The following is a 72,089-nucleotide window of genomic DNA, read 5'->3' as shown; positions in this document are numbered from 1 at the left end:
TTCTCTAATTTCATACTTTCAACTTAATCTCCATACAAAAAGTGGTAAGTGTTTGTGTTTTACTTTTACGAATTTAAAATTTTTGTTTTGTTATTTAAATGTATATGTTCTAATATTTGTTGTTTACCATTTTTAATAGCAAGTCTTATTCTCGTGAGGAGCGGAGTTCGTGGGCTAGGTGCGCGCCAAGTAAGAATCTACTCGGCACCCAAGTAAGTAACGTAATTTTAATTTATATAGTGATAGTTTTTTTTTACCGTATACTTAGTAATAGTTATTAATTAATACTTTGTAATTTGTTACTAATATTTTCTTATCACTATGTATAAAAGTTATTTTTTTTGTAAAAAAAATTAAAAAAATATATTTAATTTTGTTTATTTCGAAAACAGAATTATTTTTTTTAAATAAGTATTTTTTTTTTCAAAAAAACAGTATATTTATATTCTTTTTTTAAAAAACGAAATTTTTAAAAAAAAAATTTAAAAAAGAAATTTTTTAACAGTTTGTGTATTTTTAAAAAAGTAATGTAATTTTCATATCTCCATCTAAAAAGTGGTAAGTGTTTGTGTTTTACTTTTAAAGTTAAAATTTTTATTTTGTTATTTAAATGTATATGTTCTAATATTTTGTTGTTTACAATTTTTATTAGCAAATTCTCGTGGTCATCGGAGGTCGTGGGTTAGGAGCGGAGTTTGTGGTTAGGAGCGCGCACCAAGTAAGACTCTACCCGGCACCCAAGTAAGTAATATATGTAATTTTAATTTATAATATTTAGTGATAGTTTTATTTTTACCGTACACTTAGAAATAGTTACTAGCATTTTATTATTACTATGTATTTAAAAAAAGAAAAACAATTATATTTTAAAAAATTATAATATATATGTTAAAAAGTCGGTAGTTTTGTCAACTAAAAAACTTAGTATTTTTTAGATTTAATAAACCATAAACTTTAAAAATAAAATGTTAAAAGTTTATATGTTATTGTTGAGTAGACATATATATATGTCCAAAATACTTTTGAAAAATAAAGTAATAAATTTAATACATATATTGATCTAATTATATATTAATTAAACTACGCAGATATGGATTTTACCAATCGTAATTGGATGTACGATAGACATAATCCTGGAAAGAGGGGCCGGGTTAAAGAGGAATTTAAAATAGGGGTCGAAATGTTTATCAATACAGTAAAATATAATGACATTGTGATACGTGAAGGGGGAATTAGATGTCCGTGTGTACTTTGTCGATGTACAAGAATACGGAGCGAAGATGAAATTAGGTCTCATTTATATAAAAAGGGATTCCAACCTAATTATTGGGTTTGGTCAAGTCATGGCGAGGGATGTTCCACGACTGTTCCCGTGAATCAAAATCGTGCTTCAAGCAGTGTTTTTCAGCCCGTTGTTGTTCCCGAATATTATCATCAGCATTATGATCCGTTTAATGAGATGGACAATATGATAACTAATGCCCTTGGGTTTAATACGCCGATTTATGTGTCAAATGATGTCGACGACCCTGCTGATGATGAATATGACGCTGATGTTAACGTCGAGAGACCAAATGAGGAAGCCCAGCGATTTTTTGATCTTTTGAAAGAGACAAATACACCGTTGTGTGAAGGCTCTCGAGACTCAAAGTTAACGGTGTGTATTAGACTTTTGGGTATCAAGTCTGAATGTCTTGTTTCAGAATACACCATGGACTTGATAACGAAACTGATGTTGGATATAACAATAGACCGTCCTCTTGATTTGCCAAAAAATTATTACGAAGCAAGACAATTGGTTGCAAAGTTAGGACTCGGAGCGAAGAGAATTGACTGTTGTGTTAACGGGTGTATGTTGTACTATAGCAACGAATTTGTCATATATTTTTTTATTATAGATGAATCCAGATGAAGAAAATTTCGATGATGACAATGTCGATGATGACATTGATGATGTTCCACCACCACCGGGTGTCGGACGCGGAGGACGCGGACGCGGTGGACGTAGACGTAGATTACCCCGCCGCGTTGTTCGGAATCGATGGTTGGAGGGTATGCCCAAGTCTCGAACCGTAGATGGTGTCGAAGAGGAGTACGGCTCCTACGACGACGATGATGACCACGAGGACGAGGAAATTGCCGATATTGCACTTCTAGCTCCTCAAAATGAATTGTTGGTTGACCGGTATGGTAGACCCATCATCATGCCATATACCGCCACAGAGTAAGTTAATTATTATTAAGAATTTGTGTTTAATAAATTAATTGGATATATATGATTATTATTCTTAACTAATATATATATATATATATATATTGTGCAGTTTGCAACCCCAAAATCCGGCGAATAAGGCAATCAATAATGCATTGAAATCCAAATTCCAGGCTCCATATCTCAACTGGACGGAGGTCAGGGCAGATGAGCGTGGATATCAACAATTTTGGAATGGCTTCAGGGTACGTTTTTATTTATAATTAATTTTTTATCCAATCAATTTTGTTACTAAACATATATTTACTAATTTATTAACAATTTTTCTTTATTTTTCGTAGTCGCAAGTAACTTGGCTAAATCACCACACAGCGGCTATTGAGGCTATATTCAACAGAAAAGCCACCAAGCGTCTGTCAACCTTACTTTTTGAAGCGCGGAAAAAGATTAAAAAGGATCCTTCAAAGCCACCACTTTGGCTCGCTGGTAACTCATACCCTATGTTGTGCCTCAGATGGGAAGAGGAAGAGTATAAGGCAAAGTGTATAAAGAACAAAGCCAACAGAAATACCGATGAAGCCAATCGTGCGTGCGTACACTCTGGAGGGTCGAAATCTGCCGGAACGCTTCGTCTTGAGTTCATTCAACAATTTGGTCGTCCACCCACCTTTATGGAAATGAATGACATGATGCACAAGTATGCAGATTCCGGTGAATGGACGGGGGCAAGGGCGCAAGAAGTTTCGGTAAGTATTTATATATATTATTTATTATTTATTTCTTATAACATTATTTTTTAAACATTATAATTATTTTTAATATTATAATTAATTAATTATAATTATTTTTTAATTTATTGTAGAGGTTGACGCAAATTTGGGCTGAAGAATATAATGCAAGCCAACTACGACTACCACCTCATAGGCGAGATAATGAGGAGGTTCGTCGAAACAAGCTGTCATTGGCTTTTGTTAAGAATGCTGGTGGTGCGACTCGAGGTCGCAAATTCGCTGCTGGGTGTACATCTTCTTTATATGCAAGTGACCCAACTGGTTTGAGAGATGTCACTTACACATCTTCATCTTCATCTAGTACAGGACGCTCTCGTCCAGCTCAAAGAGAGGAAACCGATGATGAGTATGAAGCGCGAATGAGGGCCACGTATCGGGAAGAATTCCGCGAAGAGTACGAAGCAACATTTAATGAGCGGGTGGACCAACGGGTCCAACATGTATTGCAGGAATTCTTTGCGCAGCAGAGGGCGCCGGCGCCGGCGGGGGTTGGATCATCATCTCAGGGATCGGCACGACAAAATCAAAATGCCGGTGAACAAGAATATCGACCGGATTTGAATAGCATGGTCAATTTGAATCAGCTGCCGGAGTACCGAGAGGGTGATCCAGTACTGAGTATGAGCATAGAGGATATGAGTCAAATGCTTAATGAACCAATTCATTTACAATTTTTTGATCCTGTTGGGCAAACAAGTGGAAGCAGTAGTGGCGGAAGCGGTAGAAATAATCAACAAACTGCTTTCACCGAATACCATCGACAGAGATCATCAAATCCATATCAACAATACTTCATAATCCCACATGACAACCCCAATCAACCCCAAGACAACTTCTTCCCAAATCAAGCCAGCTTTGATCCCAATCAAGCCCCAATTAACTTCGTTCATAGGCCTGTGGCACGACCTCCGCGAACGTCACTCCCCGGAGTCGTAATAAATGAGGGAGGTAGAGGCCGAGGCCGAGGAAGGTCGCGTCAGCCAACATACAGTGGCAAGGGGAAGCGACCACTATATCAGCCGCCTGACCAACCTTGATGTGTAATTTTAATAATCTGTTGTTGATTTAATTATTTGTATAACATAACGACAATTTATATTATGTTTAATTGTTTTCTTTTTGTAATGACAATATTATCATTATGTTTAATTATGCTTATGTTAAGTATTTTTATTATGCTTTTTATTAAATTTTAATATTTTTTTGTAAAAATAAAATTATATTTAATATTTTTTAATTATTTATTATGCAGTATATTTTTTAAAAAAAACTAAATTATTAAAACTAGAATTTTTTTTAAAAAAATTAATAATTTAATTATTTAAAAATCAATATTAATATTGATTTTTAAATAATTAAATTATTAATTTTTCTTTTAATACGTTAACATTACTGACGGCTGCAGGCCGTCACAAATGTAAAAGCAATACTGATGGCTGCAGGCCGTCACAAATGAGTAAGTCTTTTGATTGTGACCGTTGGGCATTATTGACGGCTCCAGGCCGTCAGTAACGTTATTGACGGTCCTGGGCCGTCAGTAAACATTACTGGCGAGCTAATTGCAGAGGGCCCAAGGCCGTCAGTAATGCATGCATTTTAGACGAAATTTGTGCATTACTGAGGGCTTTTGGCCGCCAGTAAATGCATGTTTTCTTGTAGTGCCTCCTCCCACACAAAGAGATTGCGCCTCCACCTTACCTCCCACTCCCAACACCCCGAGACCCACCTACCAACCTCCAACACACTACTCTCTTTATGGACCGAAATTAGAAAGAAGCGTGGAAAAACCTCCTTCAATGGTTGAGGTCCCAACCAAGAATCATGCCAAAAACTAGTAGTACCTCCATTACCAATTTTTTTGAAAAACATTCCATGGATGTGATCCACCCCGACAACCATCCCAAAACTCATAAGATCATTCCACCATGGTGAAACTTTGGCCGACGGCAATGTCCTAGACATCCAAACCGTTCCAACCTCTCCACTCCCATACTTGTCCCGGAGAACATTCTTCCAAATTGATTCATCCTCCGAAAGTAGTCTCCATTTCCATTTGGCTAAAAGGGAAATATTCATTATGCGCAAATCTTTCACCCCAAGACCGCCCTCCTTTTTTGATCTACATACATCAAGCCAATTAACCCATGAAATTTTTGATGCACCAGCCGCCCCTCCCCAAAGAAACCTCCTTTGCAAGTGGATAATCTTCTTCCACACCCCCACCGGCATTTTAAATAAAGAGAGATAGAAAATAGGAATTTCCGCCAAAACCAAATTTAGTAACACAACTCGACCCCAGAGACTTACATATTTATTTTTCCACGAAGCAAGTCTTTTTTGGAGCACTTCAATTACCGGATTCCATGTAGACACGCGCCTAGGATTTGCCCCCACCGGGAGCCCAAGATAAATAAACGGCAAACTTCCAATCTTGTATTTAAGGAAAGCCGTCGCCGAATTAATAAAGCCATCTCCCACATTAATTCCAAAGAGCTTACTCTTAAAAAAATTGACTTTAAGTCTGGAGATAAGTTCAAACCACCTCAAAATTGCCTTAATAGTCCAAAGATTCTCAACACATTCACATTCCTCCCCAACAAAGAGCGTATCATCGGCATATTGTAGGTGAGACATAATTACACCCGAATTACTAATTTGAATACCTTTAAAATATCCAAGATTAACCGTATTCTTCATAAGGGCTCTAAGAACTTCCGCCACTAGGTTAAACAAGAATGGTGCAAGAGGGTCCCCTTGCTTAAGCCCCTTAGAAATGTCAACTTGTTCCGTTGGACTTCCATTAACCAACACTGATAGACTTCCCGCAAACACACATGCTCTAATCCAACTCCTCCATTTTTCACCAAAACCAAACCCCCGTAACATGTAGTCCAAGAAGCTCCAACTAACCGAGTCATAAGCCTTCTCAAAGTCCACTTTGAATATTAAACACTCTTTCTTTCTCTTTTTTTTCTTTTCACCCAATCAACTACTTCATTAATTGCAAGAACCACCTACCACCCGTGATAGTAGCCCACCCCGCCACCACCACTTCACTGAACCCCTTAGACTTTAGCCAATGATTATTGAAACGGAAAGGTTTTGGACCCCAATCAAAGTTAGAATACCTAAGTATAATTGGACCATGATCCGAGACATCCCTTGCAAGAGCTCATAGTGTCACATCACCCCACTCCATCAACCAATTCAACGACACATGAATCCGATCTAATCTACTCATACACGCCCCATTCGGTTGTACCCAAGTAAATTGTCTACCAAGAAGTGGAAGATCACATAAACCTAGCCTTTGGATGAATAGGTTAAACCAATTAGAGTCCTCAATACTCACCGAACTTGGTTGCAACGAGCCACTCCTTTTTCTTTCCTCCGGAGCCCTCACCGAATTGAACTCCCCACCACACACCATAATTCGGCCTCCTCCTCATACTTTGCCACAAGAATATCCACCCAAAGTCTTTTCTTATCCAACAAGTCACAAGGAGCGTACACATTCAAAATAATGCACCTCTATGAACCCCCCCACTCCAAGCACACACCTAAGAAGCCCCGGCCATGGAAAGATTTTACGAACGTTCCCTTAGCCGAGTTGTAACACCCAAATTTTTAGAATTAGTTGATTAATATTTTTTTTTATTATTAGAAGTTGCTTGTGTTGATTGATGTGTGGTTATTTAATTATTTTGATGTGTTAAATAATTAATCATTGGGAAAATAAATGAGTAGAATGATGTTGGTGAACTAAAATAAAATTAAAAGAATGAGTAGAATGATGTTGGTGAACTAAAATAAAATTAAAAGAAAAGAAGTAGAAAATAAAATAAAGAGGTGTTGGGAGCATAGAGGGGGTGTAGATAGGAAAATGGTAGAGAAAGGAATAAAGAAGAAGAAACACAATTTTAATTCACATTAAATCATTTTAATATTAATAATAATAATAATAATAATAATGTTATTGTCCCTTGAAATTAAATGGTTTAAAGGGTGGTGAAGTTAGAAAGAGTTAGCATACTGATACAAACAAAAGAAAACAAAACACAAAAAAATAGTGCTAGGGGGTGAGAGAAAAGAGAAAGAGCTCATGGGAGAGTGAAGAGAAGCAGAGGAAGGAAAAACTTAACCTTAATTTAGGGAGTTCACTGCAATCCAAGTAAGGGAGCTTTATACTCTTGAAACTCTGAATATAGGCATACATGCTCTATTTATTACTATGTGTGTGCTTTAAGTTGTTATTCTTATGCTTCATTTTTCTCGGTCATGTGATGTTGCCATTGCCGTGTTGTTGTTGTTGTCGTCGTGTGATGTTTTGAATCCTTTTCTTGTTCATGAGGTTGTGATGTATGAATTTGGTGTACATGATGCGGTGTTTTGATTCTATAGTTGCACCTTGAATTCATGTCTGAAAAATGTGTAGAATATCCTTTGATTTTGTTTCGAAATTCTGAGTTGAAGGGTTGTGTTGGTCATGAGTGACTTTTTAAAAATAAAGTTCCAAAAACTTTGATTATTTTCGGACTGAATGATTTGGATTTTTTTTAAAAAAAAAACGTTTTTGAAATATTCTAAATTGCCATAAACGATTCTGCAAGATGTTTAAACCTCTGAGAATTTATTTTGGGTCGTCCAGCTACGAATTTGAAAGAGCCAGAACGGGTATGCTTCAAAGTGTGCGTATGAACTTTTATTTCTAAACATGTTATTTAATCGTCGATTTTACAAACTAATACCGGGAACCTTCCTAAAATTGAACGATGATTAAAACGGTATAAGTTTCGTCGTCTATCATTTAGAAATGAGAGAGAACGAATCGGGTCGAAAATCGGGTCGAACGACCCATGTTGCAGGAAAACGGGTGAAGGAGATGAACAGTAGCGAGGTGGCTTCGCCCACTCGCGCGTCAGGCGCGTGAGAGCTCATGGAGGATCCATTTTTAAAAATAGTAAATAATTTTCTTGAAATTTTGGTACCTCTTTAGGAATTTTTGGACACTCGTAGCTATTTTTAATTAATTATTTGGAGTAAAAAGATGATTAAAAATATTACAATTTCGTGAAAATTTCTCAAAATTTTATGCACAGTATTTTGAATATTTTAGAACCCTCTAGTGTATCTCACTCTACCTTGTTTTATATAATCTTAAGGATTTGAATTTATTTCACAATTGTTATTAATTAAATTGATTTAAAATTCATATGTTTCGTTGATAAACTAAACCGAGTTAAATTGGGTTAATGGTTATGTTAAAGACGAGTAATAAGTTGTTGTCCTGAGAAGGGTGAAAGACTAATTGGGTTATTAAATTTTAGTTGGCGTTGTAATCGAAGTTGCTAATAATTGTTGTATATCGACGTTGTTTTAAGTCGTTGCTCATTGATAGTAATTGTGTTGTTTGAATTGTTGTTTTGTTGAATAACGATGTTGAGCTACGTGGTTATAACGATGATGAATTATCTATTTTAATGATGTTGGAGTTGTGCCGAAATTATGATGTTGTAATTGTTGTTGTTGTAGTTGCTTATGGACGTTGTTTATTGATGTTGTTATAATGATGATGAAGTTGTCTATCGAAGTTGTTAAATTATGTTTTCTATTGACGTTGCTTATTATAACATGACATGCATTCATTCATGTGTCCAATGACGTTTCTTATTGAAGTTGTATAAATGATGTTGAAAATGATGTTACCTAATGAAGTTGAAAATGACGTTGTTTATAATGATGTTGATCCTCCATGATGTAAAACTTGAAATGAGGTTGTTATTGGTACCACATGCATGTAGCGAGTCTAGGCGCATTGCATGCATTTTAATTATATTTGTTCATTTAAATGTTGTTATTGATTTCTCTTTATTTAATTGTTGATTGATGATTGTGGTTGACTAATGAATGTGCGTCGCCATCCGCTTAGGTGGTCTTGTTGTGCTTTATGATGTTGCTAATTATTACGTTATTTTAATTCAGTTACTTTCTTGATGTATTGTCGCTCACCTTTACATCCTCCTTCTGGCTTGGCCCTACGGTGTGCAACCATAGATTTTCATGTATGAGATGAATCATATCTGATGTGTTCGGATAGTTGTTGCTTTACTATTTATTTGAGTCGCTCTGTTAGGATGTTTTTGGGGAGAAACTTATTTAATTATGCTGCTAAATTTTTATAACAATTGGGTTATGTCAATTGATTCAGTATTTTCAATTCGGACTTTGAAACTTATATTATTTTGGTTTAATTTTTATTCTCCGCTACATAATTTCTAATCATTTGAGGACATAATTACGTTGAGTAAGTGTGACATCCTTATTAAATAAATGAAATTAACTTTTTCGAAAAATAAAATAAAGGGGTAAATTAAGGGTGTTACACGAGTCTCATATCGTAAGTAAGCCACCACTCCTCCTCGTTGAAGGGATATAACCCACATCATCACCCCTCATTAGTGAGGAACATAAACGCCTATTAATATCATCCAACTTTGTTTCTTGGACAGCAAGAACATCCACCTTTTGTGATTTTACAAGCTCTCTAATTTTTCTCCTCTTCAACCTCTCCCCCAGCCCCCTAACATTCATACTACATACTATCATTGATCAACCATCACATCCCCTTCAACATGAGTAGGCCGATCCTCCCCTTCTTTTAGATCAATTAATTTCTCAATCACCATAATATGCTCCTCGTTACTAGAAACTCCAAGATTGGTTCCTATATTAAATAACCTTTTCGCTTCTTTCCGAACATTTATTGAGTTTTAATTCTAGTCACACACCAAATCACCATCAACGAGACTGTTATTACCTTCCCCATCGCCTTGGACCGTTGGATCGGACGACTCTTGGATTGGGTCCGAAGTTTTTGGAGCAATATTTGTAACCAACTCCACCCTATCACCATTTCTCGTCGTGCTTCTTCGTGAATTTTGAACAGCAGCCGCAAAACGTACACACCTTGGAGCCCCCCCTGCTTGATGGAGTTCGTAAGTAAGTTTTTTTTGTTTTGCTTTTTGGACCCTTTTGTTTTACTACTAGCACCACCACCTGGGCCCAAGGAATCCGGCCCACACAAGAGAGACAAGGCCTTTTTTTGTTTTTCGAATCTTTCCAAACTTACCACTTCAATGTCACAAGCCCTCCTCACATTTTCCTCTTCCTGCTGCATAACAAGGTTTAGAGGCCCGAATTTATTTGTTGACTGAGCCCAGAGAGAACAACTCCCTTTAATTAATTTATCCACCCTACCTCCTGGCCCCACACCCCTTATTGGTTTGAGATTTAATACACCATCCAACCCAACTTTATTAAGGCCCACTCTATCTTTCATCCTTCCTCTACAAAAATCGGTCCCACCCATACTACTCACTTCAACTCCAAACCCTAACAGCTGATGACTTTTTTCACCTTCTCTGCTCCCTACAACATCAGCCGCCCCTACCGTTTTCGCAGACCCACCAGGCCCCACCTGAAGAAGATCAAAAGCGTTGTCAGGCAAGACAACCATTGCCTTTTCCATCACAATTGTTGGACCATCCTTCACTAAAGGTGCCTTGTTTTGCTGCACAACAATCTCTTCACCCTCCCTCAAACTGACACCGACAATGACTAGGGTTGGTGTGTCAGGAAAAAGTTGTTTTGCCCCATTACCCAGCAGTCCAACCGTATCAACATTTGAAACTCCCTGAATCGGTCTCTCCGGCGAGGAGCAATGAGACCGAACTTCATGGAGATCGTCATCCGCCGCTTCCCACCGCCCAACCGATGACCCAATCGAGGCGTCACTCTCCTCACAGTTCTTTGAAAATCCATCTCGTTCCCCCACCTGTTCACCCGTCCACCGTTCTTCAATCAGCTTCAAGACAAACAAATCTTGACCAACTATAATATCCAGCACTTTATCAATAGTATCCCAACAGTTGATGGCTACTTGTGCTCTCGCATACTCTAAGCATTCCAAGCTCTTTGTTGGTTCATCGAGTTTTATCAGTTTCCCAAATCCACACACCACCTTGCCAAAGCAATCCTCTCCCCACACATGTAATGGTGCGCCAAAGATACGAATCCACACCCTTCTTCCTCGAGGCCAAACCACTAGAGTCCACAAGATGATTTCGATAAAACATCGACTCCACCAATCCTTATTTGACGTCACCGCATTCTTCACACCATCTTCTTCCACACTAGAGAGAAGAACCATATCCAAGCCCAGGTAAACTACTGAGATCATTTGGAACCCTTCCATCCAGATTTTGAATTGGATACTGTCAACATCGTTCTGGTCCCATAGTTTCCCCACCCAACACTTTTCAAATTTTTTCATATTCTCCTCCACCACCGCCACATCCATCGTACTTTCACGTATTTGGGTCGCCGTCAATTCTCGTCTTGAGCCGAGTTGCTTGAATCCACCCCTCCAGTTATCAGCAATGATTGTTGGTGGATCCACCTTCGCCAAGCTTTGTTTGTATGACACGCCCTGCCTAACATCACCTCTAAAGCCTTTCCCAGGTGCCATATTTGTTATTTGTTGTTTACCCTTATCTGGGGGTTTCGAATCTCTTTGATGCAAAGCCAGATTGGCCCTGATTTTGTAAGTTTCAAACCATGTATCCTCAAGCTTCCTCAACACCCCTTCCACGTTTTGAACTTCCCAGAACCTCACAAAGCTAAATCTCTTTCCCCTCCGATCCAGCTTATGCGGTATGTAAACTTCACCCACCCTCCAAATGCAAGCAAACTTATCCCACAGATCTTGTACCGTTAGGTGATCGGGGAAATTAGTGAAGTAAAATGTTGTTACTTCACCACCTTGGATACGGTTGCCTTGTTTTGAATGATTTCTACCATTGGGAAATACTTTTCCCCCTTCCTGAGTCGCCACCCCACTCCCTCTCTAGGTTTCTCTCTCATACTTTTTAAAAAAAATTCTCTTTTTTTCAACATGCTTTCATTTTCCTTTTACAAAGAGAGTGATTTGATCTAAGCTAGCTTTTACAAAACTCAAACAACGTTGAGAAGCTTTTACAAAAAGAAACTCTCAGTTCAGTCAAGAGATATATTGATCCTAGTATGAAATGTTACAAAGCTTTAATGAGGAAGATTAAAGAAGAGCTTTTGATATCTTGTATCACAAAGACAAGTATGAAGATTGTTGTTGCTTAAACTCTTGCTCTTCAAAGGCAACCAATGTCTTCTATTTATAGCTGAGGCTTGTGTCTTCAGTTCCTTGGCCATGAAGCATTTCCAAACGGCTAGTTTTTTTAAATGAAGATAGCTCATTATTTTTAAAGACAAGTATATCATTCTCAGAACGTTCTCTAGGAAGTTCTTCAACTTCTTTGTCAAAGGAGTGTGTTTGATCAGCTTGTAGTGAGCTGTAGATGGCTCTTCCTTGCTTGTTCACCAAAGAAACAGTTGTATTGTCCTTCTTTGAATTGTTCATGATGTACTTTCCGAGTACAACCTTCTTGAACAAAACAAAAAAAAAACATGGGAGAATGTTCATTTAATATTCTTTTGAAAGTACATGACAACTAAGAGTTTAAGTCATGTTGTTCCATTCTCATTGGTCCATGAAATATTTTGTCTAAGCATATTTGAGGCAGCTTATGTGATCTTGCCTTTAATACTTCTCCTTGTGCACATGCTTGACAGTGGCGGCTTGCACACATGTGCAAGATGTGCGACCGCATCGGGCCTCAAAATTTTGAGGGTCTCAACTCGATCAAAATTTTGAGGTCCTATAATATTAATTATGTATTATTTATACCAATAAAATATCAGATGTATATTAATAGATTAATTTTTAGGCCCTGAAATAATAGTTATATATTGTCAATGTTCATAAAATATCATATGAGTATCAATAGATTAGTTATTTATACTCGTAAATATAGTTCTAGTCCATTTTAATCTCTGCATAAAATTTAACTTTACATTAGGAGGTCCTTTTTGACGTTATATACAAAGATAATTATTTTGTATTTGTTGTCCCATTTGATTTAATTCAATTGGTTTAATATTGATAATTTATATGTTTACAAGAATAAGAATGATTTTTTTTATATATATATTATATGCAATTTAAATTGAAAATTCTTTTAAAAAAATTATATTTTTTTATTAAGGGGCCACTTTTATATTTTGTACAGAGTCTCATAAAACTCGGAGACGCCCCTTATGCTTGATCCTTAAACCTTAACCAATGGGGAAAGTCTTCTTTCCACACAAATATTCCTTGCCTTAAATGATTTTAATACAGTTGGGATTCTGTGAGTTAAAATCAAGGAGAAAGTGCTTATTTGTCTTGTACATGATTGACTTAATGAAATAAATATCTTTGCTTTGAGATATGTTCTTGAGGAGAATGTTGCGTGAACTGGAGAACATTCTCACAATAACCCTGAACTTTTTTCTTAGCCAATAATAAGATGAATAATATTGATAAAATAATCAATCGCTCGTGGGTAATTAAAACACTTAAGAGCACTTGTTAAATAACAAATTAATGAGAAATACATTTAAAATTTAAAATATAATTAAGATGTTTGTTATTTTTAAACGCAAAATTATACTACAAGTCCTTTATCTTATTTTTTTTGTAACATTTTGGTCCTTTATCTTTTTTTTGTAACATTTTGGTCATTTATCTTTTATTTGTAACACTTTAGTCCTTTATTTTTTTTATTTGTAACACCTTAGTCCCTTTTTTTGTAACAATTTGGTCCTTTATCTTTTTTATTTGTAACACTTTGATCCTTTATTTTTTATAAATAAATAAGATAAGGACCAAAGTGTTACAAAAAAAAAGATAAAGAACCAAATTGTTACAAAAAAAAGATTAAGGACCAAAATGTTACAAAAAAAATAAGATAAAGGACTTATAGTGTAATTTTGCCATTTTTAAAACATCCAATTGAGATTTTGCCTCAACATAGGTGTGAGTAGTTCCCTTCCTTCTTAGGGTTATGGAGAGTCGTCCATAACAAGCTCTCTTAATCCTTTCTCTTTTCACTTTTGTCGATTAGGATTACTAATATGTTTCTTTCATAGTATTGGTGTTTTAATAGAAGATGAAGTACCGAACACACAAATTGATGTATGTCCAGAGCCTACAAGCTATGGAAGAGCATAATATGAGTACTGTGTGTTTGAGGTATGCGAAGTTTTCTATCATGTTTATGCAGAGAGTTCCATTAATTGCCACGAAAGGGGATTATTGGCCATGTAGTTTACTCCATTATCATTTAACTTGTTTTAAAAAAATGTTTTCTCATGACAAGAGAAATTAGATTGGGTGATTCTAGGGTGATTTGTGTGTTTGTGACTAATTGCATGATCCTAGGGTGATTCTCCATAGAAATATATACCATTAGTTTTATTTTGCTTGCAGCTAATCTCTCAAAATCCAAAACATATCCAAATATCCTCTTTTATTTTTACTACTTTTCTTTCTAATCTCTATATATTTTGATTTTTACTTTATTTCTTCTTAGTCTCTGTGGATCGATACTCTTTTTATTACGACACTGTGAGGCTATCAAAGATACCTATATAAATTTGTCACCCTTGCATTTATTTAAGATCGGGATGAGCATGCACCTCCATTGCCACACCTTAACCACCGATTCAGTTCATGCCCGCGATTCTAACAACCAATGCCACGACACTGTAGATTAGTTGTTGAAAGATGGTTTTTAGTTGTTGTATTTTTTGTTGTATGTTTTGCTAAGCTCACCATGAGCTAAAACTCTTGTCGTTGGAATTATGCTAAAATGACTTATTCCTTGTAATAGAAGAAGTATAAAAATTGGGAGTTGTTATTGTGAAAACAGAGTTTGTTCTTGAGAAAATTCTTGACGTCAATTTCTTGTAATACATTTATATCTCTAGTAAAGACTCATTGATAATAGATGAAAGAGCTGCTCTCTCTTCCAGACACGTAATTTTTTAGGCTGAACTTATTCTATTGACAATAAAAAAGTACAAGATTATAAAAGACCAATATTATTATTACTCTTTACTCTTAATGTTAAAAACAAAACAAAAGCTGCTATATACTACATGCTAAATAGTAAACAAAATATACAAAAAGAATAAAACAATTATTTAAGATATATATGTCATTCACCATTACTCTTCCACACTTCTCTCAAAAGCTCATATCTAACAACCTTACCACCTCCCTTTACTGCTGCATTCTTTTTCTTAGTATTATTATCCATGCCAAGAGCAGAAAGTGGTGTATCTAATTCATCAAGTTCATCATCACTTGTATATAACTTTTTAAGCACAAATGAACCACTTCTTAGTAAAGGGGTTCCAACTTCTTTTAGCATGCTTACAACTGAAGAAGCTGGAGGAGGTGCATAGAATGTTGAACCAGCAGTGCATGGAAAGCTTGTGATGGATGCTTCATCATCCTCAATATCCTAAAATCAATAAAAGTATAACCAATCGTTAGTTGGTCTAGTGGTGATTGGCGTTGGACTTGGTAGGGAGGACCACGGTTCGATCCCCCACAACTGCGATCGGGAAGGGGCTGAAACCACTTAATGCCAGAACTGATCCCTAAACCAAATTAGGCGGTCCGGTGGGCTGGATACTGGTGGTGAAAAAAAAAAAAAAGAAACAAAAATCATGCAACAAATTAACCAACCTCATTGTCCAAGGCCTCGAAAACAGCATTTGGGACAGGTCCAGGGGAGAACTCATCGGGTACAAAATTGTTGACGACCTGTTTTATTATCAATATGCCAAATCTAGGACATACCTATAGAATTTTTTGCATAAAGAAAATCAAAAAAAAATTCACAAAAAAATAAAAATGAAAAACACGAGTCGAAAAATCAAAAGTAACTAAACCTCTTTTCTCATAGAGTTGTCTGCAAGCATATCGAAAGGAAGCATCATTAGATCACTCAACGCGTTCAGGAGAGGGAAAGGTTTGAAGGGTGATTCATATTTCAAATCTTCATTTTCATTTTCATCTTCATGAGAGTCAGAATCATCAATGCCAAACAAATCTGAAAGCCATCTTGACCAGTCACCAATCTGAGTAAAGACAGAGTGAAGTTAGCAAGAGTACATACAATGCAAATCCTTTGTGCAACTACAACAAAACTTATCTAAATAAGTAGGATTGACTATAAGGATCAAATAAAGTAAGCAAGTTTTGATTGAAGCCACATTTTGAATGTTGTTAATGAATTAAAAAATCATATTCTCAAAACACCAAATTTGTAAGTGCTTTTAAACTTTCTTAAAGCCATTCCTAATGCATAGAAAGAAGATGCAGAACTACAAGTTTAGACACTCACAGAATTCTTTAGTTGTGCACCAGCCCTAAAGCCTGATTTTCCAGATGGTATAGGAAGAACCTTAGAATCACTAATAGGGTCAGATACAGGATCCGTAGGCATCTCATCGGCTGATTCGCGAAGAATAGCATTGAACATCGCCACATCAAGTCTATTAACCAATTGCTCCATCACCTACCATCACAAATAGCCCATAAAGATAGATGTTTTGTCATATTATTTATATATACATGTAAAAAAATAAGAATATAAGAATGAATCCAGCATTGAAACATATTGCATCAAGAATACAAATGTTAAACTATACCATTCTAGATATCACAGGCAAGCAGCCACATTCGAGCCCTCCAGCTCGAAGAGGACAAAGCCTTTCACATGAATCCTTGAAAGCTCTTTTCCATAAATCCACAGAAAAGTTTCCTTGATCTTGATCACCGATAACATGTCTCTTCCCATTGGTTTTCCTAGAGTTAGAGCTCTTAGCCGCTGCAGACTGCATGTATGGAGTCAAAGTCTGGAGACATCAAACAACAACAAAAATCAGTGAAAAGTACAATGGCAATCAGTTCCAAATCAAATCTCTTGAGAGATGAAAGAGAAGAAGAACATTGAGGAGAAACGGGAGGAAAAAATGAAGGTTTGTGATTCAACCTGCCACCACACTGACTCAACGATTCGAGAGAATATCCAAGCTTCTACCTTTTCCAATGCAACTATAAATGTCTCCGAATTTTCTTTTTCTTGTTCCTGAAGCGCAGGACCATTTACATAACATTCACTGTTGATGCATGGACCATCGCCAAGATCTTCATTTTCAACTCCTTTGCTCACAATTGCTCTCAGCAATATTAGATTTGAGAACCAGAATGTCAACCTATTCATGGTTACAAAACAGTAAACTAAGAACTGGTATAAAATGCATGCATATGATGAAAACTATGTTGCGAATTTTTTGAAAATGATAATATATAAAAAACCTTCAATAGACACAAGATTATCAGTTGTATGCTCCTAAACTATTATATCAATTCGGCATGGTTAAGAAAGTTATCAAATCAACTTTTATATACCTTGGAACATCGTTTCCACATGCTTTAGAAACCAAAACAAATCCTGAGATAACGCTTTGGGCTGCACGAGCTATTTTAGCAGGTGAGCCAGCTCTACAAGCATGGAAATAGAATCTAGACAAGCGCCGAGCAGGTGCATGAACCTTGTTTGTTGAGCCGTGTTCAGCAATAACTGAGTACATTGAAGCTTCGAGAGCGGCAGCTTCCCTCAGCTCTTCACGAAGCCTTTCAACTTCGGCCTTCAATTCAGTATTATCATTAAGAAAGTTGCCATTCACATTAATGTCATTATGACAAGCAGCATCGACATGAACACCATTTGAAGTATTAATTTTCTCTTTCTGATCTTTTGAAGTATTAATTTTCTCTTTCTGATCTAGGTGTTGACTTCTGATGAACTTCCCATTGCTCTGAGTAGTTTGTATAGGAAACTTTTCATTTCTCACATCTTTTGATTTATCATTTGTCGAAATAATTGTTGGATGTTCATGTGATTTTTTACGTAGTCGAAGAGTATCACTTCTTATTTTCCATGTCCTTGTTGACTCATCATCTGAAAAATCATCATCTGAAATTTCATTACTTATAGTAAACTGTTCTCGTCCTTTTATTCTCTCGACCAATTTCTCATTGGCTTCCATCACAACATTGTTAGAAACACTACTAACTTTTTCAGGAGAATCTTTATATCTCCAGTTTCCTGTGCTATCTTCTTGACTTATATCCTCTGGAATCACTTGAGATTGGGAAGATATTTCTAAGTGTGGTTTCATACTTAATGAAGTCTTTGAAGATGGAGATATGGCTTTGAACCTATCACTACTGATATCTTTCCAACGGGATTGTTGAATGCTTTCTTGAATTTTGGAACTTGCATCAGCAACCTTGACACTTCCCTCAGAAATTTTAGGTACAGGAGGCCTGCCATTCTCAGCATTTCCCGTACCCGAGCGTAGAACCAAAGGTGAAGAGGGAGATTTAATGCTATTGACCTGTGTGGACGCTTCCGCCTTTGTGTCCTTTGTGTTTGATGAAGTGTATGAAGATGGAGATATGTCTTCGAACCTATCACTGGTGATATCTTTCCAACGGGATTGTTGAACGCTTTCTTGAATTTTGGAACTTGCATCAGCAACCTTGACACTTCCCTCAGAAACTTTAGGTAAAGAAGGCCTGCCATTCTCAGCATTTCCCGTACCCGAGCGTAGAACCAAAGGTGAAGAAGAGGGAGATTTAATGTCATTGACCTGTGTGGACGCTTCAGCCTTTGTGTTTGATGAAGTGTTTGAAGATGGAGATATGGCTTTGAACCTATCACTAGTGATATCTTTCCAACGGGATTGTTGAACGTTTTCTTGAATTTTAGAACTTGCATCAGCAACCTTAACACTTCCCACAGGAATTTTAGGTAAAGAAGGCCTGCCATTCTCAGCATTTCCCGAACCCGAACGTAGAACCAAAGACGAAGAGGGAGATTTGATGCCATTGACCTGTGCGGATGCTTCAGCCTTTGTGTCCTTTGTGTTCACATATGAACTAGAAGTAGTACTTTCTGAGGGTAGAATAAATTCTCCATTAGATCCCTTTGTTCCTCCTTCGCTGATTTTGATACCGTCTGAAATCAAATGGCAACAGGCTATTAAAAATAACAAACTAGACAATTGCATTTCTGTGTAGATGAGTACGATTCAAAAAGAACCTGTCAACACATTTAGAGTTCAAATATTTGATCATTCTATGTGTAGCTAAAAATGACAATTAGAAACTGATAGAACAACTATGAGTAACGGGAGAATAAAGAAACGCAATCGAAAACAATAATGCACAATCGCTTGTTCAGGCAGTCTGGAAAAATGTGCCTACGTCCGTTACTACAGAGCAACTTTAGTTCCGTATTAATTAGGGTTTTCAGTTTTACAAGCCATATATATAATACTACGGTCCATATTACAAGAATACCTCAAACCATACCGCGGGGGCTACCCCCAACCACGACAAACAGTAGGGCCTAATGCAGTTTTGGGCAAAACAAAAGGGAAGGGGCGGAGGTCGCTATGCTCACTTCGCTCCCCCGCCCCTTGCCCCTCTTCTGTAACTATGAGTCATACTCAACAGAAACCAACCTTATAGGATAATTGATATACAAATATTAAATGAGCCCAAATTTAGGATAAAGTCATCCCATCTACTGAATATTGTAAGACCAACTAAACATGGATTGCAGCAGCATACAACCAAACATAACTTGATGCATATGATCAACCCATATGTGCATACTAACAATAAATAGGAAAATAATCAATCATACAAAACATCCATAACCAAATGTAAGGCATCATAGTAGTTTTTTGTTGAGCAAAATCCAGCTAAATAGATCAAATGGTCAATGACTAGCAAAACATAACAAAGGAATGTCCGTAAAATTAGAAAACAATCCCTTTGCACACAAGACAGTTATTTGATCTATTATCATTAAGCAGAATTAGAAAACAAACCTCCTGTAGTCTCTGAAGCAGATCTGATAGTTTGCGAATTATTTGAAGGAATGTCCTCAATTTCATCATCCGTAAAAGCGGCAATTTCAAGATCATCATCATCATCGTCGTCTTTAACTGACTGTGATACAGATTCACTTTCTAGTGAAAAATCTTTTGACAAGCGACTGCTTGGTGATGCGCTGGAACTCTCTATATCAAATGGCTGAATACTAACATACATCAACGGTTGTGCCGAGCTCTTGGAACTCTTCTTGCAGTTCAGATGAAAACTTATGGATTTAACTTCCTTAATAATTCCAAAATCTGCAAAGTTTATGGATGCTGATCCTAAAAGTTGGCTCTTTACCGTCCTATCATACAAGTTAAAATCTAAGTAGTTTTTCTTGAAAGTTTCGCGGTTTTGTGCTTTCTTAGATGCTTCTCTAATCATAACCACTGGAAGCTTAAAAGGTTCATTAAACTCGATTTTCCCGTTACTGACATTGGATGCTAGAGACCCGGAATTGCGGTCTCCGTTTTCCCATTGCAGGAGCACAGATTGAACAGACCTCAATGATTGTGAAGGTGGCCATGGTTTGATCTCATGAACATGAATGATGTAGTGAAGTTGGATTGAATTTGAAACACTTTTTCTACTCTTTGTTCTTATTCCCAAAACCATCTTCACAACTAAAATAACCAGTGTTGTTCTTGATCTATATCTATGCTGACTTACTCAGTCTAAAACACAAACAAAAACAAAAGTTAGAGAAAACAATGAAGATGTTCTAAAACATTTGAAACATAGTTAACATAATAAATTAACATAGTAACAAAAAGAACTAATTTTGAAAACAAAAAACAAATATTTTAGTACTGGTTGAAAACAAAACAGCTATGAATTAAAGAAAAATATGAGAACGTGTGTGAAGGTCTCATTCATATTCTTATATTAATATATAATATATAAAATTTTGAAGCAATGCATAACATAATTCTATTAATATTAAATTATAATACTATATATTTAACATAACTACACATGAATGAAAAACAAACAGACAACCGGCGCCGCAGCAATGCAGCTGCTAACCCTTTCTGAATGGCAAAACAAATTCATTGAAACTCCATATAAGAAACAAAAACAAATGAGACTCATTCTTCTTCTTCGTGTATTATTTTTTTTTATAATAATTAATAAATAAATGAGAATTCAAAACAAAAGATTTAACATAAACATAAATGAGAAAAGACAAAAGCAACCGAGTGGAATGATGTAAGAATGAAGAAAAATAAGATTCTAAGAGAAATAAAACAATTTAATTAATTAATTCATAACCAAAGAGTAAAAACCTGATATAAAGCTAAACTCAGTTATTAAGTATTAAGTATGTATTATTATTATTATGAAAGTGATGAAAGAAAAACAAGAGATGGAAAATATAAATAAATAATAAAGAAATACTAACCAGCAAATGAATTAACAAAAGAAGATGAATTAAGCAATTGAAAGAAAGATAAAAAGGAAGATATAAAGAAGATAACTTAGAATGAGATCAAGGGAAAGTTAGGTAGAATGAAATTGATAGAGATTGGAATTCAATAAATGGAGGATTGAAAAAGAAGAAGAAAGTGATTGAGATTGAAAAGGTTAAAAAGTGATGATGAGGTTAAGAAAAAGGAAAAGTAAAAAGGAAAGAATAGCAGAATGAATGAATGAATGAATGAAGAAGAAAACTAAAACCGTGTCATCTCATCTGTAAGAACAGAACAGAACAGAACAGAGATTATTGTAATTTAGTTTCATTTTCTTCACACTGGTCCCACCTTAACTATATTCAAATTTTTTTATTTCTTTATTATTTGAGAAAATAATAAAACTATCATTATCTAAACCACTAGATTTAATCCGGGGATTTGGATAATACGTTATGGGTCCTGAGTTTGTCCGACTTATTGTAAAAAAAAAAACTGTCATTATCTAGAATATTTCCTGGATATTTTTTATGCAGAATTATTTTATTTATTTATTTTGACAGTCAAATTCAAAGTGTTTTCTAAAATGGCAGGCCTAACAGTTTAACAATTATAAATTGTGTGGCTATAATTTAATTTTACCAACAACAACAAAAAACAAATGAGATTCCGGTTGTCATCCGTGGCTGTTGGAACTTACGATTTTAATGCAAATTTTAAATAGAAAAATACCGAATTTCAAACTTTTCACCATAGGCAAATCTGCTCACAACAAAAGGTTGAATAAAATTGAAGCGATTTTGTCTAGTAGTGAGGGATTTGGGTAGTAGGTTATGGGTTTGATTTCTAGCTCATTGTAAATAAAAAAATGGTGCATAAAATTTCATCGCTTAAATTTTACAAAGACTTAAATTTGAATCATGTTACCTACTTAAAATACCAATGATGATAAATCTTAGGGTGGTTTGATTTGTAAAACAGCAAAGATGGAACATAACAGTACATGACAGAATAAGATAATATAGGACATGATCAAATCGTACCGGAGAGATATAGGACGATAATATTTTTATATTCGAAAATAAAATAGGTATTTTCGTATTTTTTATAGTTGTACTGTGGACAAAAAGTTGTCTCGTGGTTCGGTGAGGGACAAAAAATCTTGTTTTTGTCCAGTCCATTGCTACCTAATTTGTCCAGTCCCTTGCTACCTAATTTGTCCAGTCCCTTTCTACTTAATTTGTTCATTCTCATAATCAGTTTCAAATTAAACAAGGTACAATAAAAGTTGTCTTGTCCAGTCCTCTATTTTTTAGCAGATCAAACACACAAATAAAAAATAAATAAAAACAGAATAATGTTACCTACTTATACGAGGAAATTCTACTGAGATAGTGTTATATGGAAAGTATTCAAAAAAATTATTCAAGTTCTCTTTCTCATTCTCTTTATATATTATTCATGGTTATATGACTCTATATATAGAGCTATAAATAAAACAAATTTTTAAATCGTATATTTTTTTAAAAAAACAAACTAATCCTAAAAAAAAATGACTATTTAATATTAGTTTTCATTCAAAAAAAAAATCACATACTATATTCTTAAAAATAAAAAAAAAAATAAAAAATAAAAAAACTCACATACTATAAGTATAAAGAAGTGAAGAATTCACGTAAGTATTTTTATCCACCCTTTGAGCTTGATGGTTTCTCGCAAAAGGGGATCTAAATCAATTTTTTTACGGAAAATGTTAACTTCATACCCATATTCCACTATCTCATCCTTGCCAATCCTTCAAATGTTCACACGAATCTTCAACTATTGTAAACAACTTACAAATAAAGGTGCGCTTGTTGTGTAATGTCGTTTTCTTGCAAGAGTGTATGTTACCTACTGTACTGGACCTTCGACTAGGCATTATGCCCTTGTCGAATCGGAACCAACCACCATTGTATTGCGTTTGAACAGTTGAGTGGCTGCCGGCTAGCAACTTCTGTTCCTCGGATACAATTCGATCCTTCTACGACCAAATCACAATTTGTGGAAAGCCTTTGATGACTTCCTTATGAAAACATCAATTTTAGTTTGGGCATGTGCCCTAAGAGCAAGGAGTCTATTATAGAAATAGTTTTAGATAACTTATTGTGTGTCCTTAAGACACATGTTAACAAATCCTAACTCAACTGACAAAAATGCAAAAATTATTATGTCGGCTGTTATAACCGGTTTGTACTCTGACTCTCTCACTTTGCGTGTAGTTTATAATAATTTTATCATTCTGTCTATCTATTAAAAAAAGATTATTTAATAATTAAACAATTTTGTGTGGCTATTATTTAGTTTTTCCAACAACGTCAACAAAAGGAAATGAGATCCCCGTTGTCATTGCATCTGTGACTGTGGCTGTTGGGTCTTACGATTTGAATGTAGTTTTGAAAATTTTAAAATAGAAAAATATCAAACTTTGAAACTTTTGACAGTTGGTAAGTCTCATCCCAATAAAATGGTTCTAGATAATATTAAGTTTATCCTGTTGGTAAAATCTCAGCTCAAATTCTACAAAACCATGTTAATGACTTAAAGATTAAATTGATATATGATAGATAAGTATTTCTATAACTACTATTTGAGCTTGATATTTTCTCACAAAAGGGGGTGTCGATCATTTTCTTTAATTATGAAAATAGTAAATATGGTTGGATTAGTGGTATGAAGTGGTTTCAATTAAAAAAAAAAAAAAAAACTAATAAAATGCAATGTTCAACAAATAGTATATATGGGTGTGCATTGTTCTCAAAATCGTATTTTAACTTGTAAAATTGTTCAATTTTATGTTTTTAGATATGAAAAATGTGTTAAATCGGTTGTAAACTAGTTTTCTGATAAACTCGGGAAAATCTAATTTTACACCAAATAACTCGATTAAACTCACTGAAATTGTATAAGGACAAAACTTATATGCATTTCTTTAGATGTTGTTTTTCCAGTTCCTTTCACAAAAAGGTAGTTATTTATATTTTTTAATTAAAAAAAAAAGAAAAAGAAAATTGTTTTTAAATAAAAATAACTTCCCCATGTTATCTAGCACAGTAAAAACTGTGTATATGGAATTGTACATAAAGTTTGGTCCATTGTATAAACTCACATGAGTTTACTTGTGTTCTTTTTTTTTCCCATCTATCAAAACAAACAACTTTTCTCAGCTCTACCTGCAATTAATTTGGTCTTTGGTTCTAATATTGAAGATTCTTTATCATCTCGCGAATAATTTGATGATGTTGGAGACGAATACAGCAATGAAGATGATCTTATAACCTTGTAGAATACTTGAACTTTTGAAAAGAGTAACTCTAGTTGTACTTCCCTCTCATGTGTATATATCTGACTTTCTATATATATATATATAAAAAAAAAATCGAGTTTACGTGACCAACGAGTTAGTTGAAGTAAAAATTCGATTCAGACAACTTTTTGGATGTGTATGTGTATTTGATTAAGCAAATTGCATTGTTTGAGACTTCTGTCTTTCCTTACATTGAAGCAACCTTCATTTGTTTTTTTGTTTTTATTTTTCTTATAATAATAAAATGTTCAACAAATTTAGATTTTAAAATCACAAACTATTGCCAATAGATGGTGAATATTTTTGTGACAAAGAAAAGAATACGTGAGAATACTTTCACCTAAATAATAACAATATATGTGTGAATCCTCAATACAAATCATCATCATTATATTAATGCATTTCATTTTATCGTTTGTCTCAATCCATCAGATTAATGTTTCTTACAATTGAAGAAATTTAAAAGAAAAGAGACACCTTGAAGTGGTTGTGCTTATCCATCGAAAGAGAGAACAAAAAGTTAAGCTGGTTTAACCACCAAGTTTAACATTATCAGTTAACCAGCTTAATTACCAATATGGTTAAGTGACCATGACAGGATTGTGGATAGAATTATAGGTGTGCTCAACTCTTTCAAAACATTGATTGTATTAAGGTATAATTATTTATATTACACTCTACCAAAACTTAAATTATATATTAATTACATATTTAGTTACCAAGAATTAATTCAAGGGAAAAAGAATTTGGGGCCCTTAAGCACGAAGTCAAGAGTTCAACACCTAAGTATTTGAAACCAACTTGAAACCAAAAATAAACATAAGGGACCAAATGTGCAATTAAGCCAAAAAAAAAAACTAATATATTAATTGCCCTAACATGAAGGAATTTCAACTTTCTGATTTTACATCCTCATAGAAAACATTACATAACTTCCATTTAAAACATACTTTCGAATTTTAGAAAATTATCCACACTTCATATATATGACTGAAAGTTGAAATTTAATCTACTAGTAAGATGGTTATTGATTTAATCTTTAAAACTATATAACAGAACAGACTAAAGAAACAAGTTGAAAGATTAGTACAATTGTGAAAAAATTTGTAAAAAGAAGAAACAAAACCATGAAAACAACCAAAACTCAAAAGGGATAAACCAAAAGCCCTCCAGTTTCTTTTTACAGAAATCAAATTCCATATAGAAAGTCTAAAAAATAAGTATATGAACAAAAACAATAAATCTGAACCAGCTAGTACCCTGTAGCTATTCTCAATTTCTTACTAAACAAATTTTTCAGGAGAACCTCTCCACAGAGCATTCTATTAGACATCTACCAACCAAGAGCATACTACCCGCATGTTCGAGTGGTAGAGTGTGAAGATTCTTAGAAGCAGCATATCTTAGCCTTTGATTCACCTACAGTTATGATATCATATCCATTTATTTAGGTAGTGCAAGAAATACTATATATGTAATTATATAAAATAATTAGGCTTAACTGCAGTTTTGATCAGTCCCACAATTTTGGCCCCCTATTTCTAGATCAATGATTTCGATCCCCTAATTTTTAAAATGCGCGACTTGTACCCCCCACCTGGGCCCTTTGATGTTGAATTTTGATGATATGACAAGTGAGGGACAAAAAGTGAAGACAAAATAGACGGACCAAAACTACAGATTTAAACCTGAGATGTATTCAATGAATATGTGGCATGCAGTATGCACTACTCAACCTACCTAATTGAAATTCAGAAAGGGGCCTCAAGTGATTCTTCCCAGACATCTCCACTGGCATTTGACATGTCTTCACCATCTTCTTCCATAGAAAGCCTAATATATTCTCTGTGTGCAAAACGGTCCCACTCTGTCATATTTGGATCCTCGCGTTCCTGGACAACAGAATTTACCAACATTGCTAAAAAAGTCTTCGTTGATAGCAAAATAGGATCTAAAACATTCTTCTACCTGACGTATGAGAAACGGATCACGAGTTTCAAAAGCGATGAACTTGTTGAGATTGAAAAGAATGTTGAAAACATTTCCAGAAAGTTTGCTGCTTTTGACATCACGTAATGTGATATATCCATCATTCTGCAAAACTTAGCATGGTTACAACATGGCATACTGGAGAGCAATAAAAATGAAACAACCAAAGATGCAAGAAAATGAATGAAGGAGAGACCTCTGGTCCAATCATATCAACAAGCTGACATAATATATCTTCGAAAAGCACTGGTTCTTGGGCCATACATTCCATTCGATGCAACTGCTCCTCGTAAAAGAACAGCATTTCATTTGATGTCAACACTCCATTTCCATCCAAATCAATGCATCTGAACCTACAACCATTTAGGGAAAAAATTCTTTAAGATACAATTTAAAATTAAAATTTAATGTTTAGGAAGAGAGGGGAAAAAGTTCACTGAAAGTGAAACTTGGCACTGGATCTTCATTCAATTCAACTTAAAAATATTCTTTAGAATTAAATGGAAAATTAAAGAAAGAATTTGACCACTTGAAACTAGTTCTTACTAGGTTATAGGCCAGTTTTTAATGGTTTTAGAATTAACTGGGTTTTTTTGTTAAATACACCTTACCTAAATAGAACCCAGTTCAAACCCTGTTAACCAGCTAGTCTAATCCAGTTTTGAAAACAATGTTCTGAAACATAGAATGAGTTAATTGAAAAGGGACAACAGACTTATGCAAGTGATTTATTGATTTATAACAAATGACACGGAATTGGACTTCAATGTCATATTATTATTATATTGTCGCTGTTGTTGTTAGAATAGAAGAACTCTATTATAATACTATCTCCTAATATTAGGTCCCGTACGACTTGGTAACTAAAATAATTTGATTCATGATTTCCCTATTCATTTAGAATTAGGAGTCGTGTGGCCCTATATATAGTGGTTAGAAATTTGTATCAAGTTGGTATCAAATCATTGCCAATTATATTTCACCCTAATTAAAAAAATAAGAATTCTTATTCTTCTCATTCTTTTATCTAAAGCCCCATAACTTCCACAACTATTATAAGAAATTCAATATAATTGTGCAAGTGAAATGGTTAAGAAAATAACTAGCTTTCATTCATTATCCAAGTTGCCATATATCAGTCAAGACGTACGATTTTCTATGCTGCTAAAAGGATCTCCAGTATTTGAGAAGGCTAGGGAGTATACCAGTATTCCAGACTAGGTTCAGATGACTTATCTTCCTCTGCAAGTATAAAATGAACAAAATCTTCATAGTTCATCTTCCCTTCAACTTTACTGCTAAATTTTCGCGGAACCTGCCTCAGTTTTAGCATAAATAAGACAAAAAAATTTAAAAGATGGAACTGATTTGATTGACTGGTTTAACAATTATAATGCTCAGGACTCAATTTAAACAAAAGAATTTGAGTTTATTTCCAAATCAAATTCCACATTTAAAATACCTTCAAAGTGAATGGAACTCGTTTTGTTTAAGTCGTTTACTTTATTACTCTTAGAGTATGCGATGTAGATAAACTAATAGGGGAAAAATTATCATCTTCAATGAAAACTAAAATCAAATCATATTCAACCAAATTTGAGTGGATATCTAAAAAATCACAAGTCCACAACAGAAAGTAAAAGGATTCAAAGTCAGTTTCCAAATAGAGAATTTTGTTTATAAATCAAATTCCTAAAATTTATCGTTCCAAACCCGCTATGAATTTACAATATGAGCCCCACATACCCATACACAGTAAAACTAAACTTGACACATTAAGAAAGATGATAAGTACCAACAGACCTGGGAAAAAATTCTATCAACGATCCGATATGTAAGAGAATGGTTCCCATATTTAATAAGGTTCTCTCTGTCAATGAAAAAGTCGTGATCTGTGTCGAGCTCCCAAAATTTGCAGTAAATGACATAAAAATGCTCATATGAGAAGTACCTGAAATTTTTTCAACAAAGAACTAATGTAGCAAACAGAAATAAGAAAAGAAAAATCAAACTCTAGTGACAACTAAAATGAAAATGGAAATTAATCATGAGCTTGCACATCTTTGGAATCAAATGACTCAAGATTGAACATAGAGATAGCACAAAATGTAAGAAGCATAGCAACATTGGTATGGAATGGATGCATATTAGAGAACTTAGTTTTTTTTTTTATAAGCAATGTTAATTGTTGGTATTACAATATTATGTTAGTTTTTTCTCCTTTTCCAGGACTTGAACCCTGGACCTCCTGCTCCTTAACCCTTAGCTCAACTAGCTTAACCAGTTGAGCTACCCATCCTACCCCGCATGTTAGACAACTTAGTGATTCTGTACAGTTAGAATAACAGCTGTCAAATAGTCAGATTAATATCAGCTTCAGTTATTTGTATCCAATGCATTCAGATCTAGCAAACAGAGAAAACACAAACAATTCGTCAGATTCAGAATTCAGTGGATCTCCATTTTCTACCTGTTTCTCTTGCCATTTTCCTAAACTTTCCAGCATTTTTTCTTGTAACCTTGAATATAATTTTTGTATAGGCAAATATCAGTTAGTTTTCAGGATTTGGACCCTGAACCTTCTTTTTAAGAGTCTCTCATCAAATGAGATAAGGCCTGAACATAAGTTTATAAGTGGGGGCAATTCTCATTTCACAAGCCATTTTGTAAGGGTTGAGTTAGACACAACCCAGATTCTAAGATGGTATCAGAGCCTATTAAACATCTATTGAGCCACCTGCTATCACGTCACCGCTATCGGACCACCAGGTCACGCTCTAGATGTCCACTCTTGGGCGTGAGGGGAGTGTGTTAATAGTCCGACATTGGATGAGATAAAGCTTGAACATAAGTTTATAAGTTAGGGCAGTCAACATTGTATAATCTGCTTTTATAAGAGTTGAGTTAAGCTCAACCCAAATTCTAAGAAATTCTATTTAGGTGTTCTTGGCTTCTCTTAGGGGATCTCTTGTTAAGGAGGTTTTAAGAAAGTCTTTACTCTTTACCCCTTGAATTAAGGGCCACAATTTGGGTGATGGAATCTTGGAGGGGTGACTAGTCGGCAAGCAGGATGATTAAATATTCCAGTTTTATACCTCCAGCTGGTCCCATTCACGGTCCAGTTCACAGTAGAAAACTAAACTGAACCAAATAAACAGAAAAATTTATAATAACAAAACTGAACTGAACTTTGTTAATTCCAAACTGAATCGTACTAGTCCATTGGTTCAGTGCACTAGTCATTTCAAGTTCAGAACTGAACTGTTTTTCTTATATAGAACCAAGTTGATTCTTAGTTCTGAATTGGTTCAAGAACTAAACTCAACTGATTTTAAATAGTTGAACAATTGATCCATATAAATGGAAGGAAATGAAGTAGGAATTTGAAGAACAAGAATTATTATATTTTGCAAGGAATGTTAAGAAGGAATTTTAAGATCTAGAAAAAAGCTCCATAAATTTGAATATCTGAAGTTGTGTAACATTCTGATGGAGATTTCAATTTCTAGGGGTTTTGCAAATTGGAATCAAATGTGCTTGTGCTTGGATTGCATAATTGGAAAGTATGAGACAGCTTCACGACGTTAGAATAGAACAGTATTTCAGTCTCTTATTTTATTTTTTGGAAAGAAGTGATAGAAAATGGAGAAGCAATGAAATTAATTGGACTGAGAATTTCTGGACTGCAGAAAAGAATACGAGTGTTTGTTGATCTAGACATACAATTACACAGTGATAAGTGACATTATTACAGTCCAGTAGGATTAATGTTCATTGACTCTAGCAGTTCGGTTCTTTTAGTTAAGTGAACTGCGTTTGAAAGGCCAGTTCAGTTCACATACAGCATCAACAGTTCGGTTCTTTGTAGATAGGTTTGGTTCTGTTCTGCAGTTCAGTTTTTTTATTTTTTTGTAACAGCCCTATCTCCAGCAGTTTACTTAATACAGAAGCAATGACTACCATGATATTCTTTTTTAAACACAAAATATAGTTTCTATTTCAAACTTTTTTAGTATAGACTTTACCTCAGAACTTTATTAATATCCTCTTCTTCATCTACATGCAACATGGCATCAATTAGGTTCCCACGCTTCAACTCCCTCAGAGTAAGTCGGCCATTTCCTGATCTATTCATGTAGTAAAATATTCTATGTATGACAGTCTCAGCTGTTTCAACAACAACAAAAGAACAACAGTCAGAAATACCTCAAGAACTTTTTTCAAAACTTAAAATTTTATAGATGTGATGTTAAAAAGAAAGATAGAGCGTGATAATCTTATCAGACAGTCTGCATTCTAGCATGCCCACCCCCAAAGAAAAAGTGTGGGAAGGAAAAGAAAAAACTAAAGTAAATCATATCTTAATTGGATAACCTTATTGTCAGACATTAATTAGAAATTAGCCCCAACTTATCTACTACAAAGAACCAAACTTATCTACAAAAGAAAAATGCCAATCGGAATTAGATGTCCTCCAAAAATATTTGGACAAGTCTCGTGACTAAGAGATCTATTTATTTACGAAACAAATTATAAAAAAAGTAAAGAGGCTTAAAACAAAACAAAACATTAATCTAAATTAAAATAATATGATCGTACATACCATATCTTTCTTGAAATTCAGGCGTGCTGTGCAAAAACTCCAATCCAGGATGAGAAGACAATAGTTCCCTCAAGATAGGTTTGAAATCATCCTGCATCAGAAATAGATAACATCAGTGCAATTCTAATTCTAATATATAACATTTTAGTAAGCTACCAGGCCCATAATAATTCATGTTTAGACTTGAGAGATGAACAGCAAAATACTTGGGAGTAAGGGTATGACAACTTGTAAAACAAAGCAAACCTGTACAAGGTATGTTCGATGTGGCTGCTTCAGTATGGTATATATTTGTGTCGGTAAATCCATAGCTAACATATTGCTTCGAATCCAATAGTCGATAAATTGATCCCTAAAATATATGTAAAATTGTAAGGAATAAGGCCCAACAGGACCAAAATGTTTCCGTGAATAAATTCAGAATAAATTATAATATCTAATCTGTTAACTTCCAGTTCTCTACAAAAGCCACACATGATCTATCATGATAAAAGATATTTTATACATAAAATACAAATCATATAATGAAAAACAGAAGTGGAAAACTGAGGGTAGCAATTTCCCCAGCTAATTTTGAAAATGGCAGCTACAATTGATCTAATCTAAAACCGAACAACAGTTGGTTGTCAGTGGAAACACACAGGTGAACCAACATTTATCATTTGTTTGTTATCTATCCATCTATTACTATACTGGATTAATTGCTACCTCTGTCCCTTTATACAAAACCCTTTTGAGAAGTTTGTTTATGAGACTCTTTAATTTCTCTCTTGCATTAATTATTTTCTTACTAAGATGCCCTTGATTACTTTATCATCTCTGTCTTGTAAGGATTGGGGGAAATGTGTATAATGAGTCTTGTCAGTATAATACAGTTCATGCATGCTCACAGTTTACCTAATACACACACACACACACACGTGTGAGCGCATTTTTTGTTATTAATATATTACAAGTGGCATATTTTAAAAATTAATTCATAATATATTATTTATGCATCATACATGACCTGTCAAAAATTATTTACTATTGTACCGATAATGTTTATAAAAACTAAAGCAGATAGTATTTTCGTCAGTCTAATTTTGAATAGTAAATTATATGAACTAATACACACACACACGTGTGAGCGCATTTTTTGTTATTAATATATTACAAGTGGCATATTTTAAAAATTAATTCATAATATATTATTTATACATCATACATGACCTGTCAAAAATTATTTACTATTGTACCGATAATGTTTATAAAAACTAAAGCAGATAGTATTTTCATCAGTCTAATTTTGAATAGTAAATTATATGAACTGATACATACACACACAAACATATGTGTGTCAGTATAATTTTGAATTTTAGGCAGGACCTTACGATCCATGCTATAATCACCCGAGAACGAGATACAATCTTTCACCCTCTCTTAATCCTAGGTAGAATCTCGATTTTGACAACATTGCCTCCACTCTGTGTTATAGTCCTACATGGAGTTACCCAGAAGTGCCACCAAGAACTACCAACTTTAGTTGCGTAAATTCTAAATTCACTTCAACATTGAATTCAAACAACAAAGAGTGAAACCAGTGAAAGGGTCCTCCAAAATAATTCTGAAATCACATTAGGTAGTCAATCCCGGATAGCGACGCGGAGCAGCCAACCCCAAAACTGGGATAGCGAGATAGCGTATATTTGAAGTATTTAATATATAACTATAGTAATTAATACTACACATATCTAAATATTTTAATTTTTATACTAAATATATGTAGTTATTTTTTATTTTCAAACAATATCTAATAATTACTGAACTAATATATTATTTTTACTATTATTTAATTATGTTATTTGGTTAATTTTATAAGAAATATTTTCTCTGGCAGCCTCGTGTTATTTTTGTTATTATTATTTGTATTGTACTGTTCGGTTAAAACTTAGAGGCCCACATTGCTCAAAGCCTCGAACAAAAAAATAAGCCCATTAGGTTATTTTGATATGTAAGTATGTAACCCTAACATCAACAACACAGCGCCGGCAAGCTTCAAGACTTTGGTTTCCCTTCTTCACAATGCCAACTATCTCCTTTTTCAAACATATGATATTTTCAGATAATGAAACAAACCAAAGCGCGCTATCGACTACCTAGGAAATCACCACCCACAAAATAGTTAAATCACCAACTAGGGTAGTATTTGCCAGGTTAGTATTGCCATCCAACATAAATGATATCATTAGAATATAAGTGATGGTTGATCTAAGGTTTAAGATCATTTTCTTTCATTCAAGCAATGTTTTAAAAATTGAACTGGATGGTTCGATTGAACTGTGGACTGGCACTGTCTACTGTTTGCTTATTTGAACGATTCGCTTGCAGTTTTGCCCCAGTTCAAGCAGTCTAAATCAGTTGAACCATGACCCAAAGGTCTCACCGGTTTGATGTCTAATTCGATTTTTAAAAGAATGCTTCAAGGGAAAGGATGAAATGTTAGAAATTTAAAGTACATTGATTAAACAATCGCAAACCCTATGAAGCATAACCTATTCACCTAGAAAATAAAAAACACTTTTCAACTGCTTATTTTATGTAGCCCTATTTTCCATATTATTTTATAATGGAATAGTCCAATAAGAGATTTGGTACCTTGTTATGGTTCCTGTAAAACTGACATCAATCTTTCTGAAAAGAGCAGTAGAGAAAAACGAGGGAAGTTTGCATATCTCTTTCGTAAAAGACTTGAACTCTGAAATTCGAATACAAATTTATAAAAGAAGTTGAAAAGGCAACTAATATTTCTCCAGAATATTGTCATAATTGAGAATACAGAACCAAATAATCCCACAAATATCATGTTCTTACCAAGTAATTGCAAACCATCCAAATGACCGTGAAATCGATTATCAACTTGAAACAGGAAATGCTCTTTCATTTCATTTGGAGGTGGACGACCATTTTTGAAGTAGAACTACAAACATTCAAGGTAATGTTAATAAACAGTAATACAAGGAATTAATGCTTTCTAGATATAACCCAGAAAAGTTTGAGGAAAAATAACAAATAATTAGTTAAGACATTATATATACCTGAGGAATGATCTCCCTTACAGGGTCACGGACTAATTTTAGTGGAGAACCTAATGAAGAAGGGCTAGTTCTCTGTTTCATGGTCCGTGGGGAACCAGGTGAGCTGCGTGGTGAAAGTGGTGGTGTACTCCCAGCCGGAAATAAGGAAGGTAACGGGTTGATTGAAAGAGCATTTGAATTTGTTGAGTTCTCAAGTGCACTGAAGGGAACTCCAGCCTTTGCGTCAGCAAGCAGTGACTTAACCTGTGTTAAGAATGCATCAATGAAAAAAAAACCTTGAAGGAAATATACATAAAATACGGATATACGAATTAAACAAACAAGAAAGCAAAAAAGAAATGGCAATGCTTTTGTAGAGGGCAACTGGAAATAGATTAAAACATCTAGTCCTAGCACAGCATAATTCAGGAACTCAACAGCCTTGCTAATAAACTTACACTATTCATGAGAAATACCTTTTTATATGGCAATGGTTTATAACAACCATTTATTTAATTAAAAAAAATCAAGTGAAAAATGAGGAAATCTCTTAAAAAAATAATCCGGAAAAAAGGGTTTGGATCAAGTGACCTGGTCCTGACCTGAATCTCACTTAATTGACCTCACTATTTTGCATTTTGTTTAGTATCTTTCCATACATCTCCATGGTACAAATAATGAGCATCCCTATTCTGCTCGTTGTAAGTTTATCTACTAATGGTAATGGCATGTTAATCTCACTATTCAGCAATTATTTTAGTATATATTTTTGTATGCACTCATATACCACAATGCCATCTTCCATATTGTTATGGTAGAGTAGATTTTGGGCTTGCTGCCACAAACCGCCATCCACTATTAGTAACATAGATACAACAGTCTACAAGCTACATGGTACCTACATTCTACACAAGTTCAACATCTTAAGTTGTTTCCTCACATGATCTAACAGGAAAGCATATCATCGAAAGCTCCATATACTAATATTCCTATAAGATGGTGATTAAAATGAACATACAAGAACAGTTGTTTGTCTATTGTCAGAACACAACAAATTCAGACTCATACAAGCATACAAAATAATGAATTTAATTTAACGCACAAGCTTTTGCAAAGTTAATCACTTTCTATGCCTCAAAAGTCATCTTAAAGGTAGAGGAAAGTTCCAAGATTAAAAAATATAATGAATTTAAAGCACAAGCTTTTGCAAAATTAATTATTTTATGTGCCTCAAAAGTCATCTTGAAGGTAGAGGAAAGTTCCACGATTTAAAAATATGGTCAAAGAGCTCTATTATTCAAAACATTAAAACAGATACCACTTTCTATGACTGACTGATTGCAGTCTAAAATTTCCATCAAGGCATTAACAACGAAAAGGAAAGGTTCACTTATTGTGTTTGAAAGTATAAAAGCAAAAATGGAGCATTAGACTGAATACTAAAATGAGGCCTCTTATTCGTAAAAGTTTGAGATTAGCCATCTGTCGTGCGGCAATGCACTCAACGTCAATACAATACATAAGAAAGCTACTTTAAAAGGAAGCGAAGAAACACTCGTATGACAAGTTATTTACAATAGACCATATACGGCACAATAAATAAATACAAGCCGGGTTTTAGCTACAATCATCCAAGCTAACGTGATCCATACAACGGTCCCCGTGAGCATAGCTCGTTTGGTAAGGACGTTGCATGTATTATGCAGGACCGAGGTTCGAACCCTGATACTCCCACTTATTCACCTTAAAAAGTGAAATTCTAGCCACTAGGCTACTTGACCAAAAAATAAAAAGTGATCCATACAGATACAATGCAATTGAATAGAAAAGATAATCCATCAACATATTAGGGTTTAAAACCTAATTACTATACTGAACTCTTTCACATTTTAGTCCAATTTTGCTAACTAAAACTCCCATGAAACAATAGAAAACACTTACAATTAGGACAAAAGTAAATAAAATATATTCCACAAAGCTCTATTTGCATAATCTACATTAGTCAAATAAATAGTCAAAATCATTGATTCATAGAAAAACATAAATGGGTTAAGTTCAAATCAACTAAATATCTATTTACCAAACGAGAAGTATCTGGAAGTGAAAGCCACTGCGAGAAAAGCTCTTCAGCAACATAAGGACTCGATTTGAGAGAAAAAGGAGAAACCTCTTGAAGCTGCAACATATCTGGGTCCAAAGATTCCAACTTTCCAGTTTCCTCCACATCCATCTCAATCACAACACAATTTTATCTCTCATACAAACTTAATAACCCTAATTCAATCAAAATTCACAAACCCACTAAAAAAACCCTAAACCTCAGTTCTTCAACGATCACTGAAATTGGTTCCCTTATTCTTCTTCTACTGGTTTGGTTAGCAAAACCCAGTTACCAAGTTAGCAACTTTGAGGCAAAAACAATCATGGGTATCGATGAAATATGAGAAAATTGGAGTGTGAAATAGATGAAGAAATGAAAAAGAGAAAAAGAAAACCCTTGTTTGGTTTAGAGGTTTGAAAAAGAGATGAGAAAGAGGGAATGGAAATGGCAGTGATGAGAGAGAGAGAGAGAGAGAGAGAGAGAGAGAGAGAGGAAAGAGAGTTGTTTTTATCTGTTTTGTGACTGTGCACGCACCGTACTAACTGAAACTGTGGAGAGTGTGAGTAAACGAATGGATAATGCAATTAACAAAAGCTGTATGAAAATTTCAAAAAAAATTATTATTTTTCTTCACTTTGGTGGACTGATTTTGAAAAAAAATTTCAGGTGGGAAAAAAAAATATAAACAGTTTTTCTTAGATTTGAGTTTGTGTTTATTTATTTAGATTGAAAATGGAATACGTTATAATAATTTATAGGAAAATGCTAAACAATGCCCCCGGGGCACTGTTTAAGGAACCAAATATAGTAATATCATATTGAAGTTTGTGCGGTCAACGCCTCGAAAGTCTAAAAAGTATTATTTTCAATTTTAAAATTTCCTTTTTTGGTTTCCTTAACCAATGCCCCGGGGGCACCGGTTAGCATGACCCTAATTTATAAAAGTATATGAAAATTAAAGATTTCACAATTTTATGTGTAACAATACTAGTATCATTTGAAACAGAATTGTCCGTTATAATTTGTAACTGTTTCACGCAATTTCACGCAGTAAGTAATGTTAGCCGTAAAAAAGTTGATTTAATTGTTCTGATTTATTTAATACACAGTGATTACTGGGTTAATTGCGTATAATTCATTTTTCTATAACCTTGCACAATTTTGATAAATTAAAAGGGCACGATAACCAATCGTTGGTTGGTTAAGTGGTTATTGACGTTGGACTTGGTAGGGAGAATTACGGTTCGATCTTCCGCAATTGCGATCGGGAGAGAGCTGAAACTAATTGATGTCAGAACTGACATCCGAATCAAATTATACAATCTAATGGACCAGATACAAGTGAAAATCACGACAAACAAAAAAAAGACATGAGATGAAATAAGGCTCTGTTTGGTAAAATAAAGCTATAAGCAGTTAAAAATAACATCTCTTTCTATAAAGTTACATGACGACCATTTTACTCTTGAGTATTCATTTTGTTGTTTAGTTCTTCACATATTTTATAGAGGAGAAAACACGTTCAACACTTGCAATTGCCACATACAAGGTTGTCAAATTTGAGTTTTCACATCAACTCGTAAACTCGTATGAATTTAACTCATATTAAAATTAATATAAGTTCTTAAAATTGTTAAATGTACATGCTAAAAACATACTAGTATAAAATATCATTTATAGAAATTAACGTGAAACATTAAAATAAAAAGTAAGAGTAAATATGAAGCTATACTAAAGAAGAAAAAAAAGTTGAATAAAATTCAAGTTTGATTGGCAATTGCTAAATTAATCACTCCATCTTTTATATTATAAGCTTGTATACACAAGCAAACTCTAAACCCTAATTTGTTTTCTTTGTTTTCCCTCCATTTTATTTTGCAATTTTTATTAAAAAATAATACAATTTTGACTTGAAAATGGGGGGCAATATTTCTAACCACTATGGCAAGTATACCAATTTTGATTAAAATTATGTGCAATAATTGATAAGCACCATCAATTTTAAAAGTATATCATATCAAAATTATTGTTGACTATATTATTCATCACGAAATATTTTTATGTTTTTCCTGATCAATGATTTTTTTTCTACCGGATCATAAATTTAGAGAATAATTATCATGTGAGATTTGGAAAGTTATTATCACGTATAATTTGGAAAGTTATTATCAAACTCAATTCTGCTAAATCAATTTTTTTTGCAATACAACCAAACACAACCATAGTCATGTCACTAATCACATTCATTATTTTGATTTTAACATTGCAGATTTAATATTAACCGATGATCAATTGATACAATATGCACTACCAGACCAATTGTGATTTAAATTATGTCCACAAAGTGTTAAACTCCATCAACTCTCATAGGAAAAATTTCATACGATAATTAAGCACCATCAATTTTCATTGCACAATTTAAACAATTAAAAACCGATAATCTCTTATATTATAAACTTGCTAACATAAGTTAACCCTAAACCAAATTTTTTCCCCTCTCATTTTCTCTTTCTTTTTATTGCAGCTTTATATTAAAAAAATACAGATTTGTCATTTAACCTGCATCCCTTACTTACAATAAAACCTTTCAACCGCTAAAACATGTGCTTCAATTATGAAAGAATTTAGGAAACATAATATGTAAACCCTGTTTTCAATAAATTTGAACGGCGGAACTAATCACAATTTTTATTTATTTATGGATGTCTACTAAAGTTTATGTTCTTGATTATGTCTTTAATTTTTTTTAACCTTTAATTATCATCAATTTTTTAACCTTTAGTTATCATCAATTATTTTTTAATAAGTAAACAAAACGATGGGGTTCCAAAATTATTTTAAAAATATATAAAATATAAAATAAGCACATAAACAAATATAGAATAATTAGTCCATGAAATTCCCTATACTACTCTTATTGAAAATGCTCTTGAAATTTTTGTATTTTATTTTTTATTGTTACATATTACACCTAATTAGACTCATTCACCACATGGGTCAAAGTTCTAGTTTTTAAAAGAGTTACTAATTCGTTAACAATTTTACAATTATTATTAGTATAAAATAAATTAAATAAAACCCAACAACTATCAATAATATGAGGGGAGGGATTAAATTACACCGGTGTAACATTTGAGTAATGTTACACCGCTCAATAACGCTTTAACGAATACAAATTTTACAAAATTCATAGTTGGATTGAAAGCTTATATCGTATAGATTATCTATGTTGAATTGTATAAAAATCTAAAATTGTTTGATATGTTTTTGAGATAGATCAAGATTAACTATGTATCAAGGTCCTGGATTCCGATTCCACCCTACCGACGAAGAAATCGTTTGTTTCTACTTGAAACGGAAACTGACAAGAAAGTTACCACCGTGTTTCGATCATCTCTCCGTTATTGATATCTACAAATTCGAGCCATGGGATCTTCCAAGTTTATCGAAATTGAAAACTAGGGATTTGGAATGGTATTTTTTCAGTGGGTTGGACAAGAAGTATGGTAGTAGTAGTAGTAACAGGACGAATCGTGCTACTGATAGAGGTTACTGGAAGACTACTGGCAAGGATCGTGTTATCAAGAACGGAGAGGTTACTGTTGGAATGAAGAAGACTCTTGTTTATCACTTGGGTAGGGCTCCACACGGTGAACGCTCCAATTGGGTTATGCATGAATATAGAATCATTGATCAATCATTGCCCAAACATGGATTGTAGGATGCATATGTTCTCTGTAGGGTATTTCAGAAGAGTGGTTCGGGGCCAAAAAATGGGGAGAAATATGGAGCACCCTTTGTTGAAGCTGAATGGGTTGAGAATGTTGTTGAAGAAAATGGGGAGGAGAAATATGGTGCACCCTTTGTTGAAGAAGCTGAATGGGAGGAGAATGTTGTTCAAGGACAGATACTTCCCTTGCCACCCGTTAATAAGGAAGTTTTGAAACAAGATTTGTCCGCTTCTGATATCAACGAATGGGTGGATTCGTTGGTGGCTGTTGATGATGATTATCTTGAAATGTTTGATCTTGACACCAGTGTCACAATTGGAAGCGTCGTTGAAGGATGGATACTTCCCTTGCCGCCCGATAATAATGAAGTTTTGAAACAAGATTTGTCCGCTTCTGATATAAATGAATGGGTGGATTCGTTGGTGGCTGTTGATGATGATTATGTTGAAATGTTGGACATTGACAAGGATAGTGTCACATTTGAAAGCTTTGTTGAAGGACAGGTGCTTCCCTTGCCGCCTGCTCGTGCGCATGATCCTGATTTCGATGAATGGTTAGCTGTTGATAACGAGTATCTTGACACTAATGGATACAATGCTGAGGATTCAGATTTTGATGTCTCCGCCTATCTCACAGATTTGGGTGATATTAAGAATGTTGACGAGGTTATAGATCCGTCTGTTGATGAGTACATTTCCCAACCCTCTCCAAGCACCACCACAACAACCATTGGCATTACCTCAACCAACAACAAGCTAAATTATGAACAATGTTTTTTCACATCCACCCCATGTTTTACAAAATGTTATGCCATCTGCTGAGAAAAATGTTGCTAAAATGACATTAATGCCACCAACTCAACATTATATGGAAGTTTCTCAAATTGATGGAACTAAACCATATATTGACAAGCTAGATAAACCAATCAATAGCATGTTTGTTAATCCTCCTATTGTCAATGATGACACATTGGATTTGGAATTAAAGCTCTGAAGTTGTAAAGGAATTCATTCCTATTGTTTAGTGTTAGAAAAATGAAATTGTTACAAATAAAACAAAATTGTTATGAATATATTAGTAGATGTCCATTAGTCTTAGCTCATATTCATTGGCCCATATATTGTCCTATAAATAGAGCATATGATACAATGTGATACACACTTGTGAATAGAATAATAACAATGGTCTATTCCTTTCTCTTCTCTCTTTCTCTTCTCCTTCTATATTCTTGCTATTCTTTAGAAATAGTTCATAACACGTTATCAGCACGATAGTCTCTCTCCCCTCTTTCTCTTGTATTTTTTTATTCTATTTTTTTCGTTTTTTTTTCATATTGATTCACAGTCTACGATCCAGAAGTATCGTAGTAAAATTTTTAAAATATGAATCCTGAAGATTCATAGTATGATGAAATTTTAAAATATGAATCCTGAAGATTCATAAACCTACGCTTCTAAAATATCAATCCCTGAAGGATTGAAAAAAAAAATAACCGATTTGATCTATTATATAGTTCTTAAAGAACTTAAAAATCCAAATTTTGTTCTCCATGAAATCTTGATGAATTCAATTGGGACAGATCCCTGAAGGATGTACAAAATAATTGATAAGATCTATTATATTTATAAAGTTTTTGAAGAACTCATGAATAATTCAATATATTTATGCATCCCTGAAGGATTGCACCAATATATGTATTCCTATTACATTATAATATATGTTATACAGTTCCTGAAGAACTTGATGTTGTATGCATTCCTGAAGAATTGCATAAATGATTAATTTTACATTATAATGATGTTATATAGTTCTTGAAGAACTTCTTATAAATTATTTCTTATGAATTCCAGAAGAATTCAAAATACATATACATGCATCCCTAAAGGATAGCTTTATCAATTTTTTTTTAGAGTTTTGGCTATTTATAATTTTTATTGAATTTATTTTTATTTATTGTTATAATAATAATAATAATAATAATAATAATAATAATAATAATAATAATAATAATAAATAATAATAATAATTTAATATGTATCATCATATTGTAAAGCTAAAGCATAAAAATATTCCAATTTATTTTCAATAAGTTACTAATTAATCTCATTCATAGCATATGTTACATTATAATTATTATTAATTTCATTATGTTACTATTTAATTTGCATTATAAAATTTTAGTACGTTACATTATATTAGTATTAATAAAAATAATTGGAATTATCTTTTATTAGACTGTGTTTACTATGTTTATCTAATTATTTGCTTAATTTTATTATTTGATAATAGTATATATCAATGATAAATGAATGAAAAAGCATTCTCATAAGTGAATGAAACCTAACCCACTGATGTTACTCCATTCCCAGAAGTGAATGTAGTAACACACGATTACCATGAAAAAAAAATTGTGGTCATGGTCGTGGTAATAGTCATGACTGTGTTAATTTTAAAATTTCGGCTTCTCACTAGAAGTGAAAGAAAAAATAATGAAAAAAAAGAGTAAAAAGTGGGCAAATTAGTTCCTGAAGAACTAAAGAAGAAAAAAGGAAAATTCAATTGAATGCACAAGGAATAAATTATTCTTAATCATTATGAAGATCACTTGTGATATAGTTCTTGAAGAACTAATACTTTAATAATAATGATCTCCGATGGATTACTCAAAGAATATGAATTTCACGAACCATTGTTAATGAAAAATTATTTGTATAGTTCTTGAAGAACTTAAAATTCAATATTAAAGCATTTCTTGTAATATCGCTCAAGAACAATTTTTCATAATCAATGTTTATAAATATTGGTGGTATAATTCTTGAAGAACTAATATTTTAATTTCCCTAAAGATATAGTTCTTGAATAAGCAAAAGTTTAATATCAAGTATTCCAAAAGGATTGGAAAATTGTAATTTTTCCATAGCCATTGTTGATAGAGATATATTGTTAAGTTCCTGAAGAACTTACAAAATTTTATAACATGATTACAATCGATATGATATATTTGATCTTGGTATAAGGTGAACCAAAATTAAAAGGAAATCAATAGAAGAAATATTTATGTCTCTTGAATATGCTCTTGAAGTAGCAACTTTAAAAAAGAAAAAAAAAGTTCAAGAATATTTTGTATATCCATTGTTTTACATACATTGGATGGATATTATTGATATATTAAACTCGTGATTGAATGCATGGTTCAAACGTTTTTTTTTCTTCCTCTCATAATAATGATTATTCTTTGCTCTTAAAAAAAAAAAAAAAAAATTATTCCTTGCAAACATAAATTGATTTTAATTATTCGGTTACATATTTAAATCAATTGATTGATTTTAATTTTAAAATCTTTTAATTGTTACTATATTTTTACTCTTTTAATTCTCATACAAATAAATTATTACTATTTTTTTATTGTGTTCCACCGAAAAGATTTTTTTGTAGAAACATATTTGTTTAGCTTGAAAATATTCATTGATACTACTATTCATGAAAAATTAAATTTTATCTTTGGTAGTACGAAAATTATTGAAGGCTCCAGAAGAGACAATGCATTGTTATATCGAGAAACAAAGTTGCACTTTGCTAATGTATTTTATATTTTAAGTCTTAAAGAAATTTGTTACCGAAGGATATTCACATAAATGAATATCATATTGAAACAAGAAACGACGGAAATATTTTATCTCTATATTACGAGACATATTATCAACTTTTGTCTCTAGTTTGTGGTGTACTTATGATATTAGTGCAATTTAAGCACATGTTCAAGTAAACCAGAAGTTTACAAATAAATCATATTAATTTTATCATTGGCTAGATCAGTTGGGTCATTTCTGGTCTATTATGAAGCGAAAAATTTCTATGAATATGTATTGAATGGCCAGAAGTTCATTCAATCTTACACTTTTTGTGTATTACTAGTTCCCGAAGAAAATTGATAAATTTAGTAAACGAGCGTCTCTTATTTTATATATAAGGTGATATTTATAAATCAATACACCGATCATGTGGACCAATTAAATTTCTATAATTTTAATTGATGCATCAACTAAATGGTCACATGTATGTTAGTTATCAACTCACAACCAAAAGTTTGTGAGATTATTTTTGAGAGCTCATTATATATATATTATTCTATAAAGTATTTGATAAGTATCATATGTTAATTGAAATTTATACCGAACATCTTGTAGAATATGTTCATACAAACAAAAATAATAATGGACTTGAAGATCCATTTTTTAGACGTCTAAAGTTAATTACATGATCGATACTTATGAGATCAATATTTCTAAGTTCTATTTTATATTTTGGGAACATTTAAATATATATGTTGAGATATTGATTCGCTCAAGCCAATAAGTTATTATACGAAAGTCTTCCCCTTAACTTGCAATTAAGTTTAGTTTTATACTCTAATATTTTTCATATAAGCATTTTTGGATGTGTTGGTATATTCCAATTGTTCCAATATAATGCAGTACGATGAATTATTAAAGAATATTGGGAAAATATATTTGATACAACTCTTCATCCCTTATAAATTATATTGAGCCAATAGGGACTTGTTTATAGCCCAGAAGGATAATTTTCAAGTGATGATGAATTAGTTTTCCCAATATTAGGGGGAGGGAATAAGCAGCTGAAAAATATGAACCTGAAATTCAAATGAATCACTTGAAATAAATAGTTATTATTATCTCATCTTGATCCTCATATAAAATAGATTGAACCAGATGTTCAAAAGATATATCATTTGCAAAGTTTTTGAAATCAACTATCAGCTGCTAATGCTCCAATCAAAATGGATGTCCCTGTTGGACAATCTTATATTGCAAATGAATTTTAACCACCCTGTAGCGTGGTAGGTCAGTCGGTTCCAAAGATAAAAATCCTCAAATAAGAAAAGGAGCTAAAAAGAAAGATGACTCAAGTGAGGATATGAAAAGATTATTTGACATAATTAATTTTCTAGTTCCATAAGAACTTATAAGGTACCTGAAATTTATGAAAATAAAGAGATCTCGACGAATTATATTATGAATGGAATACGATGAAACCGAAAGAAAATCAACGTTGACGATGTTTATTTATATAATATAGCGCTATATATGATAAGAAATAATGAGGATCATAAATCAAAGTCTATTAAGGATTATAGACAATGAAATGATTGAATAAATAAATAGACGTAATTGATACAAAATTAAACTAGCTTTGCAAAGCGGAACGTTTTTGGACCAATAGTTCATTCCATCTGCAGATGGAAATAATTCGATATGAATAAATTTTCAAGAGAAAAATAATGAAAATAAAATATTTAGAGTTTGAATTGTTATTCAAGTATATTGATAAATGTCTATCATTGATTTTCAATAAGCATATTCACCTGAAGTGAATTCCAAAACTTCTTTGTAATTAATTAAGTTGAGTAGCATATGAAATACTCAATTTATGTGAAATATGTGTTTTAACGTATTTGACTGGCTCACTGGATAATGATGATTATATGAAAATCCCAGAAGGATTTAATTTTCGTAAGACACATATATATTGGAGAGGTGACTTAATAAACATGAATAAGTCTCCTTATATACTCGAGCAACATCTATATGCATGTTGTATAATATTCTTGTTGAATATTTCCAAGTGAGAAATATGAAAATGACAATTTGTTCATTTTAAGAAAATATTTGGCAATGAATTTGATATATTTAAAATTTATGTCGATGATAAAAATATGATCAAGAGACTCCTGAAGAGCTTGAGATATTGTCATTTCTTACAAAATAAGTATTTGAAAAATATTTTGTGAATCATGAAGTTTATATACAGAAGGTTCTAAAATGATTCTATATGAAAGATAAAATCAATTACGTTTTGTAAGATCACCGATGTAAACAAATGTCATTTTAGAGTTTGAGTAAATGATGAAGAACTAATTGGTCTTGAAGTACCGCATTTTGGTTCTAATGGGGACAAATACATTGCTAACCTATTATTTGTTGTCAATATATCATCAAGTATATATTTTTGGTTTAGATATGCAGGTTATTTGTCTAATCCTTATAAGGGTACCGATCACAAACAAGTTGTTTGGTCATTACATGAGGAAGTACAATCACCCATGGAAATATGTGAACCAAACTATAATAACAATCTCATGAAATAAAATGATGCGGAAAGTTTAGCACTATATGAAATAGATCAAGAATGTGATTTGTTTGAAGTACGATATTCAACAGATACAAGGGGTTGTGATTTTTCTTATAAAGGGTTTTTGCTACAATTCAACATGAAGATCATATCACAAACACTGCTAATTTGAAGAATATAATAACGAAGATATAAGATTGTCAACATGTCATCACCAATTGTCAAAGCTTTGGAGCAAATAATATTGAAGATTATTTGACATTTTTCTTCTTAGATATATTTGTATTTATCAGGGGGGAGATATAAATATGTTCTGCACTCTTTTTCCCTTCACCATGGTTTTATCCTACTGGGTTTTCCTAGTAAGGTTTTTAATGAGGCAGTTCACACACAAAAGACTATGTACTCTTTTTCCTTCACTATGATTTTTTCCCAATAGGTTTTTCTCTAGTAAGGTTTTAATGAGGCATATCCTCAATGGACATCTAAGGGGGAGTGTTATGAATATATTAGTAGATGTCCATTAGTCTTGGCCCATATTCATTGGCCCATATATTGTCCTATAAATAGAGCATATGATACAATGTGATACACACTTGTGAATAGAATAATAACAATGGTCTATTCCTTTCTCTTCTCTCTTTCTCTTCTCCTTCTATATTCTTGCTATTCTTTAGAAATAGTTCATAACAAAAATCATCTTTAATAATATATTTTATCTTGAAATAAAGTTGCTACCTTATTGAATTTATTGAGTATTATGAAGAAAGTAGTTAATTAAAGACTTAATTGACATTTGAGTATACAAGAAGACAACGCTAAACATAAGGAGGCCATATATCTTTATGATTTCAATCACCACAATACACACACCTAAACATAATTAATATCTATGGTTATAATTTATAATTAAGGTTTTACTCGTTCAATTAGTTATTTTATGGGAGAGTGTGTAACTCTCTTTGTTGTATGAGAGAGTGGTAGAAAATAAGATTAGTCCTTTGTGAACTTTTGGAGCTAACTAGTAGCACGGGCGTAACGTTACGACGCTATAAAATTGGTTGCAATTCTAAATATTTAAATTGAAAGAAATAATTACATAGAACATATTTATATATCAGTTAGAATTTATCCCGCGTAAAATAGATTTTTTAAAATTTTTATTAGTAAGAACTTATCTCACATATTATAATTATTTTGAATTTTTTACCAGTGATAATTTATCTCATATATGATAGTTAAAATTTATATATCAGTTTGTAACTCATTTGAATCTCTTGTAAACATTGTTTGATAGGTGATCGAAGAGGTACTCTCTACCCCAGATTTAGACGTAGGTCAATTTTGAACTGAATTGAGTAAACATATTTTGTGCTCATCTTTACCATTTTTTGTTGTTTGCTTGGTTGGATTTTAATTATATTTAGATTGTTAGAATTATTATTATTATTATTATTTAGTTATTGATTGCTATTGTTATTTGCTCCATTATTTATTCTTGTAAATTTGATCAAAAACTTCGAATACACAAAAAATAGTGAAGAGATTTACGCATTCATCACGTATTTCACTTTATCTTGGTATTATTCATCAGAGCGCAATTTGTTTAATATGCATATGTTGGAATATTTTTTTGGCAAAAAATTCCTATAAACTTAGAGTCAACTGATTAATGCTTATATGAAGGAACATTTAAATTCCCACAATCCTAACCAAATGATTTTCTCCTTAAAGTATGTATGAAAGTTTGAAGGAAAGGTGTTAAGAAGAACTAAATACTACCTCCGTCCCGAATTATAAGAGAAAATAAAAAAATCACACTTATTAAGAAAAAGTAAAATATGAGAATTTGAAATATGTTTTTGTGGGTTTTTCTTGAAATAAGTTGCATAGGAAGATGTAAAACCAATTTTTATTGGTGGTTGTTTATTGAGAAAATGGTAGAGAGAGAAAATTAAATGCAATTTGCATTTAATTTTATGAGAATAAGGGAAAAATATTCTTGAAAATGACTTTCTCCCTTATAATTTGGGACAAAAAAAAATGGCATTTTTTCCCTTATAATTTGGGACGGACGGAGTAGAGTATAACGGAATGAAGTGAAATGATTCGAACCAGATTATATTTTCCATTCCACCATTTAAATATAGGATAAGGGGTCATTTAATGCACCAGGAAAACATAATAGAACGGAACAAATCTCTATCTCCAATGTTTGAAAAGTGAACCGAGCGAAATAAATGATTAATAAAAAATCATTCCTCTTTTATCCTTTACATATATATATGAAACACTACCTAAAAATCAATATATGTGTAGGCAAGCTACAGAATCAAACAAAAATGATTAATCTGATTCCTGTCACTAAGGCTCTTTTAGAAATCTTATATCATTCAAATAGCTTAGTCAACATCCATAGCATGCTCACTAGTAGTGCTGCTGGACCACAGCTTTATGGTGCGATCATGGGAGACAGTAACAATATACCCACCATCTGCAGACAGTAACAATACATGCCAAAATCAGTACAAGACAGGCAAAAATATATGGACAAGTAACAGGATAATAGTTGGAAGCTTTTATACTGTGTCAAGAAACTTGTTCAATATATAATATAATCGGCGCAACATATTCCATAGGAAAAAAACAAAGACCTCAAAAACACATAAACTAGGTCATAAAAGAAAACAGTTCCCAAACACAACAACTGACACACATAGTACATATGTGCTTGATCTTGGAACATTCGATGCTCTATTTCTTTCTATCTTTTGTAATGATAATGTTTCAAAAACACATTCAAGGCTACCACTCCGTATTTCCAACCAAAATTCTAGGTTCAAGCTTATACGCCATATGAGAAGGCGTAAACGGAAAATAAAATCCACATTTTTCAGCATGACAAATATGAAAATTGTTGCGAACCGGAAATTTCGCAACTTATAAAATATTGAAGAAAAGGATTAAAAGCAGGAATAATGAAAATAGTGTATTATTATATGAAAATGAAAGATAAATGCAATAGGATGAATATCCTAATGCCCACAGAGCAAAGCTCCTTCAAAGAAAGAGAAGACTCTTTCCTTGCCTAACCATAATGGCCCTAATAATAATCTTCCATCATGCCTCACACCCCCCTTACCTCACTATATATACTACTAAGAGGCATAACAAACTTGCCAACTCAGCTCCCTATCTCACTCACTAATTATTCATAAAACCTCATTATACTCTTTATTACAAGCCAACTCAGCTCCCTATCTCACTCACTAATTACTCATAAAACCTCATTATACTCTTTATTACAAGCCAACTCAGCTCCCTATCTCACTCACTAATCACTCATACTTGGTCTCTATCAATACCCACCCCTTCAAAACAACCTTGTCCTCAAGGTCGGACCATTGTTGCGAACCGGAAATTTCGCAACTTATAAAATATTGAAGAAAAGGATTAAAAGCAGGAATAATGAAAATAGTGTATTATTATATGAAAATGAAAGATAAATGCAATAGGATGAATATCCTAATGCCCACAGAGCAAAGCTCCTTCAAAGAAAGAGAAGACTCTTTCCTTGCCTAACCATAATGGCCCTAATAATAATCTTCCATCATGCCTCACACCCCCCTTACCTCACTATATATACTACTAAGAGGCATAACAAACTTGCCAACTCAGCTCCCTATCTCACTCACTAATTATTCATAAAACCTCATTATACTCTTTATTACAAGCCAACTCAGCTCCCTATCTCACTCACTAATTACTCATAAAACCTCATTATACTCTTTATTACAAGCCAACTCAGCTCCCTATCTCACTCACTAATCACTCATACTTGGTCTCTATCAATACCCACCCCTTCAAAACAACCTTGTCCTCAAGGTTGGGATTTGCTTCCATTAAAACTTTGCCTCTATCAAATACAAATTGTGCCATTCTCCACATGACTTCATTAACAGACTTCATTAGCAGTACGACTTTCTTTCCTACTGTTGGAAGAGACGGTAGTTTTGTCGAAGGAGGAAGTGAGATCGTCATCGACAACCCAATTGCTTTCCTCGACTCACCATCAAGTGTTTCTGGTTGTTTAATGCTTACCACTCGATGACCATTGTCCGGTGGCTCCGGTGGTGGTTCTGGGTCGAGAACAATCATTTGATCCCCTCTTGTTTGTGAAATATCTTCCTCCAGGTTTGGATCCTCCACGGTTGTGGTGGCTTCCTCCAACCACTTGATCTTCATCTTTTCCAACGTTTCTGTTTCGAATAACACATATGATTCAGTCACCGGTTTCTTGTGACACTCGGAGTTTTGTTGTGCACTGAATTCCATGACTGATGGTATCTCCGTTGTGGTCGTCGGAAATTTCTGATCTGACTGCTCCGATGAATTTTGCATCAGTCCAGAATCTGTCTTGTTTCTAACCTCCATCGACTCTTCTTTGTTCTCTCCTGTCTCATTCAAAACGTATTCATGGTTTTCTTGCTCCTCACATTCTGCGGTTTCAAGCATCTCCCACATATCTGGAATAAATTTCTTAATGAAAGCCCTTTCAAACGCCTCCCATGTGATATTCTGGTTACCTTGCTTACAATTGCACCACCAGCTGAAAGCATCTCCGCTGAAAGCCATGGCAGTCACCCATCCCACTTTTCTTTCTTCCACGAGCCAAGTGTTAGCCTCAAAATACCGATCCAACTGGATCAGCCACCAATAACCATCTTCCGTTCCATCAAATCTGGGAACCACCTTTGTCGATATCACTGGCTCAACGTCGAATCCGGCAGGTCGGACCATTGTTGCGAACCGGAAATTTCGCAACTTATAAAATATTGAAGAAAAGGATTAAAAGCAGGAATAATGAAAATAGTGTATTATTATATGAAAATGAAAGATAAATGCAATAGGATGAATATCCTAATGCCCACAGAGCAAAGCTCCTTCAAAGAAAGAGAAGACTCTTTCCTTGCCTAACCATAATGGCCCTAATAATAATCTTCCATCATGCCTCACACCCCCCTTACCTCACTATATATACTACTAAGAGGCATAACAAACTTGCCAACTCAGCTCCCTATCTCACTCACTAATTATTCATAAAACCTCATTATACTCTTTATTACAAGCCAACTCAGCTCCCTATCTCACTCACTAATTACTCATAAAACCTCATTATACTCTTTATTACAAGCCAACTCAGCTCCCTATCTCACTCACTAATCACTCATACTTGGTCTCTATCAAAAATAAAATGAAAAACCACTGTTCTAGATTTTCCTTTCCCTATAGCCAACACTGCTTAATCTGGAGTGGAAATCATCATTTCAATAAATGGACATCTCCATTATTATAGTTTTGGATGTATAAATGTCTATATCACGGTTTTAAGAAATGTGTGTCTTTACACCTAACACTAATTAATGGAGCTTTCCACTTCTTTTGAAAAACGCAGAGAATCCTTACCTTAGTCTACGGCAAGAAAGAAACATGTGCAGTTAAACAAAGCTTGCATTTTTTTTTGTTTCACTGAATTTTCTAGGGAAGTTTGCCCTCACAATTACACATTTTGTGTACTTCACAAAAATCATTGATACACATCATTTGTTTGTTCAATTCATTACAACAAACTATTCCGATATATATTCATTAGTATTTCAAAACATCCTCTAGTACTTTTTTAATTCTTCACTTACAATTGAAGGCCGAACGTAGGTGAGGTCAAATGGATACATCAATCACATGAATAAGCAAAAAGGGTATCTAGCCACATATGTATAATTCCTTTATAATTTATAAGATAGAGATCCTACCTCCAAGAACATCCAGAGAAGAAACTTTATTTTCATGCCCTGATAGTGTCTTCACAGGCTTAAAGTCCTGGCCTGACCAAACCTGGAGTTAACACATAAATATAAGTATACTCAAATGTAATGAACTTCTTTATAAGAATATAGTTATTCCAGGTAGAAAGAAATAGAAAAGTATACCTTGGCTGTCATGTCAAATGAGGCAGTTACCAAAAAGTAACCCTCCTGTGGCTCAAACTTGACTTGTGATATTAAATTAGAGTGAGCGGGAATGGTGTACAAGGATTTCTTTTTACGCATGTCCCAAATGCGACAAGTGTTATCTTCACCACCAGTGGCTAAGTGATATCCATTAGGAGAAAAACTGATGCCATGAATCTTAAAATGAAATTAAAGAATGTTCAGACTCAGACTGATAAAATATTGAATGGAAATACAGACAGAACAATAGATAAAAGAGAAGAGGGGGATCTTTAATATCTTACTGGTTTGACATGACCTTCTAGTGCAAGAACACTTTTACCAGTACGAAGGTCCCATACACGAGCCAGAGCATCCATTCCACAAGACGCAGCCAACTATCCATCATGATGAAAAGCTAAACCATATACACTTCTACTGTGGCCTTCTTGAAGAAGTAACTCCTCTCCTTTTTCAACGTCCCATAATCTCCATGTCTTGTCAAAGCTAGCAGTGCCCAAGTACTTCCCTGATGGATGGAAGGCAATGCGTGCAAGACGATCAAGATGACCCTCAAATGTTCTCAAAAGAGATCCTTGATCATTCCAATACTTTGCTGTCCTGTCAGCAGAGGCAGTTGCTAAATGATTGTGCAAAGGAGAATAAGCAACATCAGTAGCACGCTCGGTGTGCCCCTTGAAGGTAGAAACCTTTTCTACATTAGGCATGCTCCACAACTTGGAAGCTCCAGTTAGAGAACTAGAAAAGAAAAATGTCATTAGAAGGTTAGACTATAAAGGTTTGGCAAGGAAGTAAGATGGAAAATTAAACTTTAAGCTGCCCAATTTGCAAAAGACATACCAGGTAGCAATCCCTTTTCCATCCCGGGAGAACGAGCAACCAGTAAGTGGCCGATCATCTCCGATTTCACTGAACTCAAGATTCAAATTTGCTGCCTGCTTCAATGTCCAATCCATCTCTGCATCCACATCTTCATCCGGATCATCTCTTCTTCTTTCGGCACGTTGAATACGCATTGCAGCCCTTACTAAAGAATATTTAGCAATATCAATCCTTGCATTGAGGAGGGACTTTGATGCTTCGGTGTAAAAAGGATACTCTTGATCATCCTCAGTCTCATATTTTGGAGCAGAAGTTGCGGCCTCTTCATCCTCAAGAGCTTTCATTAGCTTTTCCAGCTGACCATCAGCATCCAGCTTTGCCATAATCATCCGCAACCTGTCTCGTCTCTCCATCTCCCTCTCACCAAAGAGAGTAATTGGCTCACCAAGATGGCGAAGACGGGCCCTCACTGCCATGTCATTTGTGGGAACAGCAAGAGCAGCACCACGCCTCTTCATCATGAGGTCTTGCACCACTTTCTCCTGCCGCTCTCTCACCAATTTACTCTCTTCTGATATTTCATACTCCCCAGTACCCTTATTAATTCTGGTGTCTGCATCATCGTCCGAATCAGAATCACTAGAACCAACCTCGCCATTTTGCGTCACCGGTGGCCGAATTGGGAGCTGTGCAAGAGGCCCGACAAGAGAGGAAGGAACTGCAGGAATTGGAGCCAGAGGAGGCACGATGGGAGTAATAACCGGTTGAACAGAAGATATAATAGGGTTTTGATCTTGAACATCAGAACCAGGTATAGACGATTCAGCAGTAACACTCAATGTTGAATTTTCCCTCTCCACATCCATGATTCCTAACCAATTAAACAAATGTTGAATGCTTTAATATACAGTACTTAATTGGTTGGTTCGTTCACCTACTCAAAGAATGAAATCTTTGCTTAGAAATTAAAATGAATAAGCAACAATAATAATGTCACTCCATTAAATATGTACTACAAGTAATGCTGAGCAGTATGACATACCTTCTATTTCCGGTATTCACCAATTACGCTTTTGAACCCTACTTTTAGCTTTCAGCATTTAGCAATGATGTTAGTCAAATGGTGTGTACAACTATTCCATGTATTCTGTAACACTAAAATACCTAATATTAATAATACATAAACCAAACAGCACAACCAATCTAAGTTTTTTGGGTTTGAATTTTGTTTGTTTTGATTTTATGTTTTTGGGGTTAAATTTGTGTTTAAAAGTGATTTGGGTAATTTAGGGTTCCGGCACGGTGTTTTTTGGGTAGGCCAGCGGTCGTCGCGGTGGCACTTCCGCCGGTATCTGGGTTGTGTGGCGGTTGGTGGATGTCGGAATCTAGGTATGAAGAAAGAGAACAGAGGGCGAGTGACAGAAGACGAGTTGAAAATGGAGAAAATTGGTGAAAAAAGTTGCTTAATTTTTATCAATAAAATACAAAGATAAAATAATACTTTTGAAGCTAAAAAATCAACGATTACCAAACAACTTTAACTTTTCTCTAAAAGCTCTTATTTTCATTTTTAGTCGTCATATAGCTCTTAAGACCTTAAATATCAAGTCAAACAATCCCTAATTAATCATGCTTATATTTCACTAATTTTCTTCTTAACTTATGAGTTTTTTTTTTTCCAGCCAAAAAATTTAAAGAAACACATGTCTTATTTGGAACAGGAAAGTTTGGAAATGTATGAGAGCTTTTTGTTAAGAAACAATGTTAATCTCATTCCTAGTTTGTCCTCTTTATTTGAATAACGAGCACTTCAACATGCGTTAAATGAAGAGTTAAATATGTTTTTGGTCCTATAGTTTTCAAGAATTTTTATTTTAGTTTCTGAAGATTTCTTTTCACACTTTTTAGTCCATGAAGTTTTTTCCGTCAATGTTTCTTTTTTGTTGATAAACGAAATGGCAAAGCCATTGAAAATTCACACACACAAAGTGGAGTGATCGAAGTTCGAACCCCAGACCTGACGTCTGACGATAGCAATGTCGATATTTCTGTCGGTTGAGCTAGGATTGGTGGACAATGTTTTTAGTCCCTACTTTTCATTCAACTCGTGTATACGTTCACATTTTTGAATAATTTTTTGTATTCATGTTTATAATATTATAAGAACATCTTCGATAAAAATTTAGAATTTTTTAACATAAGATTAATTATTTATGAATTTTTATGTACAAAAAACTAAAAAAATCATATTTATTTCATCTTTTGTTAAAAAAAATTAAACTTTTGTAACAGATATTCATATAATGGGACCCAAATTTGCCGCTGTTGATATTAACACAGTTTCCCGCTGTTTTAAATCACAGCCACTGATTTCTAATCGGACGACTGTGATCAATCTATCTTTATTCAATCTGAGCCACTGATTTAGATCGAACGGTCCTTGGCTGTTACAGCGTCTTGCTGTAACAGCAGAAAATCCGTTTCCCATATAATGTACTAAACATGACCGTGAAAAAAAAAATTAAAATTTAAAATGGTATGCGAGGGTTGAAAGAAACGTAGGGACTAAAAATATCAACGGAAAAAACTTCAGAGACTAAAAAGTGTGGAAAAAATATTCAGAAACTAAAATGAAAATTTTGGGAAACTATAGAGACAAAAAACATATTTAGTCCTTAAATAAACAACAAATATAATCGTAGAATAGTGCTCGTAATCTTGGAATCGTAGAAGAATTTGGGTCTTCTTTCCACGCTAGCATACATCATCAAAGCATAAAAGCTTATTTTGTCAATCAATATGCATGCAAGTGAATCCAAAGGTGTTCGTGAATTTAATGTTCTCTCTTTCAAAAATTATCAACAAAAAAAAAAAAATTGAAAGTTTCAAATATAAGCAAAAGTCTATCACATTTATTAAATTTATTATCAATATTTCATGTTTACTCTTAATGATTATACTGTTTTCACGATTTTCAACATGACATTACTCAACTCCACCAATCATTAATTACTTTAATTTTTAATGTGAAACTCTATTATAAACACAACCCCAAATCAATAATATTGAAAGAAAAGTTGGACTAAAAATATTAACGGAAAAAACTTCAGTGACTAAAAAGTGTAAAAAAAATATTCAGAAATTAAAATGAAAAATCTGGAAAATTATAGGGACAAAAGATATATTTAGCCCTTAAGACTTTGTTTGGATTGGTGGTATGAGGTGGAATAGAGTGGTATGGAGAGAGGTTCCATTGTTTGGATTCTTTAAAATCGAGTGGAATGGAGTGACATATGATGGTACTCATTCCATCTCATTCCATCCTTTTCTCTCATTTTTCTTCCCCTCCAATTTGGGGTGTACGAGATCGAATACAACCATTTTATAAAATTGTCCAAACAATGGAATAAAGTTCATGTTCCATTCTGCCCCGCTCCATTCCATTTTATTTCATTCCGCTCTGTTCCATTATGTATCATCAATCCAAACATAGTCTAAATGAACAACAAATATAATCGTGGAATAGTGCTCGTAATATTGGAATAGTAGTTGTAGAAGAATTTGAGTCTTCTTTCCACGCTAGCATACATTATCAAAGCATAAAAGCTTATTTTGTCGATCAATATGCATGCAAGTGAATCCAAAGGTGTTCATGCATTTAATGTTCTCTCTTTCAAAAATTCTCAACAAAACAAAAAATTGAAAATCTCAAATATAAGCAAAAGTCTACCACATTTATTATATTCCCTCCGGTTCTACATATAAGAAATACTTTGGAAAATTTTTTTGGTCATTTTCATAAGAAACACTCTTTAATTTTATTCTTTATTAAATAAATAATCATTGATATACCCTTATTAAATTGTATAAGATACAATTTATTCTAATGTTATGCATTAATTACACCAACATATTTCCAAGGTTAGAGCATCTACAATGGAGATACTTATTTTTGAGTACTTATTTATAATTTCCACGTGTACACATCACTTATTTATAATTTTTTTAATAATAGTACCTAAGAGCATCCACAATGAAGCACTCCAACTATGAGTACTTAAATGGGTCCCACATGGACACGTCACTAATTTATTATTTTTTAATACCTAATAGGTACTCAACCCCTTCAATGGAGCATTTCTTAAAAAATTCTAAATTGGGTTCCATCAATAACTCCACATCATTACAATAACTTATTATTTAATTATCTATTTTATAATATAAATTGATTGAATGATAAAATTACAAAATTAGTATGTACTATTTTTTTTATAATTCGAAATAATAATTAAAATTTGAAATTTAATTTAAAATAATATTATCAAATTTTAAGAATTACATAATTAAAAAATAATTTAAAATAGCATTGCATAATTTTAAAAACAACTAATTTTATTAATCATAATGTCCAAAACGTTACCAAATATGCTCGACAAATATGGTTGGCATTAAATTTTCTTGTTGGTCTGCCAGCAATTTCAAAAATTGATCAAACGTTTTTCCCACCATTTTTTTTTTCTGAAGCAAATGGTCCAGCGTTAAGAAAATGTGGTGGTGGTGGTATACTACCAATCCATTTTTTTTGTTTACAATAGTACCAATCCATTTAATTGTGCTTTTGTTTAAATGTCTTCAAATTGAATAAATAAAAGAAAGTGGGTCCCATGAAAAGAATATTTTAATGGAAAATAAGATGGGTCTATCAGGAGAGTTCTTATTTGAGAAGCAGTACTTAATAGGTACTCAAGTGGGTATTGCTCCAATAGTAGTACCTAATAAGTACCATGAGTACCTAATAGGTATTACACCATTGGAGATAGACCATCTCCAATGGTGTAGTACCTATTAGGTACTCATAGTACTTATTAGGTACTACCATTGGAGCACAACACATTTTAGTACCTAATAGGTACCACTTCTAATATAAGAACTTTCTCTTTTTTTTTATGGGACCCATTTTATTTAATATATTCAAAAAATAAAAAAATCACAATTTTTAAATTGGCACAAAAATTTAATGTCAACCATATATAGACGTTGGTAGTCATTGTTTGTTTCTTTTTACCGTTGAAAAAAAAAATACTCCTATCATATAAATCAAAACCAAATTGAAGGATTCTACTCCTCTCAAAATTACCATTTTATTAATTATTTTAAATTATTTTTTAATTATGTAATTCTTAAAATTTGGCAATATTATTTTAAATTAAATTTCAAATTTTAATGATGTGGAGTTATTGATGGGACCATTTTAGAACTTTTTTAAGAAATGTTCCATTGGAGGGGTTGAGTACCTATTAGGTACTATTATTAAAAAAAATAATAAATTGATGATGTGTCTATGTGGGACCATTTAAGTACTCAAAAATGGAGTGCTCCATTGTGGATGCTCTAATAAGTATTTAATCTCTCCAACCCAAATCTCTTAAAAAGTTCTAAATGGATCCCACCAATAACTATACATCATTATAAATGAGATCCACAAAAACAAAATAAGTACCACTTCTTATTATAGAATCAGTACCTATTAGGTACTCTTTGTGTTTTGCTCAAATGGGGAGTACCTATTAGGTACTAGTACTTAAAAAAATAAGTACCCACCATTGGAGATGGTCTTAGTTTTGGAATAACACGTAACATTTTAGAATTTTTAATAAAAAAAATAAGCCTCCTTGATATGTGTGTTTTTTCTCAATGTGTTCCTTATATATAGGACCGAAGGGAGTATTTATTATCAATATTCCATGTTCACCCTCGATGATTACACTGTTTTCACGGTTTTCAACATGACATTACTCTACGTTAAAAAAAAATGACATTACTCAACTTCGCCAATCCATTAATTACTTAATTTTTAATGGGAAATTCTATTATAGGCACAACCCCAAATCAATAATACTTCGGCACACACACATTAAAAAGAAAAATTTAAAGATAAATAATTAAGTCACATCAATTATTATCAATCAACTCTTTTATTTTTAAACTTTTTAAAATTATGTATGTGTGTCTAACACATCATATTTGAGCTTGTGCCCAAACAAGTCTTTCTCATTTTTAATTAAAAACAAAAGATAAGCCACTAGGTTTAGTCTAGTGGTGAGAGGTTTGAATAATATGTTATAGGTCCCGAGTTCGATCTCAGCTCATTGCAAAAAAAAAAAGATAAGGATAAAAGTGGAAATCTGATAGTTTTTTCACTTTATCCACTTTCTTAAAGGGTGTACATTTTTTTATTTTTGCTTACATACAAGACTAGAGGTAGTATCACTTAGCACTAAAAATCTTTCTTTTGGTGTTTACGTGTAAATCAATAGCAATGAGTGCTAATTTAGACGTTTAAAATCAATAATTGCTAATTTCTTAGATATTATGGCTCTGTTTGGTAATACAAATAAGCTAGCTTATAGCTTATTATATGAGCTTATAAGCTTGTTTCAAAAAATTAGAGGTGTTTGGTAACAAGCTTTTTGTACTAGCTTATAGCTTTTTTTCAGATGCTATTTCAAGTAGCATTTGAGCTTATAGCTTATAGCTTTTTACACTTTATTCCATTTTTACTCTTTAATTTAATAACTACCCACTCTAAAAAATAAACTACCCACTATCAATTATGTAATTTTATATTTAATAACCACTTTAAAAGCTAATTTTACCAAACACTTTAATTTCAATAAGCTAGCTTTTCAGCTATCAGCTATAAGCTAGCTTTTCAGCTATCAGCTAGCTTATCAGCTATCAGCTAGCTTATAGCTTATTTTTACCAAACAGACCCTATATATGTGCAGGTTAATATTATTTATGAGTTTAATGAACACGCGTTTTTAGTGTAATTTAATTTTACACGGACAACTAATTAGAATGATTCAATTTTTCAAGAAGGCGGAGTTAAGTGAGGTGATGTGACGGAAAATATGATTATAATTGATTGATAGTGTAAAATTATTTTATACTGTCCGTGCATATTCCTTTTTCTCCAGCTAATACGTGTAACAAAATCTACTGTAAAAATGATTTGTATCAAATGTTTGATTCTTTAGCCAGGTTCTAATTTATTTGAAGCTGCTAAACACATGCAGGTTAATAATAGTCGCTTCTAATTTTCGATAGCGCAAACCTTAAACCCTAATTTGTTTTCTCTGTTTTCCCTCCATTTTATCTTGCAATTTTTATTAAAAAATAACACAATTGTGTCTTGATTAGGATTCGAACCCGCAACCCTTTGGTGCAAAGTAATATTTCCAACCACTATGGCAAGTATACCAATTGTGATTAAAATTATGTGCAATAATTGATAAGCACCATTAATTTTAAAAGTATATCATATCAAAATTATTGTTGACTATATTATTCATCACGAAATATTTTTATGTCTTTTCTGATCAATGATTTTTTTTCTACCGCATCATAAATTTAGAGAATAATTATCATGTGAGATTTGGAAAGTTATTATCACGTGTGATTTGGAAAGTTATTATCAAACTCAATTCTGCTAAATCAATTTTTTTTTGCAATACAACCAAACACAACCATAGTCATGTCACTAATCACATTCATTATTTTGATTTTAAGATTGCAGATTTAATATTAACCGATGATCAATTAATACAATATGCACTAGCAGATATTGAGATGATGTTACGTAGTTGTGGGAAGAGTTTAAAAGATTATCCTCCAATGCCTAGAGCAGACATATTATTAGTTCCTGATATACAAAATAGTTTAATACACGACGAGTTGAATTATAATAGACAATCATTAGCTGAGGAACATGTTAGATTGATGTCAACTATGACTTCAGAGCAACATAAAGTATATGACACAATCATGACAAGAGTTAACGAAAACAAACCTGGTGTGTTTTTTCTTTATGGTTATGGCGGTACAGGGAGGACATTTATCTGGAGGGTCATGTCAGCCGCATTACGCTCAAAAGGTGAGATAGTTTTAACAGTTGCCTCAAGTGGGATCGCTGCATTGCTTATACTGGCGGTAGAACATCACATTCAAGGTTTTGTATTCCTCTATATGTTGACGAGTTTTCAACATGTACCATAGTTCCTAAAAGCCTTTTGGCGCTATTAATACAAAAAGCAAAGCTCATTATATGGGATGAAGCACCAATGATGCATAAACACTGTTTTGAAGCTGTTGATCGAAAAAAATAAACACATTCCCTTCGGTGGAAAAATTGTTGTTTTTGGCGGAGATTTTAGACAAATTCTACCAGTAATACCCAAAGGTACAAGGCCAGGAGTTGTTCATGCTACTATTAATTCTTCGGTTCTTTGGAATTTTTGTGAAGTTTTAACATTGAGGAAAAACATGAGGCTTCTCGGTGGTGCTTCAAGTGTAGACGTTGAACAAAGAAGATTATTTTCTGAATGAGTTTTGGGTGTTGGCGATGGAGAAATTGGAGATGACAACGACGATGATTTAGAACTTGACATTCCATCAGATTTATTGATTCCAAATTCAGGTGATCCTCTTGCTTCTATCGTTGAAAACACCTATCCTCAACTTTTACAAAACATCAACGATATAACGTATTTCCAAAATAGAGCTATACTAGCTCCTAAAAATTCAATAGTCGACACAATAAATGATTATATGTTGGATTTAATTCCTGGTGAAGAAAAAACATATTTGAGTTATGATACACCACTCACACAAAATGTAGACCGTCAAACAGTGGATGATATTCATACTCCCGAATTTTTGAACACGATTTCTATGTCGGGACTTCCAAATCACAAGTTGAGACTTAAAGTTGTAGTTCCAGTTATGCTATTAATGAATTTGAATAAAAAAATTAGGATTATGCAATGAAACAAGAATTATTATTACGAGATTGGGAAAACGTGCTCTTGAAGGAAAATTATTTCAGGAAGTAATATTGGTGATCAGGTTTTCATACCTAGATTTTCTCTGACACCATCTGACGTGAGAATTCCTTTTAAATTTCAACGGACACAATTTCCTATAATGATTTCTTTTGATGTGACTATTAATAAGAGTCAGGGACAATCTTTAAAGCATATTGGGATATATCTTCCGTCGCCAATGTTTTCACATGGTCAGTTGTATGTTGCAATTTCAAGAGTTACTTCTAGAAAAGGATTAAAAATATTGATCATCAATGACGACGGTGAAGATACGACTAAGTTTTCGAATGTGTGGTCTATAAGAAAGTCTTCCGTAGTACTCCCTCCGGTCCTTATTATAAGGAACAATTTGGAAAAAACACACATACCAAGAAACCTTATCTTTCTTAATAAAAATTCTAAAATTTTACAATCTATTCCAAAACTAACCTTGGTGTATTAATTTATCCTTAGGGAATATATCACTCTAATTAATGCATAACTTTGGAATGGATACAATTTAATAAGGGTAAAAATGGAATTGTAAGAATAAATTTAATGATTGTTTCTTATAAAAATGACCAAATTTTTTTTCCAAATTGTTCCTTATAAAAAGGACCGGAGGGAGTATAACATAATTTTCTTTGTATGAATATTTTTCCAAAATAATTGTTGAACTATCGTTTAATGTTACTCAACTTTTTTCATATACCTTACATTATTGAAATTATCACATTTTATTTAATCATTATATAACTTACAACTAATCGGACCCGTGCAGATGTTCCAGTACATATAACAAATTCTAGCGGACGTGCAAGTTTATAAAAGTCGCTACTAATTTATTAGATTAGATAGCGCTAATACATACAACAAATTATACTGTAACAATAATTTGTATAACAATAATTTGTAGCCGATGTTTGGTTTTTTACCACTAAGTTCTAATTTATAGTGAATAAGTTATAAGCTAGCTTAGTTTTAGCGAATAAGTTATCTGATTGAATTTGTAGTAAGCTAGCTTAGCTTTAGCGAATAAATTAGTTGATTGAATTTGTAGTGTTTCGTAGTATAAATTAGAGACAGAGGTAGTATAAATTAGTTTGTCTGTCTTCTCACATATAACTTAAATCATTAACATCAAAGTTGAATTTCGGATAATAATAATAATCTATAACAATATATAAAAGGTGAATTTTTTATATTGTCAAAATTACCCTTCATTTTAAATTCAAATAACACAACGATTCTTTCTTATTTAGGTCTTCCAACTATCACAATTCTTGCAGAAATTTAAATAAGGTACATTTTTTAATTGCAAAACTTTATTAATCTCTGATTTTTAATTTCATAACATAAGAGTTTTTTTTTTGACATAAGTTAAATACAGGCGTTCCGCCCCTGTTTGACCCGCTAATAATAATAATAATAATAATAATAATAATAATAATAATAATAATAATAATAATAATAATAGTGAAACTAGTTTTTTTTTTTTTTTTTGAGGAATCAGAGTGAAACTAGTTTGTAGTACAGTACTACTACTGATCCATTTTCTGTTCTTTCCTCATCTTACCTGACTTCACATCATCATCTCTCTCTCTCATCCCACTTTGTTTCCCTTTCCCGGAATCCCGAAATTTTCCCAGAAAGCTGATGCCAATCTTTGGGCAATTACATCCTAACCATTAAATCTCCTTCTTCCTTCTTCTTCACTCTTTTTCATCACTATTCACTGTTATACCCCAAATTCATACTTCATCCACTCCAATTTTCGTCGCTATTTTACCTCTTTCCCATAATCACAATTATTATGCTTCTTGTATATTCAATTACCTGACTTCACATATAATCACAATTATTATACTTCGATTTAGCTTGCAATTCAGGGTTTTGTAGATTCTATTTCTTGATTTTATTTTCATCGATCAAAATCACTTTTTTTTTTTATTGCTTTTGTTTGAGGGTTTGATTTTTGAGGTTTTCTCATTATTAGTATAGCATGAATTTTCGAGTTATTCAATTTCAATTCACTTTTGGATCTCAATTTTTGTGCTAAATCTCGTTGGATCTAAGATCAATTGTTGATGGGACGCTTGGAATAGTCAAAAGTTTTTTTTTTGTTTTTGCAATTGAGTGATTTTGCAATTTAGCAAGGATTAGGAATTTGGGTTTGTGATGATGGATCATGTTATTGGTGGAAAATTCAAGCTTGGGAGGAAAATTGGGGGTGGTTCATTTGGAGAACTTTACTTGGGTATGTATGCAACTTATCTATTGTTTTGATGGCATTAACAAATAACAACCTTGTTTAGTTTGAATAATGATTTGGTTTTCTATGATTTTGTTTGTTTCAGCTGTTAATGTACAAACTGGAGAGGAAGTTGCTATCAAGCTAGTGAGTGCAGTTATTGACTTAAATTAGGAGCTTAGGAATGTTAATTGTTTGATATTTTATTTTTTAGTAGTGCATAGATTGGTTTTATTTGCTGCACAAGTGAAGTAATTAGTATGATAGTATCTTGTTATTTTTGTGACAAAATATGCATGTCAAAATAATAAGGCTATATTTTTGTTTACTGGTTACTTGAACTTTAGATAGCGAAAAACTTGCTACAACTGGTTCTGTGATGATGTCTCAAAGTTCAGTTTTCGTAAACCATAACATTATGCAGATTTTCATTTTTGTATTCGATCAGCCTTATTTGGACAATTTGTTACCTAGCTGTTTCAAAGTTAAGCTATTACCAATTATTTTTTACTTTCTCTTCCTTTGTTTGTCAGGAGCCTGTGAAGACCAAACATCCTCAACTTCACTACGAGTCAAAATTGTACCTGCTTCTTCAAGGGGGAAGTAAGTTTTATGTTTTTATTTTTCTTTCCAATTTATGCTTCTTCAGCCTTTTTACTTGTTATCAAGATAGTCATTTGTTTACATTACAGTTATGAAGTAAAATTAGTAGTTTATGAGATTGTTTGATTGATTAGCATGGTCGTCTTTTTTTTTGTTTTGTTTTTGAAGCGGGTATTCCCCATTTAAAATGGTTTGGAGTTGAGGGTGACTATAATTGCATGGCAATTGACCTCCTTGGACCAAGTCTTGAAGACCTGTTTAACTATTGCAATAGGAAATTCTCTCTGAAAACAGTTCTGATGCTTGCCGATCAGCTAGTAAGTATGGCCTTAATTTTAATATCACTATACTTTTAATAGAAAGCTATTGTATTTTTACTAATAATCAAATCTGTACACTTAGCTAAACAGAGTTGAGTACATGCACTCCCGGGGTTTCCTGCACCGTGATATAAAGCCTGACAACTTTTTAATGGGATTAGGTCGCAAAGCAAATCAGGTATGTTCACATATCTAGCATTGACTTGAATTCAGCCTTATATCGTTTGCAGTGGCGGATCCAGAAATTTTTACTGGCGGGGGGCTAGAAAATAGTGTATGTATTTTGACTGTATAAGTATATTACAAACTTTCACAAAATATATAATTATAGTGATAAAAAAACTCAAAATATATAAAATTAAAGCTTCTATAAATTACAATTAGTCTCTAGTCTCTACGAGGTTTAACTATCAGCATTATAAAAATTAACATTCTATATATGTAACTAATCGATCATTTAAGTGAAGTAAAAACAGAAAAAGAAACAAAAACATAGTTGGGAGAGAAGAAGTTGATGCTTCTATTAATTAAAAGAGAAGAGTAAAGTTAACAGAGAAAATATGTAAAAATTGAAGAGTTTGAGTAGTAAATAGTTGAAAAATAAAAAGATAAATTTGTGGTGAGTGGATATTAAACCTAGTCATGGTGCTTAAAAATAATTTTAGTATTAGTATTAAAGTAAAATTATTATCTTGGGTGGGGGCTTGAGCCCCCAATGTGTATTACTTGCATCCGCCACTGATCGTTTGGCATTTATGCATGACTTATTTCTCACTTGCATTCTGAACTAGTTTCTGTTGTGATTTAAATTAAGATTGTGATCAAAGCTGTTACATTTAAATCAGAGGATTTGATGGAGACTTCGATGTTGCTGTAAATTTCTAATGATTTCTACGGTGTAGTATCCATAGGATATATTATTTACTTTTTCAGAACATGAATGCTGTAAATAAGCTGACCTTGCTTTTCCATTAATACTTTTCATGCCTAATAAACATGTATGAGCTGACCTCTACTTATTGGAATTATTTAATCAAAAGTACTTGTATTCGTTAAGATAAAAAAGGAAGAACGACAAAAAGTGAGAAGTAAAGGAATCCTCCTAAACTAAAGAATGAGATTTAGATGAGAGATAAAAATACAGAAGATTAATGTAACAAAGATTTCTAATCCCTCAACATATATGTCAATGAATATAAAAAAAAAACCTGCAAGAAAGCTTTACACCAATCCGGTAAGGCCATGTAAATTTTAGGATTAAGTATCCTGAATTTGTTTGTGTTGGTTAGATTTTAACTTAAGTATGGGGGTTAAACCCCTACTTTTCTCAGAGTAAAAGAGATTCAGAAGCGCAAAGGCAGGAGCAAAGTTACTCATTAGCAATTTAGCATTATCATTGAACTCTAAAACTTCAATTGTTCTCCTGCTAAATCAGCCATGTAGGATTTTTAAAAGCTAATCGGATGGTTTTTCTACAAGGAGTCTGTTATTTGAAGTATTTTTATTTTACTCCTTTTGCTACTGGCCTTTGATTCATTGAGTTCTGTTACTTCCATTTTGATTTCTCACCTTTTAAGGTATTCATTTTGGCATGTTTGATTTTTGCTCACTCTGCCACTCCCCACCCTCTGTAGTTACATAGAAATTGTACTACTGGTATTATCTAAGAACCAACTACACACTATCCTAGTAAATTTAAGGTGAGAACACAATAATCAAGATTGCCAAACTCAGATTATAAGAAAACTTGTTTTTGCCTAGGTGAACTCTGATCGTAAACTCGTAAGAGTTTGCTCATTAAAAACAATATTAAAAAATATAAATATAAATATAAATATAAATATATTATGTTATATACATATACAAGTATGACAACCGACATTAAAAAATTTAATTAATTCAATGGGAACATGCATGATGGAAACAGAGCCCAATCAATAAATGAAACAATAAACAGAAATATTGACGAAACATAAACAAAATGCAAAACGCAACGTAATATAGCACAACAGAACGAGACATTCCTTCCTTACTGGTTCTGTTTGCAAGTTGTGAAACAGAGACATGGTGATGCAACGAAACAGAGATGTTTGTTTCTGGACGAGCTCTTGTTTACCAGTACCAGTTGTAACATCTCATACTGCTTTTAAGTATTGCCGACTGTTCCCACAAACCAACGCGAGTCTTTTTGGTGTGCTTTGTCCTCACTCGCACATTTCCTGAGAACTTTCTAGTCACCCATCCAAAGAGTGCTCCAAGTCAAGCATGCTTGACTGTGGAGTTCTTATGTATGGTATGGGCTACCGAAGAGAAGATGCATCTTGTTGATATAGGTAGTACAAATCAATTCTTATAAGCTTTCCTTCAACCATGCAATACCATATCTGCACACAGCCTCATGGTCCCTCTTATTCTGATGTGTATTCGGTTCATTCATGTCACCTTTTTCATCTGGAAGCCGCTAGGAGCCGCTCATTGTCCATGCCTTGTGCACTGGCGATCAGTCCCAGTCATTCTCAGGCATCACACCAGTTCTTGTTTTTGTACACATCGTTAGCACCGAGGGTTTCCTTTGCGTTGTCAGAGATGGCTTTCTTTAATTGTGGTGTGCGATTTCAAGGTTAGAGATGGGGAAAACGAAAACCCTGTGACCCCTGTTTTTCGTTTGAAACTTTGAAAAAACACTAACCTCAATTTTTGCAAAAAAAAACTGATACAGTGAGGGAAGACATGTGCTCTTCTCTTGGGCCAGGTTTGTGCTTGATTTTCTATAAAGATTTGAACCTCAACGAGTACCTAAATTCTCAATTCCATCTGAGTTGAGTGAGTTTGCGATCCAACTCGTGCACAAACTTGCATTTCTACCTGAGTCAGTGCAATCGTGTCAAACAACGAGGCAACCAGGATTCACTACCTGGAATCGTGGATTCGGACGAATTCACTAGTTATCTCGAGTTTTTAATGAACTTGATATAAGCTATTCTTGGAAATCAAGGTAAACATGAGGATATTTCCAATAAAAAGATTCAGACTCAAATAATGTCATAGAAACTTAGAAGTCTGTAAGATGAAAATCAGAAAAAAGAAGTCAGTTTTGCATGTATCTTTTAGTTCTGCTACCGTCTTGACCGGTTTCATGTATTAAAACACAAAATTGGTTCTCTCTTTATGTTGCCGTTTCTAATGTTTAATATGAATAACTGAAATTCTGTGCTGTTTTTTTTTAATACATTCCAGGTATACATAATTGATTACGGCCTTGCAAAAAAGTATCGAGATCTTCACACACACAAGCATATACCATATAGGTACCATATTTGATCACTGCAGCATGTTCTATTTTCATTCCTTGAGTATGTGGTTCCATATGATGTTTCCTTTTTAACTTTTTACGTTTGCATCTGTATTTGCTTCTTTTTTTGTTATTCAAATTTTCATGCTTTTAACTGTCTTCCAGCTCATTTAGGTTAAAATAAAATGGCACTTCATATTCCATTCTTGAATACATAATGATTGCTTTGTTTCTGGATTTGGAATAACTAACAGGTTAAATTTTACTAGGCTGTAAATGGGTAGGTGTAACTTAATTATTTTGTGCTACTACACATTCCTAACTTCATCTTTCGTGAATAACCATGACACTTTTGTTCAGGGAAAACAAGAACCTCACTGGAACTGCCCGGTATGCAAGTGTTAATACCCATCTGGGAGTTGGTGAGTGAAACTATTTTTTGCAACCAATAAGTTTTATTAAAATTATAATATTCAAGTGAGCGTGAATTTATAAATTATAATATTCTGTTCATACTTGCAGAACAAAGCAGAAGAGATGACCTGGAATCACTTGGTTATGTGCTCATGTACTTTTTGAGAGGAAGGTTGATTGCAAATTCAAAATCTTATTTCTATCATTATCTTTCTCATTTATTTTAACTTACGTAATTGTTTTCCAGCCTCCCTTGGCAAGGCTTGAAAGCTGGCAATAAAAAACAAAAATACGACAAGATAAGTGAAAAGAAGATGCTTACTCCTATAGAGGTATTGTAACCTGCTTGCAAGCAACTTTTATGTGAACATTTGGATTATAATTAGAATAATTGGGACGGATTTTAGCTATTTATAATGCAATAAATAATTCCAATAATATTTGTTGCAAATAATTTAATTGCATGAGTTTATGACACAGGTTTTGTGCAAGTCACATCCATTGGAATTTACATCATTCTTCCACTATTGCCGATCTTTGCGGTTTGAGGATAAGCCTGATTATTCGTATCTTAAAAGACTCTTTCGTGACCTATTCATCCGAGAAGGTTAAAATTGAATTTATATGAATTTTACTATTTCTTGGTGAAAATTCTTTTAAATCTTTGGAAATGTTTCTTTCACAGGCTATCAGTTTGACTATGTGTTTGATTGGACTATATTGAAATATCCACAAATTGGATCCAGCTCCAGATCCCGGGTGAGTACTTAATAGTTATAATCTTCATTTGTGAAGATTGGTGTCGTGTACTGCATTTGTAGCAAAACTAAGGTTCTTGTTAACTAATTTTTATGGGTGCATTTTCAACAGCCAAGTGGAAAACCAGTCATAAATCCAGGACAATCAGGAGAGAGAATAATAGAACGGCCTTCAGGTTTCCTCCTTCGACAGCAAGATTGCTGGAATCTTTATTTTTCCCTCTAAAAATAATGCAATATTCAATAAATAATTTAGTTTTCTTCTATATTCATAATACTTAAAGTTCTATTGTTCTTTATATGTCTACTTTTATCATCACTATCAGTTTGAAAGTATGGGAATTCCACTTGTTAAAATAATTTGAGTCTGTAGATTATACATGACATTGACAAAGTGGTGTATTGTTTCAGTCCTACAGTCATATGGAAAAAAGGCTTTCTTCAAGTTCAACTAAGGAATTGTAATGCCTATATATTTCAGGTGGACCAGAGATCCGGGATAGATTTTCAGGCGCAGTCGAGGCATTTGCAAGAAGGAATGGATCTGGGACTGGTCTTCACAGTGATAATTCCAGGCATAGGTCTTCGGACGATAGGCCATCTTCTAAAGACGTGGTTAGCATCTGTATTATTATTATTTTTTCTTCTGTTGGTTATCTTCAAAACTTTATTATGGAGTAAACTGCTTGTACTTTGCTTGTTACCTAATGATTAATTTTTTCAGCAAGCTGATTCTGAGAGGCCCCGTAGCTCTTCGCGTCATGGCAGTTCTTCAAAAAGACCTGTCTTATCAAGCAGCCGTCCTAACTCTTCCGGTGAACCGAGTGAAAGCCGGTCTAGCCGATTGCTCTTGAGCAGTAGCCGGCTATCTACTACTCAGAGGACTCAGCCAGGTCTCGAGTCCAAAACATCATCATTTAATCGTGTTTCTGGGACAAGAGGTGGTCGTGATGATACACTCCGGAGTTTTGAACTCCTGTCACTTGGCACAGGAAAAAGGAAATGAAGAACTAACTCTGATCAAGCAGATTTCTTGAGTCAATGGTCGTGGTTCTGTTCTGATGCTTTTTCTTCTACCCTCGTTGATTGCTGTATATTTTCCATCCAATGTTAGCTCCATCCAAGGCTAAAAAGCTCATTGGAAATTTTTCATGAAGCTTTGGCAGACTCCTCTTATAGCTCTTCTGATGTTCTTCCATGAATATTTCAGCATGGACCCATCAACGAAGAGACACCTGCATTACTTTAGGATTTGTTAATATATGGCTACTTGTAATAATAAATACTTTCTCTAATTTTTCTTCTGAAGAAAAGGAAACGAAACTGCAATTTGCAAAAATGATCCGTAAGTTTTGGCACCTTTGTGATGCATATTTCGTATCTGTGTACTATGTCTAGTGTACATTGATGGAATGGAACTGTTGACTCCAATTATGGACAACAGAAAGAAAAGAGATTGATGTGCATTTTAGCCAGTTTGAGTTATTTAAGCATTGCATAATAGGTAGTATCAGTGTAGTATCGCCTCTTGTAGTAAACTAACTACAAAGGGGTCATTACATATGTATGTCACATGTAATTTTCTTCAAATCCTTTTCTAAACCTGCAATGTATTAAATTATTAATCCTCGAGTAACAAACCACGAATCCTCGAGTAACAAACCACGCGCTCGGTGTTTATGATTGAAGAATGACACTTTTGGTTGGGTTGGTAGGATTTGTGTATCGACTACTATTAGTATTTGGAAGAGTTTATTTGCAGCATATTTCGTCATATATTGTAACATAAGCAATTTTTTTTTTATTAACTTGATTTTATCAATTTCATTACAAGTTAATTTGTTCAAAATTGAATTTTTTACGAGTTTATCTAAGAACGAGTTTACCACCGATTAAACTCGATTATCATACCTAAAGACATAAAATTGGACCATTTTACTTGTTAACAAGCGATTTTAACAACCATGGTTTAAACTAATATCATATTTTACAAGACAAATGACAATGAACAAGATAGAACTTCAATTCATGACTCAATAAATTCATTAAGGGAGCAACTTTATTTCAAGATGAAATATTATTATAGATGATTTTATTTTTAACAATTTTATTTTTTTTTTTGTTTACAACGGAGCTGATGATCGAATCCAGAACTTCTAGCATACTACCCAAATCCCTTACTACTAGACCAAACTTAGTGACTTGACAATTTCATATCTCACACACTAACCAATAGGAATGAATTCCTATACAACTTCAGAGCTTTAATTCCAAATCCAATGTGTCATCATTGACAATAGGAGGATTAACAAACATGCTATTGATTGGTTTATCTAGCTTGTCAATATATGGTTTAGTTCCATCAATTTGAGAAACTTCCATATAATCTTGAGTTGGTGACATTAATGTCATTTCAGCAAC

The 72,089-nt window shown here is 33.3% G+C and overlaps 5 protein-coding genes and 2 pseudogenes across 8 annotated transcripts; 3 read left to right on the top strand and 4 right to left on the bottom strand.

The window, feature by feature from the left end:
- The first annotated feature begins 1,459 nt into the window (after window positions 1-1,459).
- LOC123889391 lies at window positions 1,460-4,168 on the top strand. Its single transcript, XM_045938712.1, has 5 exons — window positions 1,460-1,798; window positions 1,899-2,224; window positions 2,325-2,457; window positions 2,554-2,958; window positions 3,075-4,168. The coding sequence occupies exons 1-5, from the start codon at window positions 1,460-1,462 to the stop codon at window positions 4,038-4,040; spliced, it is 2,169 nt and encodes a 722-aa protein (XP_045794668.1). The 3' UTR covers window positions 4,041-4,168.
- Window positions 4,169-15,005: 10,837 nt separating this feature from the next.
- LOC123902387 lies at window positions 15,006-21,876 on the bottom strand. Of its 4 annotated transcripts, XM_045952099.1 has the most exons (10): window positions 21,351-21,648; window positions 19,900-20,622; window positions 17,781-19,019; window positions 17,405-17,750; window positions 16,986-17,208; window positions 16,642-16,848; window positions 16,335-16,508; window positions 15,880-16,068; window positions 15,674-15,787; window positions 15,006-15,446 (listed from the first exon to the last, which is right to left on the bottom strand). In XM_045952099.1, the coding sequence occupies exons 2-10, from the start codon at window positions 20,561-20,563 to the stop codon at window positions 15,138-15,140; spliced, it is 3,465 nt and encodes a 1,154-aa protein (XP_045808055.1). In that variant the 5' UTR covers window positions 20,564-20,622; window positions 21,351-21,648; the 3' UTR covers window positions 15,006-15,137. The 4 variants fall into 4 exon arrangements, with proteins under 4 accessions (XP_045808055.1, XP_045808053.1, XP_045808054.1 ...); XM_045952097.1 differs by having other exon boundaries at window positions 17,405-19,019; window positions 21,351-21,876; XM_045952098.1 differs by lacking the exon at window positions 21,351-21,648 and adding an exon at window positions 21,235-21,316 and having other exon boundaries at window positions 17,405-19,019.
- A 3,955-nt stretch (window positions 21,877-25,831) lies between these two features.
- LOC123902386 (serine/threonine protein phosphatase 2A regulatory subunit B''beta-like) lies at window positions 25,832-37,052 on the bottom strand. Its single transcript, XM_045952094.1, has 13 exons — window positions 36,432-37,052; window positions 34,373-34,615; window positions 34,149-34,254; window positions 33,933-34,032; window positions 31,542-31,647; window positions 31,296-31,386; window positions 30,718-30,859; window positions 28,496-28,643; window positions 27,898-28,007; window positions 26,889-27,045; window positions 26,672-26,797; window positions 26,444-26,595; window positions 25,832-26,122 (listed from the first exon to the last, which is right to left on the bottom strand). The coding sequence occupies exons 1-12, from the start codon at window positions 36,579-36,581 to the stop codon at window positions 26,455-26,457; spliced, it is 1,620 nt and encodes a 539-aa protein (XP_045808050.1). The 5' UTR covers window positions 36,582-37,052; the 3' UTR covers window positions 25,832-26,122; window positions 26,444-26,454.
- Window positions 37,053-39,741: 2,689 nt separating this feature from the next.
- Window positions 39,742-41,961, top strand: LOC123889381 (annotated as a pseudogene).
- A 6,644-nt stretch (window positions 41,962-48,605) lies between these two features.
- On the bottom strand, window positions 48,606-54,640 carry LOC123902384 (annotated as a pseudogene).
- Window positions 49,243-51,582, bottom strand: LOC123902385. The gene is made up of 2 exons (XM_045952093.1): window positions 50,207-51,582; window positions 49,243-49,716 (listed from the first exon to the last, which is right to left on the bottom strand). The coding sequence occupies exons 1-2, from the start codon at window positions 51,131-51,133 to the stop codon at window positions 49,672-49,674; spliced, it is 972 nt and encodes a 323-aa protein (XP_045808049.1). The 5' UTR covers window positions 51,134-51,582; the 3' UTR covers window positions 49,243-49,671.
- Window positions 54,641-63,536: 8,896 nt separating the features above from the next.
- LOC123902383 (casein kinase 1-like protein 10) lies at window positions 63,537-71,143 on the top strand. The gene is made up of 14 exons (XM_045952092.1): window positions 63,537-64,287; window positions 64,388-64,428; window positions 64,815-64,884; window positions 65,053-65,201; window positions 65,287-65,382; window positions 68,442-68,512; window positions 68,857-68,918; window positions 69,019-69,082; window positions 69,158-69,242; window positions 69,391-69,517; window positions 69,596-69,669; window positions 69,781-69,844; window positions 70,150-70,283; window positions 70,393-71,143. Exons 1-14 carry the CDS (start codon window positions 64,209-64,211, stop codon window positions 70,672-70,674), a joined length of 1,398 nt encoding a protein of 465 aa, XP_045808048.1. The 5' UTR covers window positions 63,537-64,208; the 3' UTR covers window positions 70,675-71,143.
- The last annotated feature ends 946 nt before the right edge of the window (window positions 71,144-72,089 follow it).

Source organism: Trifolium pratense, linkage group LG1 (assembly GCF_020283565.1).
Source record: "Trifolium pratense cultivar HEN17-A07 linkage group LG1, ARS_RC_1.1, whole genome shotgun sequence".
Taxonomy (NCBI): Eukaryota; Viridiplantae; Streptophyta; class Magnoliopsida; order Fabales; family Fabaceae; genus Trifolium; species Trifolium pratense.
The sequence above is the reverse complement of the archived record's forward strand: the minus strand, read 5'-3'. Positions and strand labels throughout refer to the sequence as shown.

Bases quoted from the DNA above. Each gene is read 5' to 3' on its own strand.
- LOC123889391 (XM_045938712.1), top strand. From the start codon at position 1,460: ATGGACAATATGATAACTAATGCCCTTGGGTTTAATACGCCGATTTAT. The intron at 1,799-1,898 runs GTTGCAAAGTTA...TTTTTATTATAG, and splicing joins ATTACGAAGCAAGACAATTG to ATGAATCCAGATGAAGAAAA. The intron at 2,225-2,324 runs GTAAGTTAATTA...TATATTGTGCAG, and splicing joins ATGCCATATACCGCCACAGA to TTTGCAACCCCAAAATCCGG.
- LOC123902387 (XM_045952097.1), bottom strand. From the start codon at position 20,563: ATGGTTTTGGGAATAAGAACAAAGAGTAGAAAAAGTGTTTCAAATTCA. The intron at 19,020-19,899 runs GTTTGTTTTCTA...ATTTGATTTCAG, and splicing joins TGCTTCAGAGACTACAGGAG to ACGGTATCAAAATCAGCGAA. The intron at 16,849-16,985 runs GTTGAATCACAA...TGATGTCTCCAG, and splicing joins TTGAGTCAGTGTGGTGGCAG to ACTTTGACTCCATACATGCA.
- LOC123902386 (XM_045952094.1), bottom strand. From the start codon at position 36,581: ATGGATGTGGAGGAAACTGGAAAGTTGGAATCTTTGGACCCAGATATG. The intron at 34,033-34,148 runs GTAAGAACATGA...TTCGAATTTCAG, and splicing joins GGATGGTTTGCAATTACTTG to AGTTCAAGTCTTTTACGAAA. The intron at 28,008-28,495 runs GTCTGTTGGTAC...AAACTGAGGCAG, and splicing joins TTGATAGAATTTTTTCCCAG to GTTCCGCGAAAATTTAGCAG.
- LOC123902385 (XM_045952093.1), bottom strand. From the start codon at position 51,133: ATGGTCCGACCTGCCGGATTCGACGTTGAGCCAGTGATATCGACAAAG. The intron at 49,717-50,206 runs GTTGTTTTGAAG...CTTGAGGACAAG, and splicing joins ATCCCAACCTTGAGGACAAG to GTTGTTTTGAAGGGGTGGGT.
- LOC123902383 (XM_045952092.1), top strand. From the start codon at position 64,209: ATGATGGATCATGTTATTGGTGGAAAATTCAAGCTTGGGAGGAAAATT. The intron at 69,083-69,157 runs GTTGATTGCAAA...ATTGTTTTCCAG, and splicing joins ATGTACTTTTTGAGAGGAAG to CCTCCCTTGGCAAGGCTTGA. The intron at 69,243-69,390 runs GTATTGTAACCT...TTTATGACACAG, and splicing joins AGATGCTTACTCCTATAGAG to GTTTTGTGCAAGTCACATCC.